The 72,089-nt window shown below is 41.6% G+C and overlaps 1 pseudogene; it reads left to right on the top strand.

Moving 5' to 3' along the window:
* The first annotated feature begins 22,032 nt into the window (after nucleotides 1-22,032).
* On the top strand, nucleotides 22,033-48,310 carry LOC134601777 (uncharacterized; annotated as a pseudogene).
* Nucleotides 48,311-72,089: the final 23,779 nt, after the last annotated feature.

Below are 72,089 nucleotides of genomic sequence, written 5' to 3'. Positions count from 1 at the left end.
ACCAAACATAACATCCATAAAATCTCCCTCTTTTAGTATTAATAAATCAACGTTGTGAAACACTGTCTTTGTAATAACATTCTAGAGGTTAAGTCTCTCAGGTGGTTGTGAATGTCTGACACTACGAGTTCAGACTGGTCCAGGTTGTGCAAATAGTCTTTTAGCCCTCTCTGACGTTGCTGGACTCTTTCTTCCACTTCTGGCATGCTTTGAACTTGTACACTCTTTACTGCCGACATGTGAGTGTGTCCTTGGAGTACCAGGTGTGTCTGGCTTGTCAACTGGATACTGAGAATCGGGCTTCTCGGCCACTCGCAGATCCACACAATTGCGTCGGTAGAGAGTTCCTTCGATATCCACAAAATAAGAGCGTGGTGGAACCATTTGCAGGCAGGTTCCCATTCTCCAGTGACCTGTTCGATCTCCATGAAGCGGTTTCATACAGATTTCTTCCTCAATATTCAGTTCAGGTAAATCCCTATCAGATGAGTCATATCTTGCCTTAAACACTTGCCTCTTAAAGTCGTAACTTTTCTGGTACACCTTGCATCACAGAGGGTTCAAGTAGCTTGTTGGCTACTGGTAAGGAGGTCTTTAATCTCCTTGACATCAGTCTCTGTGCCAGACTACTATTCATAGCCTCGGTTGGAGTGTTTCTCCAATATAAGATGGCTTTCCATGGGTCTTTACCATCACTTTTATCTTCTTTGCATCATAATATTTTAGCACTGGGGCAGCTTTGATCAAGCGTTTTATTTCCTCCACTGCCTGGTCATGCATGGGAAGCCAATGCCAAACTGCATCTTTATCTCGAACCTTCTCAATGGCTCACACACCTCAGACAAATGTGGCATGGATGACAAAGCTAATAAAATGCTGCACTGCTTTGGTGTCACCAGGCCGTGGCATGTCCACAATGGCCCTAATCTTATCTAGGTCAGCTTTCAAGCCTTGCTGAGACAGGATATGTCCATGGAAGCGGACTTCTTGTACTTTGACTTATAATTTCTTTACGCTGAGTCTCAGCATTACCAGCCTGCAGCGATCCAATAATGCTACTAGCTTCTCATCATAAGTAAAAACAATAAAAAAGGCTGTGCCACAATCAGTAATAAAAAGTCCAGTTAAAAGGAAAAAGTCCAAATATTTTATCCTTACAGATGGTCTTTGGTGATGAGGTCTTCTACCATTGTAGAGGATTCGCTTTATATGAAAGATAAAAAGAGAGAAGGGCAACCAATGGTGCAGTATGTAAAATTCAAATGTAGACGTAAAAGAGTAATAATATAAAACTCACATTTACCAGAGCTAATAACCAGCTCTGGGGTGAAGCGCATACAGCGGTTTAATCCCCGCTTGTAGGATATAAATGGATTCCTCTCCTTCACTAGACAACCAATAGTGCACACTGTATGGTAATGTTGATAAAAGAATAAAAGAATGTACTTACAAGACAAGAGCAGACCAACTGCTCTGTGATGACAGTGTGGGTGGATTTATCCCCACCTATGGATTTCTTTAGGTACAGGAAACTTCCAAAGATGTATTTCAAAGGTTTTGCATAAAACCAATAAAAGGTGAATAAGATAATACCAAAAAGCCAGGGTAAAAAAGATTATGTAGACACAAAAAAGGGATGAGATACGGCTGTATAAAATCTAAAACAGGAACAGAAACAGAAAAAGAAACATAGTGTGATACAGCAAAGTGAGGGACAATGCGCTAATACAGTGTTACACTCACGAGATCCAGGTGAATAAATCGCCAAAATGAGAGCCTGCCCAAATTAATTTGGGTGGCTATGCGTCTCCACTCTCCACTGGAACTCCAAGCGGACCAAAGATGGAATGAGACTTCAATAGAGGTAGGTTTGATGGATATGCAGATTTATTAATTATAAAAAGGCTATCAATTGGTAGCCGTATTTTAAATAAAGTAAAAACAAAGTAAAAACAAAAACAAAAACAAGGTCCTGTGTCTATAAAAAAGATTATGTGTCTATAAAAAAGATCATTGGCAAGTCCATGGAAGCGGACTTCTTGTACTTTGAATTGTAATTTCTTTACGCTGAGTCTCAGCATTGCCAGCCTGCAGCGATCCAATAATGCTACTAGCTTCTCATCATGGTCATGCTCCGCTTCCTCATCTGTATTACCACAGACAGTTATAAGAATGTCATCTGCTATTGGTTCAATACCGTGGAGCCCCCTTAACAGTTCATGTTGCTTTCGCTGATATACTTCTGGGGCTACGGAGACTCCAAATGGAAGCTTGAGCCATCTCTTTCGGTCCCAAGGAGTCCAGAAAGTGGTCATGTAGCTACTCTTTTCATCCAGTTTGCACTGTAGAAAGGCATCTCTTTCATCAACAAATGTAAAAACCCGTGCTCTGGGCAGTTTGTGCAAAACATCCTCAAGTATTGGCATTATGTAGTGTGACCTTCTCAGGGCCATGTTAAGAAACTTCGGATCAATGCAAATTTTAATCTTTTCAGGCCTCCTAATATCTTTACTTGTAACTTAATGACTATAGGCACAATGCGTGGGGCCCATTGTACTGATGGAATGGTAAGATCCAGTTCAAAATGAACCACTCCTGGAACAGATACTACTGGGCCAGTAAACACATCGTTATACACATTGAGGATTTGCAGTTTTGTCAGTGGCCTAGTCAAAGGCTTTGCAAGCTGATTATCAACATTGTGCAGCTCCGCAGGAATTGTGAATTGCATCAGTCCCAGGCGCTCACATGTTGAACCAGACAATAGTGGTTTCTGATTGGCTGCAACATTCTCAAATTCAAGTTTGTGTATATTTTCACATATGCTGCACTCTGTTTGGAAAAGTCCCAATGATTCCATTAGTTCCCCTGAATATAGCTTCAGCTTGGTGCTGCTAGGCTGAAGTGGTGCCCTAGGTGCCAGTTTCATCTTGTCTTTCAAACTCATAACACCACATGTTGCACCAGAATCCAGCTGGCAGGGTTGGCATATATTATTCAGTCTCAGATTTACAAACCATTTTTTTTCCCTTAGACTTTACAGCACCAATGCATTCCTTGGAGTAAATCACATCATTGCTAAGCAGGTGTGCATCCTCAGAATCAGACATTTGTTCAATTGTGTTTAGCTTCCTTGCTTCCCTTCTTCTTGACAGACATACTCCAGCAAAATGATTTAGCCTACCACATAATCTACAGATGTTTCCATATGCAGGACACTGTTCTTGCTTTCTCACACGGATTCTGCCACAGTACTTACATGATGTAGACTTGCTCACAGGTGACGTGCTTTGGTGATTATCGTGTTGATGCTTGTGTTGGTAGTACTTCAATCTTAGCTGTTGCTTGAAGGCTGCATGGATGCTGTCAGTCTGTTTATCCTGCTCCATAGCTCTCCTATGTTTGTCAGTAAGTTCTGCAGTGCAACATATCTCAATTGCTGCATGTAGGTTTAAATCATGTTCCCTCAATAGGCGACGGCGGGTACTCTCAGTATTAATACTCAGAACTATTTTGTCACAAATAAGTTCATCTCTCAAGGAGCCATACTCACAGCTTGCAGCTTTTTCTCTTTGTGACAAATTTGTCTATTGATTCACCTTCTTCTTGCTTGCAGCTGCCAAATATGTATCTTTCATATATTAATTTTTTTGCAGGTCTGAAGAAAGCTTCTAATGCATCAAGGATGGCTTTAGTGTCATTCTTTTGCTCCTCTGCGAGGTTCAAATTATGCTTGTAAACATGGTAGCACTCACTACCCATCACCCTCCTCAGTGTGGCTGCTTGCACTGCTGCAGGCTTCTCATTCAGCCCTGTAGCTAGGGAGTAATCCTCAAACTCAGATCTGACGTTATCCCAGTTACTGCTGCAATCCCCACTCACCCTCATTGCCTCAGGTAGTGGAATGCTATAAGCAGCTGCCATGATGCTGGTTTTCTTGCTTCCAACGCTCAGCTTGCAGGACAGTAGTAGCTGTAATTGCTACAGAAGGCACAATCACTTCCAAAGTCTCTCACTGCAAGACTTGCAAGCTCCTGGCATTAAGTGTGTGAGAACAAATCAGGTTCAGATACTTCTGACACCATATTTCAGGTGATATAAATAAAGACACTGCAATCTATTACTGTATAGCAGCCATGTTTCAGGAGATACAGCAGGGTAGTAAACACCCCAACTGGAAACATGTGAAATAGAGAATAAACCATAGAGTTAGTTGCATGTAAACCAAACATAACATCCATAACAATGATTGATAGTGAACCACTGTCCCTGCTCCTCCTGCAAAGCATTTATTGTGTGAGAGGCCGTTAGTGGGCAGATGGGAAATTATCCCTTCCACTTCCTGTCTAGCCTCATCTGGGACAGCACTGAGTTTGAAACACTCTATAGCTGTTTCCTGGAAAACAGATGACACTGGCAAAGGCTCCTGGTAGCTATCGCCCCTCACCATGACATGTGAGCAACAAAAAAGCACAATGTAAGTGCTGTAAATAGGTGCACCCTGTAGGACAGGTGCCTATAAACAGGTACATATTCATTTAGTTCATATAATTAAATCTATTCTCCTTTGACATTCTAAAACAAATATTTACTTTGTCTTTCTAAACAGTTCCCAAAACTTAATTTACCAAATTTTCACCTTAAGCCCTGTGATACAACATTTCTTCTTATACTTGTGACCACACAGTCTTTTGAATTCATAGTAATGGAAACCATTATACTTTGATATCTTAACCACTTATGTTACAAAGAAACCTTTAAAACAAACATTACCGGCACAAAAATATGTTCTGTGACCAAAACAGAAATATAACCCACTTTTTATTGTTACAGTGAGTGACCCAGCTACATTTACAAACCAAGCCTCATTAACAACAGCCATAATGCATTTATAGATAGTTTAATTAAGTATGCAAACACACATTAGTTTTGTGAGATTATGTTATTAATTTGCACAGTAAGTCTACAAACACTCTTAGGCTCTCTGCAGGAAGATGACTGCGCTCAGAGCAGAAGGTTTCTTCAATCCCTTTCACTGCCTTGAATTAAAACTACATTTCAACTAAATGTATCGCCACATTTTGCACAATTACTAAAACACACTAAAAATAGGGGGGTGATAAAATTGTACTCCTTTCTCTTTATAATTTTTTTTTAAAAAAACTTTATAGTATTGTTTAAAGCCGCACTAAGAATATATTTTTTTTATTTTTCTAGATTTTCAAATCCAATCCAAATTTCTAATTATAGCATATCCTTTACTTGTGGCACATTTTTGCAGATTACAGCTCCGTCAAAGGTTGTTTTGATGTAGGACTTTCAGAACTGTGGGAAACACAGGTGGTCAATTTCTTCGATATGGGTGCAAGCATGAATGATAACACTGATCACTTGAATGAAATTAATCTTATTAAATACAATATTGTAATAATATTGCCAAACAGAAAGAAGTTGAATAATGAAAGTGATACTACTTCCTTGAGCCTTGTGGAGGGATTTCCAACTATTCAACCTGGTATATGAGAGACATGAACTTCATCTCACATGAGTGGTTCTAAAATAGAAATGGATTCTCTTTCCCAGATAATTACATGGAAGGACAGGTATATGGACTCCTGAACTTGCTCCTTGATCTTACTAGACGCTCAGGGCCGGACCATCCATTGGTCTTGGTGGGGCCATGACTCCAGACGGCACTTTGACAGGGCTGCATTTTGCCGTCTTTGTACACTTTAATGCTGATGTGGGGCACGGCGTGCCTATTTGTGTGTATATATATATATATATATATATATATATATATATATATATATATAAGGCTTGGCCTGGAATTGTGGGAGGTACATCTTTCCCTATATAAAGCACAACAAGCCCAGCTTACCTGTCATCGACGTTCTCGGAAGTGCCCCTCCCACCGCACCCTCAATTCATTAACATTTCTCCTAGGTGGGCCCTCTTTTACAGGCCTAACCTCACGTCAGTTTCGGCACACCTCAACTGACTTGCTATCACTAATACTGCTTCTTTTATTATCATTGCCTTACGTCCTCTTAATGTGCCGTACACAAATATATATATATATATATATATATATATATATATATCTATATATATATATATATATATATATATATATATATATATATATATAGATATATATATATATATAGTGCGATTACCACCATATATGTATGCATATGCCTAGGAAGAGTGGGCACAGATGTCTAATCTTTACCTCCTGCAGCTTCGTGTCCTCTCCTCTCGTGAGCTGCATGAGCATTGTCACGGGTTATCATGGCAACTCTTCAGCATGCATTACGTGCCACGAAGAGAGTAGCCATGGCAACCTAGGGCAGTGCTCATGTGGTTCGCGAGAGGAGAGGACATGAAGCTGCAGAAGTAGAAGATTAGACTTCTGGGTCCCCTCTCCACAGGATAAACATGCTGTTCCACTGGACCTCCTTGTAATCTAGTATCCCGCCTCCCCGGCCACAAGTAAAAGGCAGGGAAGAGTGGAATAAGCCTAATTATACATTTAAAAAAAACTCTCACAGCCCCTATCCAATCCCACTACACACACTGCACACACCACATGCACTACACAAAAACTGGCACTGCATCCACTACACACAGACACCTCATTCACTACACACAGACACTGCATCCTCCACACACACATTGCATCCACTACACAAACTCTTTATCCACTACACACACACTGTGCATCCACTACACACAGACACTGCATCCACTACACTGCACCCACTACACACACACACACACTGCATCCACTGCACCCACTACACACACTCTGCATCCACTACACACACACTCTTCATCCACTACACACAGACACTGCATACACTATGCACACACTCTGCATCCACTACACATACACTGCATACACTACACACATACTTTGCATCTGCTACACACTCTGCATCCACTACACACAAGCAGACAATGCATTCACTACACACACGGCACCCCCTACATAGACATTGCATTCAATACACACAATGCATAACACAATGGATGTGTGCATGGTTATGGTGGGTCATCCTTGGGCCCAGGCAGCACAATATCTGGGGCTGGCCCTGCACTCAGTCATACATTAATCTTGACTATAACAGTCTCTGGCTAATCAGATCATCAGATTGATGCCTAGCAGAACACCTTTTCGTTATTGATTGAGCATGGTTTTGCCACTAAAAAAACTTATTATGATGGCAAACAAGATGGCAATATATATATATATATATATATATATATATATATATATATATTTCCAAGATTATCTTGGTAGTTTCTAGTTTGTGTATGTCATTGTTTGTCAGTGTATATGAGAGTGTGTGTCTGTCAATGAGTGTGCTCAGTGGTATATTTTAGTTTTGTGCTGCCCTTGGCCTGACGAAACTTGGACACTTCCTAATTTAAAATTACCCCACCCCTTTCTGCCAAGGCTCCACCTCTTCCTCTTTAAGACCCATTTCTCTTTAGCCCCTACCTTTTCCTTTAAGAACTGCACCTTTTTGTATCTCATCCTTTTAAGCACACATACTCTCACTGACCCATATACGCACACACTGCTTAACCAACACATTTTCACTCAAAAATACACCCACTAACTGACAGAAACTCACTCTCAGACATGCTGACAGGCACATACAGATACACACACACTTACTGACATACACACACTCAATGACAAACACGTAGATGTCAGTGACAGACACTCTCATTGACAGACACACACTTACTGACAGAGATACACTGACAGTAACACACATGTCAGTGACAGACACACTCTCACTGATATGCGGGCGGCAGGAGGTGATGATAGTCCTTTTAGGGAGGAAATGGCTGGGAGTCCTGTGCCAATTGTTCTAATCGCAATGTGAATGAAAATAACTTTTTCAACAAGAAAGGGGGTCTCTGGAACCAGGTCCATAGTCTTGGTTCCGGAGTCTAGCCTCCATGCCTCTTCAGGAATCAGTGGCACTGGAGCCTTCATCACAGTGCCCATGACTGGTTGTCCTTCCTTGCACCATTTTTGGCAGGTACTAACCACTGCATACTGGGAACATGTCAAAAGACTTGCAATTTTGGAGATGCTCATTCACTACTTTCTAACTTCACTACCATTGTTATTTTACTTATTGAGCAATAAAGACTTCTGACACTCAAATAGGCTTGTGCATAGTAACAAATAAACAAACTGGATAGGATATGTTGCAAAAGAATGGAAAAGGATAGATTTAATGAGTGCTATATGTATCAGAGGCAGTCACATTCCATCTTCCTATTACAAATGCCCCAGCTGAGTAATGCTTCTCCCTTAAGATGGCATTTTGAACATATTGCTTCCAAACAATGTGCAGTCATTCATCACTTTGTCGTCCAGTTATTATCTGTCAGGCAATACAACATTTGACATTTTTATTGAGGAGCGTTATTTTCTATAAACTGTTTTATTGCTTGCTGTCATATGATGTTGTTTGCAATTATTTTGCTGGACATATAAAAGCATAAAGAGGAAGCTGGAATTGTCTTCCGGCAGAGCTGGTAAATGTCAGTACTTTAAGTAAATTAAAATAAACCTCTAGATATTGTTGAATGCAGACAAAAGTTAATTATAGACAAACTGGAACCTATGGATGTGTTTATCCAAGGGGTTGCTTGTTTACTAGTAATAATTAAAGTTAAGGACCGTTTCTATCCATTATATTTTATCCATACCTTGAATGTATTGAAGATTTCTTAAAGAAAAACCCATCCAACTTAAATCTACAGTCTGGTTTTAAGGAAAAAAAAAACAGACCGGATCGGTCATTACCAATGAAGAACTGAAGTTAAGAATGTTATTAAAAACTAGGTTGTTATAATATTAATCAAGATAGCCATATCCTTTTATCATTAAGCTTGTGGACTCCATACGGGACTCACATTTAGCACTGAGTTAGTTAAGATATCGTCAGGCCTATAGATCTTAAAAGTCCCCGGAAATGAAAGCATTAAGGATTTACATTTATAACACATTTAAAATCAATTTATTGTCTCCGACAGTGAGCCTAATCAAATCAGACCATTATACTTTATCAAAGAGCATGGAAATAAAGATACACTTCTTCTCAAGTGTATGTATTTTCTGTCTGCGTAGAATATTGATCGGAGAGAAGAGATGGGATTTTGAGTCGGCAAGGTTTATTACCAAAGGTTCCTCTGCTACTTGCGCAGACTTCTTAGTGAAAGGAGAAAAAAACTTTACGGCTTGCAGAATGGTTAAATATAGAGGCTATTGATGAAACTATGCAGGCTGAAAAGATGAAAAAATAGTCATGTTAGGGACTACAGACTATTTAAAATTTTTGTTGTCTGATTCATTTTTTATCGGTTTGTTTTGTTTTAGGAAATAGAAAATGCCATGGGAACATTGGTTGCTTAATCATTGTCAGACACATTGGCAATGGCATGGGGTTAGCTACCATTTTATTCATAGTGTTATAATACAGGGAAATATGCATTGCAATAAATGAATGTCAAAACAATACATGACTTTTGTAATGGAACCACTGGCACCCCGACTGGGTACCTTCCGTTGACAGATGCTCCTAGTGCTTTCCGAGGGCTCCAAGCACTCCATCTGACACCATAACCACTGCAGACCCCACTAACTGTCCACCCAGTCGAACGCAGTCAGCGGAGTTTTGACGTCGAACTCATGGAACTGAAAATGGCACGAACACCGCTGACCCTTACCTTCTCCTCCACTTCGTCTGAAATCGAAGTGCGTTCAACGATTCGAACGCACAGTTAGACTGGGCTATTTACACGAACGGCGCCCCGTTTGTGCATTCAAATGGGACTTAGTTATTCTTCAGTGTAAAATGGACCGACCGCACAGCCTATGGAGCTCTTTTGGGCAGGAAAGCCATGCTTGCGGTCGGTCCAAAAGGACTTCCACCTAACTTTTTAACCACTGGAGGGAATTGTCTGATGTTTGGCTATGTTTGTATTTGAAAAGTATGAGTATGCTGAGTTAGAATATGTAACTTTTATTAATATTGTATGTATACTTTTAAAGTTATAAGAATTGTATAAAAACTGTATTTTCCTGCCTGTGATAATTGCATTAACCCATTTTGTAAAGTAATTCTATCACAGGCAGAGGGGAGGATTTTGCTGGAATGAATGGGAGTGTTTAATTGTATTGTACGCATTTGATTGGCTGTTCCACAAAAGCATATGGGTGGTAACTGTGTGTAAAAACTTGCATAAAAGAAAGCCCTTTGGTGCTGATTAAACAGATCATCTTGTACCTTCATGAAGTTTCAGCTCATGTTTGGGGGGTTGGAGAATTGCCTACACTCTGGGGATTGCTATAATCACAATACTCCCCAGAGTAAGCTCTTGTAAGAGCTTGCTCTTGTTCCTGGTTCCTGCTCTCTGGAATTCGGAGAGGTCAACCCGCTGGAAGCTGGACCCAGGTCTTGGGTCCAGAGTGGGTGGAGACGGTGAGACCCCAACCAAGCTGTGGCGGTTCGTAGGGTCTGCAGCGGTTATGGTGTCAGATGGAGTGTTTGGAGCCCTCAGAAAGCACTAGGAGCATCCGTCAACGGAAGGTACCCAGTCGGCGTGCCAGCGGTTCCATTACATTGACTGAAAAAAATACCTTTTTTAATGAGCTTGCGGTCAACACCACACAATTACATATTTACATTGATTCTATATTTCTATAGTTCCTAACATGTACTTTCAAAATTCATATGGAAACCACATGCAAGTCTGCTTTGTGGTGTAATAAAATATTATTAGTGTATGTTGGTTCTCAAAGAACAATATATATTTATATATATATATATAAATAATATTGGGGAAACATTCTTATGTTATGTAATGTATGTTGATTATTGCATAAACCTGGTGCATAACACCCGTCTAGTATTATAGTGGATCATGCCCCTCCTATATTGAGATAATCTGTCTAAAGGAGTATAGATGGAACATGTTAAGGGAACTTATAGTCAGATGCCAAGTCAATATCTAATTGCTTATGAAATTAGTTACTGTTGTAGTACAAAACAGCTATTGTCCTACCCTTAGTTATAGGAAATACAACTTCAACTTTAATAATTCTTAGCCAGCTGACTTTATATAGTGGGAGTCCTAGTCCAATTAGCCTTATTAAATTTTAACTTCATAAGAACATTACACAGAGACAAAATATTAAAACAAAATACAATTGGCAACAATTTCCTTGTAAAATGCTAATATGTAAATTTCACCTGTTTAGATAGTGTTCCTATACTCTGCTACCTATTGAAAAACATGTCAAGCTGATTCAGTACCATCTGGTTGATCTCCAGATTTCAGGTTAGGTCTGCCATGTATATTTCCGAATCTAAATTGTTAATCGGCTCCCAAATGTTGGCAAGGCAATAACAATAAAAACACAACAGAAAATGGCAACACTCAAAAACCGTATGCTCTTAGCTCTCATTTTTATTATTTTTTTGTTCCCCTGGTAAACAAGACATTAACTGAAAGTGTGCATCAACCTTTTTCCTTTTTTATTAAAGGAAATGTCTCAGCAGTTCTCCACCAACTGTGGTAACGTTTGATTCCTTCTTTAAACTATAACAATGTCGTACAACTTGCAAATGTGCTGATATAGATAAACAAAACATTAACTGAGCATTCTAGCATGTCAAGCAGACATTTAAGGTCTGTTAATGTATATATTTCCTGTTTAGTTTTAAATATATAAAAATAAAACAAAAAAATATCAGAAAGTTATTCTGCTGCTATGACAAAAAAAGACATCCAATCTGTCATTCCCTCGTTGTTCCATTACCAGCTAGAATTATTAGGATATATGAAAACAAATGCTGAAAAAGATTAAAGATATTTCTGTGCATGGTTTATTACAAATAAAATAAAAATGACTTTGGTAGTATTATTTTACTTCAGAAAAGTAAATCTGTTTTGGATATTGTTAGAGAATGCAGTGATTATTGCTCAAGCTGCAAAACTGTTTATAGGTTCAAACCACAGTGTTACAGGTTCTATTCTTGGCAGTTTAATTAATGTTGTATCCTACTGAAATCAATAAAATTAGTACCATTGACATTGGAGATAGAGGTATCTATATACCAGGATATCATTATTTAACGTGTCTTTCCTGTTTAAAAACAAAATAAAGGCTGGGGAGGGACCTGACAGCCATTTTGGCTGGTTGTTGTGGCAGTCCGGGCACTGGGACCCTTCTGCCCATTACTCTAGGATTGCCACCTCAACCACTTACACATCTGTAGGGCTCCCAGTGCCCATATTGCCACCACAACTTACATATCTGTAGGGCTCCCAGCACCAGGTTTGCCACCACAACCACTTACACATCTATAGGGCTCCCAGTGCCAGGACTGCCACCACAACCATTTACACATCTATAGGGCTCCCACATCCCAGTGCAAGGACTACCACCACAAACACTTACTCTGTAGGGCTCCCACCTCCCAGTGCAAGGACTGCCACCACAACCACTTACACATCTGTAGGGCTCCCAATGCCAGGATTGCCACCACAACCACTTACACATTTATAGGGTTCCCACCTCCCAGTGCCAGGACTGCCATAACAACCACTTACACATCTGCAGGGCTCCCAGTACCCGAATGTCCGAATAGCTGAATTGCAGAATTGCTGAATTGGCGAAGTCCTAAAGTTCAGAAATTGCAGAATTTCCTAAGTGTCGAAGTGTTCCGAAGTGCCGAAGTGCTGAAGTTCCAAAATTGCTGAAGTGCCGAAGTTCCAAAGCACAGTATTGCCTAAGTACTAATATACTTACCCATTGGAAGAATGAAGAATGTTACACTGTATACAATTTTAAATAAAAAGTATACAAACATAGCCAGGATTCAGCTGTAAGCATTTGCAACACTTACAACAATCAAGTAACACACATTCATATAAAATGTAAGTTACTTAGCCAGTCAATGTAATGACATGAATGAATAAGTAGATAACTCTCTAATTCCCACGGTATTAGGGAGCTTTCTACTAAAAGGTTGAAAGACATAAATTGGTCTTTCAGCCAAATTTACTAATACTAAGTAAAGATTACTTAGTATTAGTAAATTATGCCCATAATTGCTATACCGCGAGTAGGGACATGTCTAGTAAACAGTGAGCAGCCTGTGGCTGCTCACTGTAAAACTGAAACAAAAACAAAAAATCACCCCCTCCAGCCTCCACCCCTGAGCGGCGGGTGGGGGCCCTAAAGAAGATTAAGGGGGGGGCTATTGTCCTCCCCCCGGCCCCTACCCCTGAGCGGCGGGTGGGGGCCCTAAAGAAGAATAAGGGTGGCTATTGTCCTCCCCCTGGCCCTCACCCCTGAGCGGCGGGTGGGGGCCCTAAGTTAGAATAAGGGGGGACCTATTGTCCTCCCCCTTGGCCCCCATCCCTGAGCGGCGGGTGGGGCCCTAAATATCAATCAAGGGGGAGACCTATTGTCGTTGTCCCGACCCCCACCCATGAGCAGCGTGTGGGGGCCCTAAGTTAGAATAAGGGGGGGGCCCTAAATAAAAATTTACTCCCCCAGGTGACTAGGGGTCCCTAAACCCCTAGTCACCCCCTTCCCTCAAAAAATAACGCCTACCTACCCCCTTCATCCTAAAAATAATGAGGATAATGAGGGGGGACCATTAGCTAGATACCTGTAGAAAAAAATAAAACAACTTACCATTTGATGTCTTCTTTCTTCTAAAATCTTTTTTTCAGCCCCCAAAAAGGCCAAATAAAAATCCATAATAACCGATGCACTTTAAAAAAAAAAAATAAGTGAGCGCAAAAAATAAAAAATCCATGGCTCCGCACAGACTGAGCTCTGCAGGGCGGGGCAAGGCTTATAAAGCCTTGCCCCGCACTGCAATTAGGCTCAGAGCACTCTGATTGGTGGGTTTAAGCCAACCAATCACAGTGCTCTGACAGGTAAATGAAGAGACTGACAGGTAAGTCATTGGTTAGCTTGAAATCTCATCCGTACTCTGTCTTCTCCTCTTTCTCCACCTCTCACTAAAATTCTTAATCTCTCTCTCTCCTCTGGTATATTTCCATCGCCTTTCAAACATGCAACTGTAACCCCAATTCTAAAGAAGCCCAGTCTTGACCCTAACTCCCCGTCCAACTATAGTCCTATCTCGCTGCTGCCTTTTGCATCCAAGATCCTTGAAAGAATTGTGTATGCGAGATTGACAGACTTCCTCGAGTCCAACTCTCTGCTAGACCTGCTTCAGTCTGGTTTCCGCGCTAAGCACTCTGTGGAAACGGCACTGACCAAAGTATCCAATGATCTACTCACTGCAAAATCTCGTGGTCACTACTTTATCCTAATTCTCTTTGACCTGTCTGCGGCTTTTGACACTGTTGATCATCAAAAGCTTCTTCTCATCTTCCGCAATATTGGTCTACAAGATATTGCTCTCTCCTGGTGCTCCTCCTACCTATCCCAGCGCTCTTCAAGTGTTTCTTTCTCTGGCTCTGCTTCTTCTCCCCAACTCCTCTCTGTTGGTGTCCCCCAAGGTTCAGTCCTTGGTCCCCTACTGTTCTCCATCTATACTGCCTCCCTTGGTAAACTCATTAGCTCCTTTGACTTCCAATATCATTTCTATGCAGATGACATGCAAATCTACCTGTCCTCTCCTGATCTCTCCCCGTCCCTCTTGACTAGTGTCTTTGACTGCCTCTCTGCTGTTTCTAACTGGATGGCTGCCCACTTCCTTAAACTAAACTTGACCAAAACTGAAATTCTGGTCTTTCCTCCCTCAAGTGTTGTTACTCCTGTGTCTGTCTCCCTCCAAGTCAACGGTGCTACCATCAGCTCCACCACGCAGGCTCGCTGCGTAGGTGTTCTCTTTGACTCCGACCTCTCCTTCAAGCCTCATGTTCAATCTATCGCCAAATCCTGTAATTTCCATCTCAAAAACATTGCGCGCATCCGCCCCTACTTAACGCCAGATGCGACTAAGGTGTTGGTCCATTCCTCTGTCCTTTCTTGCCTTGACTACTGTAATCTGCTTCTCAGTGGTCTTACGTGCTCCCAACTTGCGCCGTTACAGTCCATAATGAATGCGACAGCGAGGCTCATCTTCCTGTCTGCCCGCACCTCCCATGCCTCACCCTTCTGTCAGTCCCTACATTGGCTTACTATAAAAATATAGAGCTCAATTTAAAATTCTGGTTCTTGCTTTCAAATCTCTACATAATGCTGCTCCCACCTATCTATCCTCCCTTATACACAAGTATGTCCCATCTAGGCCCTTACTTTCTGCTGAAGACTAACGTCTTTCTTCTATGCGTACTCCCGCCTCTGATGCTCTCCTTCAAGATTTTTTGAGGGCTGCACCATTCCTGTGGAACTCACTTCCCTCCTCCGTTAGATGCTCACCCAGTCTCCACTCCTTAAAAAATTATTAAAAACCCACTTCTCCATAAAAGCGTATCAATTAAACTGTTAATAGCTCCTGACTGATTCCTCTTCTGCAACTGTCACTTATCTAAAACTATCCTTACCTTTTTGTGTCATTTTACCCCACTCCCTCTAGCATGAAAGCTCATTGAGCAGGTGTCAGGATCGGGACAGGGATCCAACACGTAGAGTACAAACAGGTGATAGGTACGTATACCGGACCTTAGAATGGCCGGACTTAACGTAAGGAGTAAGTAGAGAATGGTCTAGGAACAAGCCGAGGTCGAGGGAACGAGAGGACAGGTAAGCGAGAGACAAGCCGAGTCAAAGGGTAACAGAGATAAACAGGGTAGTACAAACAAGCCGGGTCAGAACCAAAGAGACAACTAGAATACAAGAGCACTGAGTGACTAGACAGGCTAGAACCACGACAGGGCAATGAGCAGATGCCGAAAGCCTTACTTTATACCTTGATTCTAGAGGGTAATCACGCCCCCGACGAGTCCTGATTAGTGCTCGGGACTTGACTGACAGGTCGACCCGGGTTGGCGTCATGACGTCGACTACTGAGCGTCGCGTCATATAAGGAAGTGGATCCCTCGCGGTCGGCTTGTAAATGGCCGAGAGAACCGCGAGGAACGGAAGAAACAACCCCTCTGGGAGGATAAACGTCTAAGTCTCTCACCTCCTCTGAGGTAGAGACTACAGGTACCCTGACAGTACCCCCCTCTCAGAAACGCCCACCGGGCGGAAGGAACCGGGACGAGATGGAAAACGGGAGTGAAAAGCCCTGCGGAGGCGAGGAGCATGTACATCCTCCTGAGGTGCCCAAGTCCTCTCCTCAGGACCATATCCCTTCCAGTCAATAAGATATTGTAACTTCCTCCGGGAGATTCGAGAATCGATGATGGAGTTGATTTCATACTCCTCCTGACCCTCAACCTGAACAGAGCGAGGAGAGGATATAGTGGAGGAAAATCTGTTACAGACTAGCGGTTTCAGTAAAGAAACATGAAAGGAGTTAGGAATGCGTAAGGCAGCTGGAAGAGCTAGGCGATACGCAACTGGGTTAATTCGAGTCAGAACCCTGTAAGGGCCAATGTAACGAGGAGCGAATTTCATAGAAGGAACCTTCAAACGAATGTTTTCTAGTATAGTTCAACCATACCCTATCACCTGGAACAAAAACCGGAGCCGCCCTTCTGTGCTTATCAGCGTGTTTCTTGAACAACATGGAATTATGTAGGAGAATTTGTCGAGTCTGATCCCACAACTTCCTCAAATTGGCAACATGAACATCAACCGACGGTACCCCTTGGGAAGGAGAAACCAAGGGAAGAATGGAAGGATGAAAGCCATAATTCATGAAGAAGGGACTGGAACGAGTAGAATCACAAACGAGATTATTGTGTGCAAACTCCGCCCAAGGAATCAAACCGACCCAATCGTCCTGGTGTTCAGAAACAAAACAACGCAAATATTGTTCAATCTTTTGATTGGTACGTTCAGCAGCTCCGTTAGACTGAGGGTGATAGGCAGAAGAAAAATTCAATTTGATGCCTAGTTGAGAACAGAAGGATCTCCAAAAACGTGAAACAAATTGGGAACCTCTATCGGAAACAATTTCGGAAGGTATCCCATGTAAGCGAAAAATCTCTCTCGCGAATATCTCCGCCAATTCAGGAGAAGTCGGGAGTTTAGTTAAGGGCACGAAATGAGCCATCTTAGTAAACCTATCAACCACCGTGAGGATCACAGTCTGTTTTTTAGAAACAGGCAAATCTACAATGAAGTCCATAGCCAAACAGGACCATGGTCTCTCTGGAATGTTCAAGGGATGTAACAACCCACATGGAAGCGTATGAGGTTGCTTAGTCTTCATACAGACCTCACATGCTCCGATGAAATCCCTAATATCCTTCCGTAAAGAAGGCCACCAGAAATCTTTAGAGATCAAGGAACATGTCTTGCGAATACCCAGATGCCCAGCCGCCTTACTGTTGTGGAGTTCAGGAGGAACGAAATGCCTTGCCCCAGGAGTCTGTCTAGGCGCCAGATGCTGCAACTTCATGATCTGACCAAGCAACGGAGAGTGAATCTTAAGACTCGTGTTGGCGATAATATTGCACCTGGGTACTATAGAAGACAAAACCGGCTCAGATATCGCAGAAGGTTCATATTGTCGAGACAAAGCATCGGCTTTAGAATTCTTAGAACCAGGTCTATAAGTGAGCACGTAATTGAAATGCGTGAGGAATAAAGACCAACGAGCTTGCCTGGAGGACAAGCGCTTGGCCTCCCCAATATAGGACAGGTTCTTGTGGTCTGTCAAAATAGTAACAGGATGTAAGGTGCCCTCCAATAAATGTCTCCACTCCTTTAAAGCCATGATAACTGCTAGTAGTTCCCTGTCACCAATGTCATATCTGCTCTCAGGACCTGATAGTTTCTTGGAAAAAAAACCACATGGATGTAAGGGCTTATCCACACCTAACCTTTGGGACAGGATAGCACCTATACCTGTCTCTGAGGCATCTACCTCGAGTAGGAAAGGCAGAGTCGTATCAGGGTGAACTAAAATTGGTGCAGAAGCAAACAGTTCCTTGAGTGTTTTGAAGGCAAGAAGGGCTTCAGTAGACCAGTTCTTAGTGTCAGCCCCCTGTCTGGTCATATTGGTAATAGGAGCTATAATTGAAGAGTAACCCTTAATGAAGCGCCTATAATAGTTGGAGAATCCAATAAACCTCTGAATGGCCTTGAGGCCCCTGGGTAAAGGCCAATCCAAAATGGACTGGAGCTTATCCGGGTCCATCTTAAACCCTTCCCCAGAAATCACATAACCAAGAAAGTTTATCTGGAATTGGTCAAAGCTGCATTTCTCCAATTTACAGTAGAGGCCATGTTGAAGAAGCTTGCGCAATACCCTTCTGACTTGTCTGTGGTGAGTCTCAATCTCTCTAGAGTGTATAAGTATATCATCCAGATATACAATAACGCAGTCATGTTGAAATTCCCTAAGAACTTCATTGATCAGGTCCTGAAATACTGCCGGTGCATTACAGAGGCCAAAAGGCATTACTGTGTATTCATAGTGCCCATAACGGGTATTGAACGCCGTCATCCACTCGTGTCCCTGCTGAATTCTCACCAAGTTATACGCCCCTCTGAGATCTAACTTGGTGAAAATCTTGGAGCCTTTTAGACGATCAAAGAGCTCGGTAATCAAAGGAATTGGGTAGGCATTTCTAATGGTTATTTTGTTCAAACCTCGATAATCAATGCAAGGTCTTAGTGTACCATCCTTCTTTTTAACAAAAAAAAACCCAGCCCCGGCAGGGGAGGAGGATCTCCTAATGAATCCTTTTTCAAGGTTCTCACGAATATACTCCTCTAAGACTAAGTTCTCTTTAGTGGACAAAGGATATACATTACCCCTGGGGGGCATAGTACCAGGTAGTAGATTAATCTTACAATCAAAAGACCTGTGTGGAGGTAAAGTATCAGCATTCTTTTTGTCAAATACTGCCTTTAAATCCAGGTACAGGGGCGGTATTTGTACCTCTGTAGAGTAGGTAGAATTAATCGGTGTGTTAACTGCGCAAAGCGGTGACACTGTCCGTAAGCACCTGTCCTGACAACCCTGACCCCATGAGATTACCTCCCCTAATTCCCAATCAATAATAGGGTTATGTTTTTTTAACCAAGGGTACCCCAGGACTATGGGAACAGAAGGAGAAGAAATAAGCAATAAAGATATGTCTTCCTCGTGTAAGATACCAACAGTTAATTTAACGGGTATGGTTTCACGGAAAATAACGGGCTCAACTAAAGGTCTACCATCTATGGCCTCAACGGCCAAGGGTGTCTCCCTTAACTGGGATGGGATAGTGTGTTTGGTAACAAAAACTTGGTCGATAAAGCTCTCAGCAGCTCCGGAATCTATCAATGCCATAGTTTCTAGTACTCCCTTCTCCCAAGTTAAAGAAACGGGTAGCAGAAGCCTGTGATCTTTATAATTAAGATTAGAGGACAAAATAGAAACACCCAAGGCCTGTCCTCTAGAGAAACTTAGGTGCGAGCGTTTCCCGAGCGATTAGGACAATTTAGGCGTAAATGACCTCTGACTCCACAGTACATACACAACCCCTCCCTTCTCCTGTACTGTCTCTCCTCTTCTGAGAGGCGAGTATTGCCCATCTGCATAGGTTCTGGAAAAAGTGAGGTTGTGGATTCAGAACTTTGAAATGAAGGAGCTAGTTTAAAGGAAGGTCTACGGTTTCTCTCTCGAGTGTTCTGCCTCTCTCTTAAACGTTCGTCAATGCGAGAAATAAAAGAAATTAAATCCTCCAAATTTTCAGGAAGCTCTCTAGTAGCAACCTCGTCAAGGATTATGTCTGATAACCCGTTTAAAAATACATCTATATAAGCCTATTCATTCCACTTAACCTCTGCCGCCAAGGGCCTGAACTCTAGTGCATAATCCACAAGTGTTCGGTTTTCTTGTCTAAGGCGCAACAGTAATCTAGCTGCATTGACCTTTCTACCTGGAGGGTCAAAAGTTCTTCTGAAAGCAGCTACAAAGGCATTATAATTATATACTAATGGATTATCATTTTCCCACAATGGATTGGCCCATCTCAAAGCTTTCTAAACAAGTAATGTGATAATAAATCCAACCTTCGCCCTATCTGTAGGATAGGAGCGGGGTTGTAATTCGAAATGGATACCTATTTGGTTTAAGAAACCACGACACTTCTCTGGAGAACCACCATAACGTAATGGTGGAGTGATACGGGAAGAAGCACCTACAGTGGCTTCCTCTAGACCTGAACTCACAGGAGAGATAGAAGTATTACGCATCTCCTCTGGTTGATTACCAGAATGAGATAGTAACGCCTGTAGTGCTAGAGCCATCTGGTCCATTCTGGTCCATGGCGTCGAACCTAGAGTCAGAAGGACCAACCTGAGTGTTTGTACCTGCAGGATCCATTGGCCCTGTCGTAATGTCAGGATCGGGACAGGGATCCAACACGCAGAGTACAAACAGGTGGTAGGTGTCACGGCAAGGGTGCATAATTTAGTATTACATTATGAAATATAATCCTTTAATGCCATTTGTGTAGTAAATGCCACAAAAGGATGCTATTGCTGAGGTCAACAGGGGTTACATCTTTTGAAGCTGGGACCCCCACAGAGGTTGGATGACAGAAGGGGAAGTGTGGATGGCATGGCAAGGTTCAAAGGGTTTTACTAATATGGATGTGAAGTAATCAAGGCTCTGCAAGGTGTGAGGTTTTACACTTGGGAAAAGTCTGAATGTCTCTTCATCCATTTGGCCTGTACCATTAAGTGCTGAGTAAAACTCTTTGAAATGTAAATACCATTTTAGCTTTGCTCCAGTATCATACCCAAAGGAAGGACAAAAACATTCATATTTACCCCACAGAATAATAATAAAGCCTAATTTTTATTATATTTGGAATGGGACAAGCCCGGTCTTTTAATTAAGCCTAAACATGAGTTGCACAACTTAAACCGTGTGACAAGAATTGTGATGTCTGTCCTATTGGATCGCAGGTGGGGCGTGCAACATGTCTATGGAATGGGAAAACAATAACAAATTCATAGAGGCAATTATTATTTCTGTGGCAGGTACAGTAGAGGGGATAAAACCAAAAAGTTTATATTTGGCTTGCTGTTTCTGGAACAAAGGAGGTGGTCACTTGGAATCACTATAGGTACGCCCCTGGGTGGGGTGTGATAATTCCACAGGGTATATCTCCTGTGAACCTGAAGGGTGGTTTGTACTTGCTTGGGGCCAAGATCTAATTTTGAGTGAGTCACCATCATCCTTCCTTGCCAGAGACCCCCTGGACAGAAGTTGTACTTTGAAAAACCTAAGTGAGTAATTAGGACTTCTGTTATTTTATCCTTTTTGTTTTTATCTGTTGTTGGTGTAAATAATTTGTTTATTATATATTGTTATATGCACTGTGACTATTTTTGCTCATAATAAACATTCATTTATTAAGTTCTACCTTTGTCTGGTTAAGAACCACGTTACCTGAAGAGACTAGTTAGTATTTTTGTAATTACATAGATATTGTGCTAAGTCATATTTGGTGGGTTTTATTGTTGATTTACCTGGGGGACCAAGGCACCCCATTTATAAATTGTCTTGGTGGTGGCAGCGTTAAGATAGTAATAGTTATATTATTATGTTTAAGTGTGGGTGGTGTTAAAAGGGGGATTTTGTCATTATTTCCGGTCTAGTGCAGACAAATAGTGTACTTTAACCCTTTCACCACCACAACTACGTCACGCACACTCTTGGAGTAGGGTGCGTTCGTGACAAATTGGTGGCATAGCGGTGGGATAACTAAAAGATTTTTCATCTTTTTATACCAGATTTTAGTGTTGCTGGATTTGTTGGTTAATCCAGGCACTAAAAGAAATTGTGTCTCAATTTCCAAAGGCTGAACTCAGTGCATATATAATATATTTACACCTCAACAGTCCCCCCCCCCCCCTTCTCTGTTTTTTCTTTGCTATCTTTTATTTACCAAATGGAGTACCAGGCGCAGTCCAAGGCAGTGCTAGACCAGCTTTGCCGGGAGAGATCTATCCCCTGTCGGGGAAAAACAAAAGAGGAACTATTACAAGCACTGGTGGACTATGATATGCAACAAGCGGTGCAAAATGATGCCTCAAACACTGCGGAGGAGATACCTGCAGCTTTTGTCAATGATGTACCGAGATCTGGAGATCCTTTGGATTTGTACTTGCAAACTGTGTTGAAATATGTGGACTCAGCAGATACAAACCAAAAACTGCAGCTTATCCTTAAATATCAGGAGGGTGAGAGAGAGCGCCAAGCTGAGAGAGAGCGCCAAGCTGAGAGGGAGAGAGAGGCTGCAGAGCGGCAAGCTGAGAGGGAGAGAGAGGCTGCAGAGCGACAAGCATGAGCATGAGCTAAAGAGCATGAGCTAAAAATGGCTGAGTTAGAGAGGTTGACTGCCTCCCCTATAAGTATTAATTCCAGAGACTCTTCTGCACCCAAACCACGTGCAGAGAATTTTCCAACTTTGGACAAAGATGGTGATTTGGATGTTTTCCTGCGCAGTTTTGAAAAAGTTTGCAGGCAGTTCCAGCTACCAAAGGACCAGTGGGCAAAATACCTCACCCCTGGTCTCAGAGGTCCTGCCCTGGAAGCATTTGCTGCGCTTCCAGCAGAATTTGACCAGGACTATGATTCGATTAAGACTGCCTTGCAGGAACGGTACAACCTCACTCCTGAGGTGTACCGAAAGAAATTCAGGACTTTGCAAAAGCATCCTACAGAAAGTTATGCAGAAGTTGTGGGGCACCTGGCGACAGCATTCCGACAGTGGACTACAGGACTGGAAATTACCACTTTAGAAGGTTTGCAAGATCTGCTAATAAAAGAACAGTTTTTGCAGCTCTGCCCAGCCGATGTACAGGAATGGCTGCTGGACCGGAACCCCAAAACAGCATTGGAAGCGGGTAAGCTGGCGGATGTCCACACTGCCAATCGAGCAACAGTGGACCGGAGCAGAGGTTTTGCCAAGGGAACATCCAACTGGAGGACCACACCACCACGACTCCCCATCACCAGGCCTAGCGGGCCATCTTTTGTTTCAGCTCCTACCTCAGGGAGATGGGGAGCTAGTGCCATGTCTGCGCAAGGAGATAGTCGCTGATGTTTTATTTGCAACCAAGTGGGGCACATTAGTGTTGCTTGCCCTGGGAAACGGCAGCCAGCATTATCAGCTGGGGAGGGACGCTCCTCGGAACCAACGTCCTCTGTGTTGTTTGTAACCAGATCAGAGGGCAGCAACAATGTGAATCTGCAACCTGTGACAGTCGGAGGAGAGGTAACTGTGGGACTCAGGGACACTGGGGCAGATGTGACTCTTGTGCGTCCAGAGCTAGTGGGCTCTGAGGACTTAATTCCTGGCAAGACTCTAGCAGTTAAAGGAATTGGGGGGATACGGCTTGTAGTGCCAATGGCACGAGTTTATTTGGATTGGGGAGCGGGGAAGGGTTTCAGAAATGTGGGGGTAGATGAGAATATCCCTGCAAATGTATTACTTGGTACTGACTTAGGTAGATTGTTATCCCAGTATGTGCCTGAAGGTAATGTGTGTTTTAAACCCAAGCCTCATAGGGGCCCTACTGTGCAGAGGGCAATATGTAAAAGTGTACGTAGACTACCTTGCTGGGAGGGAGGGCAGAATGAGCATGTGTGCCAGGCTGTGCCAGAACCAGATGTGTCTGTGGTAACAGGTGAAAGTTTGCCAGGGCAGCTTTACTGGGAGGGAGGGCAGAATGTGTGTCAATCTGTGCCAGAACCAGGGCTGTCCGTGGAAACATGTGAAAAGGTATGCAGACAATTGTGCTGGGAGGGAGGGCAGAATGAGCATGTGTGCCAGGCTGTGCCAGAACCAGAGGTGTCTGTGGTACCAGGGGAAAGTTTGCCAGGGCAACTTCTCTGGGAGGGAGGGCAGAAGGTGTGTCAATCTGTGCCAGAACCAGGGGTGTCCGTGGAAACTTGTGAAAATGTATGCAGACAATTGTGCTGGGAGGGAGGGCAGAATGAGCATGTGTGCCAGGCTGTGCCAGAACCAGAGGTGTCTGTGGTAACAGGGGAAAGTTTGCCAGGGCAACTTTACTGGGAGGGAGGGCAGAATGAGTGTCAATCTGTGCCAGAACCAGGGCTGTCCGTGGAAACATGTGAAAATGTATGCAGACAATCGTGCTGGGAGGGAGGGCAGAATGAGCATGTGTGCCATGCTGTGCCAGAACCAGAGGTGTCTGTGGTACCAGGGGAAAGTTTGCCAGGGCAACTTCTCTGGGAGGGAGGGCAGAAGGTGTGTCAATCTGTGCCAGAACCAGGGGTGTCCGTGGAAACTTGTGAAAATGTATGCAGACAATTGTGCTGGGAGGGAGGGCAGAATGAGCATGTGTGCCAGGCTGTGCCAGAACCAGAGGTGTCTGTGGTACCAGGGGAAAGTTTGCCAGGGCTGGATGAGCGTGTGCGCCTATCTGTGTCAGAGCCAGGGTTGTTTGAGATGCCATGTGAAAACATAAGTGGATCAAACCACTGGGAGTCAGGGCAGGATGAGTTGATATGTTCCCCTGTATCTCAGCCAGGAGTATGTCAGGTGCCAGAACAAGGAGAAAGTGAGGGGCTATGTGAGATTGTGGGAGGATGGCCTGGCTGGGAGAGGAAATTATGTGAGTGTGTACCACATTATGTGCCTGACCAAGGGGTGTCAAAGGTGTCATGTGACAATGTGCAGGAACAGAATTCTAGGGACAGAGGGCTGAATGAATATGTGTGCCAATATGTGCCTGAAGCAAATGTATCAGATGGGCTGTGTGAAAGTATGGAGGGAACCAGGAACCTTGTCAGCTTATCACAATCACATCTCACACATACACCCAAGCCAGCTCAGGAGAAGGAATCTGTCTCTAAGCAACTTTTTGATTCTGAACCAAAGGTTCAGAGTCAAAAAGGGAAACAACCACTGCAGACTGACCACAAACTAAAAAAGATAAGGAGTGTGGATACTTTGCAGGTACCCTGGGAGTGTCCTCTGTCTCATCTTTTGTGTGCTTACAGGGGAATACTGCAGAAATTGGTTGGTTTCTTCCCTTTAGAGCTACTACATGGGCGCAGTGGGTGCGGCCCAAGAGAGGTGACCAGAGCACAGTGTGAGATGGAAACAGGCAAATCAGGGATGTGTGGTGTGGATATGGCTGTTCTATGGCTTAGAGACAAAGGGCAAGCCTTTTTGGGGGAGGTGTGTGAACACATGAGGGCTACCCCATTCATGGAGATCCAGAGTTATGAAAAAGATGAGTGTATGAGGTGGAGTCAAAAAGGAACAAGTGTTGATACGCAAGGTAGAGGCATGTGAGCCTTCTCCCATTGCGTCTCTTATTTGGGGGAGGTGTCACGGCAAGGGTGCATAATTTAGTATTACATTATGAAATATAATCCTTTAATGCCATTTGTGTAGTAAATGGCACAAAAGGATGCTATTGCTGAGGTCAACAGGGGTTACATCTTTTGAAGCTGGGACCCCCACAGAGGTTGGATGACAGAAGGGGAAGTGTGGATGGCATGGCAAGGTTCAAAGGGTTTTACTAATATGGATGTGAAGTAATCAAGGCTCTGCAAGGTGTGAGGTTCTACACTTGGGAAAAGTCTGAATGTCTCTTCATCCATTTGGCCTGTACCATTAAGTGCTGAGTAAAACTCTTTGAAATGTAAATACCATTTTAGCTTTGCTCCAGTATCATACCCAAAGGAAGGACAAAAACATTCATATTTACCCCACAGAATAATAATAAAGCCTAATTTTTATTATATTTGGAATGGGACAAGCCCGGTCTTTTAATTAAGCCTAAACATGAGTTGCACAACGGCCTTAGAATGGCCGGACTTAACGTAAGGAGTAAGTAGAGAATGGTCTAGGAACAAGCCGAGGTCAGGGGGACCAAAGGACAGGTAAGCGAGAGACAAGCCGAGTCAAAGGGTAACAGAGATAAACAGGGTAGTACAAACAAGCCGGGTCAGAACCAAAGAAACAACTAGAATACAAGAGCACTGAGTGACTAGACAGGCTAGAACCACGACAGGGCAATGAGCAGATGCCGAAAGCCTTACTTTATACCTTGATTCTAGAGGGTAATCACGCCCCCGACGAGTCCTGATTAGTGCTCGGGACTTGACTGACAGGTCGACCCGGGTTGGCGTCATGACGTCGACTACTGAGCGTCGCGTCATATAAGGAAGTGGATCCCTCGCGGTCGGCTTGTAAATGGCCGAGAGAACCGCGAGGAACGGAAGAAACAACCCCTCTGGGAGGATAAACGTCTAAGTCTCTCACCTCCTCTGAGGTAGAGACTACAGGTACCCTGACAGCAGGGCCCTCAACCCCTCTGTTCCTGTGTGTCCAACTTGTCTGGTTCTAACTACATGTCTGTTCGTCCACCTATTGTAAAGTGCTGCAGAATTTGATGGCACTATATAAATACCATAATAATAATAATTATTATTTTTTCCACACTGTGCAATTTGACTCATAACTCTCTGATTGGTTACTTTCAATTCACCAATCAGAGTGTTGTTATGAGTCAAATTACACAGCGTGGGAAAATTCCAAAGAACTTTCCCACGCTGTGTAAAATGACACAGAGCACTCTGATTGGTGAATTACAAGCTAACCAATCAGAGTGCTGTGACAGGTAAATGTAGAGACTTACTTGTCAGTCTCTTCATTTACCTGTCAGAGCACTCTGAATGGATGGTTTAAACCCACCAATCAGAGTGCTCTGAGCCTAATTGCAGAGCGGGGCAAGGTTTTATAAGCCTTCCCCTGCCCTGCAGAGCTCAGTCTGTGCGGAGCCCTCCATGGGTGAAAATTGATTTTTTTTTAAATGCGTCGGTTATTATGGATTTTTATTGGCCTTTTTTTGGGCTGAAAAAAGAAGATTTTAGAAGAAAGAAGACATCAAATGGTAAGTTTTTTTTCCAGGTATCTAGCTAATGGTCCCCCCTCATTATTTTTAGGGTTAAATTTTTATTTAGGGCCCCCACCCGCCGCTCATGGGTGGGGGCCTGGGGGAGGACAATAGGTCCCTCACATTAGTTTACTTTTTCATTTGGGTCTTTCAGCCTTTTGGTAGATAACTCCGTAATACCGTGGGAATTAGGGAGTTATCTACTAAGCGTCTGCAAGAAAAGTCCCGAAGTGCCGAAATTACAAAGTGCCGAAGTTCCGAAGTGCCGAACCGAACCGAAGTCCCGAAGTCCCGAATGGCCGAAGTCCAGAATTTCGGAATACCGAACCAAACCAAAATGTTTCCCCATGCACATCCCTAGCTGCTAATAGATTTACATTTCTGATATCTGTTTAAGCACCTTTTTTTAACACAGAGCACTTTCATATTGTACATCTGTGGTCACTATATATTTTTTTGATGAGTGCACTAATAGTCATTGTAATTGAGTTGCATTGCATAGACAATATTACACTATCCTAGTGTTTTGTCTTTTTTTCAGATTTAAAGCTGTAAGCTTTGTTTCTTGTATCAATATATATGTGTTCTGCCATTTAAACTCAGAGCTTGTTCCATTAATAGCTAAAATTATATTCAAGAGTAATTCATTTCGAGCATATCACTGAATACATTTTATATTGAGTAACAGTTGTTTAATATGTTCGTCTTATACAAAGCTGAAATAAATGTAATTTCATATCTGACTTTCAAGTGCTTGCACAATTTGCATATATCTTGCTGTTTTGTATGAGAAAATGTATCAATTCATCTTGTGTTGAGCTCTCAACAGGTAAACCACACCATGATTTACCGATCATCCTTAACATACGTACAGTAAATTTATTTTATGTTATATATAATGAGAATAAATACATAATATGAAAAACAAGTAAAATATGCTTTGTTGCTTATTTTGAAAAATATTGCAGTAAAGCACCATGAACTTCTGAAAATAGTCATTTAGCTTAAAGTGCCTATTTTATGATAACTACAGCCCTGAGACTAATAATCAACAATCAATAAGTCTACACTATAATAATTGTAGTTTGCTTCTGCAATTTCAATATAATTATAGTATGCAGAATAAATATAAGTGCATCATTGCAGTACAACAAATTAAACTTGAGGTCATGGACTGAGTGGTTTAGAAAGTGTCTTTGGAATGGCAGAGGTCCTAAATTCATCCCTGTATATATCTCTATTTGGACAACAGCCACCGTTGCTATAATTGCATAATTCACAATATATATTTTTCCATTATTGTAACTATTATTGTACAAATTAACTGCCCATTGGCTATTTGCGTTTTATCACTGCTTGTCCGTATTTGACACAAGTAATGTCCATTAACTCGTATCAAACAGACTATGTTGACCAGATGTCCTTGATTTCATGAGACAAATAATCCATAAAATAATAAAATATAAAACACATTCACTGAGAACATGTGAAAGCTTTGATGTAGCCGCTTCAATCCTGTTTAAACTCACTTGTGCTCTTACAAAGTAATCCTTTATTATTTGCATTGTTATTTAAAGCATTCTAGGACTGATCTCGCCCATTGGACCTGTGCAGAAACAAGATTACAGGCAGATTTTAGGATTTCAGAGCAAAATATGTGAATAGAAAAGAGAGAAAAACACAGAAAGAATTATTATTGGTGCTTAGAGATAAGCTGATAATACTGATAATAATGATACCACTTACATATGGAAAGCCACTGACATATTTATCACAGTGTTCTGAAAAGTGACTGTTAAATGCATTCATTATTTTGAATGTGTTTATTAAAGTGATAAAAAAAAGAAAAATTATGTAGTTTTTAATTTTTTAATTTTAATTAATCCAGTTTTCACTGAAATGTTAATTTCTTATTGCTGCAAATTATGGTGGCCGGAACATTTTTCAATTTTTCTGGTGGAAAAATTCATAAATCCATTCTGTTGGCAAATAAATGGCACATATTCAAAACAATGGAGAGAGCAAGCAACAGATGAAAAAAAAAACTACTGATTTAAAAAATTGCACCCAAAAAGTATGAAGTATGCATAAATGACAGTTTGATAAATGTAATTGAGGTGTAGAATTGCATCTCTAAAAGGTCACAAACAGAATGGGATGAATGGTAAACAAGTTAAAAAGTCAAGGCATGCAACAATATAAAATAGCCAAAAGACAAGAGTAGAACTGATATCTTTTAACAGAAAAAACAGGAGGACCAGGAGAAAGCACTTAAAGGGACACTATAGTCACCGGAACAACTACAGCTTAATGTAGTTGTTCAGGTGAGTATAATCATTATTTGCAGGCATTTTCTTGCAAACACTGCCTTTTCAAAGAAAATGCAGTTTTTACATTGCCCCTAGGGACACCTTTAGGTGGCCACTCCTCATCAGGCTACTAGAGGTGCTTCCTGGCTCAGTGCTGCACAGTAGGCAGCACTGCCGTTCAGTGTCTCCACGCTCTGCATGGGGACACTGGATTTTCCTCATAGAATTACATTGATCCAATGCATCTCTATGAGGAGGTGATGATTGGTCAAAATGGCATTTGGCCCCACCCCCTTGCTGATTTTAGCCAATCCAATGCTTCCCCTATGTGAAAGCATTGGATTGGCTAAAAATCTGCATATCTGATTGTGATGAAACCACCATGTTATTCGGGACTTTTATGTTTTATTTGTTCGGTGGCTGTAAGTACCGAACACCGACCACCACCCCTGGCTCATTATCTTCAAAGAGAACAGTCAATTAAGTGCGCTCCCTGTGTGGCCACCATTCGTATAGTCGAACGCCACGTGCAGGAGAAAACGGCGACCATCTTAGTCGCATGAAGGGAGGCAGCAGGGCCTGGTTGTCGAGTGTCTGGAACTAAAATCGGACACTCGACTTCCCGAACACCGGTCAAACTATACAAACGCCTGCTTCCTTTTCCCGAACAGCCAGGAGAGCGCTGTTCGATAGTTTGGTTCCCACGAACTAGGGGAACAATCGCAGCTTTGAGCCAGGGGGTACCATTCATGTATTTGTTTGTTTTTGATACTAAATAGACCGACCACACAACCTAAACTCATGGAACTATTTCTGGGCAGGAGCCTCCTGTGTGGTCGGTCAAAGTTAGACTTCCATTAAATTACTAAACCTCTGAACTGATCTGGGGGATTTGGGGATATGTTGGTCATCCAGATCAGGGCTATCAGGGGATATAACATTTATGGTGAATTTATGTGTTTTGGGGTACTTTTCAAGTTTTATGAAAAATGTGTTTTTTCTGCTTGGAGATAATTCAGTTATTACACTGATGATGTCACCAAACAGGTGGGTCCAGGAGATAAGATGAGTTTTAATTCCTTTTAAGTGGGTAAGGGGGAAGCAAGATACCTAAATTGTGGGTTTGACGCTATAGGATCAGGAATACATGTTTGTGTTCTTGACCCCATAGTGTTCCTTTAATGTTAGATGTGGTAAGATTATCAATGGCTATCTGCAGGTATCCTTAGTTTGCTTCTTATGAGTTTAGAAAAGGCTGAATACATAATAAGTGTCATATTCTATACAAATCTATATTGAGATATTGCATAATTAATTATACAATATAGAAATATCTAGAATATTTTTAACTGCTCCACCTCCTTATCCTTCTATTGGTTACTTTTTTTCAATTTAACTCTGAAATGCTCAGTTACTGCAACATATATGCATAATATTATTTTATGTATACATTTTACAGTACACTGATTGGTCCATGTTTGTGCTTCTTTGATTATTGCGATTTAATTCCTAAACTAGTATTATGGTATTGAAGTTCTGCCGAGCCAAACCAATATTTGGCTGAAATTTGAGCATGGGCTCAAACATGTGCTTAACAGAAAAGCAACAATAGTACCAATTTAGAGAATAATAAATAAAAAAAAGAACAAAATAACTTGACTTAATCAATCATTTTTAATCTCTTGCTTGTTATAGTTTCCAAAAAAGTGTAATTTTGAAAAAAAGAAATATTTATAATCTGAAGATAAGGATGATGCAGTACAGTATAAGCTATATACGGGTTAATATGGAGACTTAAAGGGAGATTATATGCACCAGAATATCTACAGCTTAATGTATTTGTTCTTGTGAGTATAGTCAGTCCCTGCAGGCTTTTTGCTGTGAACACTGTCTTTTTAGAGAAAAGGTAGTGTTCAAATTACAGCCTAGGGACATTTCCAGTGGCTACTCCTCAGATGGCTACTAGAGGTGCTTCCTGGGCAGTGCTGCACACTGTGCAGCACTGACATTCAGTGTTTCCACCCTCTGTATTTAGACACTAAACTTTCCTCATAGAGATGCATTTAATGTATCTCTATAAAGAGATGCTGATTGGCCAGGGTAGAGTTTGGATCATCAGATTTGACAATCTAAGCCAATATTTCCCTTATAAAAGCATTGTGATTGGCGGAGATCATCACTGGAGCCAGTACCAGCAGACTGGAAAAAATGTAAGATTTTACTATATTTAGGGGCAGTTGGGCTGGGGGGTAGGTTTTAACATTATAGGGTCAGGAATACATGTTTGTGTAGCTGACCCCATATTGTTCCTTTAACCCCTTAAGGACACATGACATGTGTGACATGTCATGATTCCCTTTTATTCCAGAAGTTTGGTCTTTAAGGGGTTAAAGATAAACTGGTCCAATCTGTGTCATTAATGAAAGTTTGATAGCATAAATAATATGATATTGTTAGAAGGGGTTGTTTGGATGAAAAAGTTGTCAGTTGATGTAGATAAAAGGTTATTCGAATATAAATCAGACAGTGTTTTTTTATAGGGAATTATGGAGAGTAGCATTGTCTGTCCGAAGGTGAAATCAATAACTTAGCTAAATCAATCAGTCTTATATTCTTAAAACTCATTTTATTCTGAAAAGGAAGATCAAGAGATATAGCCATAATCCATACAACTAAGATAAAGAATAATGTAGATATATTACAGTGAGGAATCTCCTCACTGAAATACAATGATGCACAGTTGCACAAGTGCATTGCTGCCATGGTTTTAAACAGCCCATGAACCCAATAAGAAAATAACAGACCATGAAATTTAAAAAGAAATATATGTTTATGGAGATATTTGACTTCCATGGAATTCATAAGTTACTGTACTAGAATCCATATATATTTGACACACCTGTGTCACCAGTTAGCAAAAGATGGACTGTAACTTCTACTCCACTCCAACAGAAGTTTAGCAATTACCCATAGTTAGTACTGTATGTTTGCCTTCCATTCTTTCTTAGTGTACCACATATACAGGTCACTATAGATTTTATTTTACACCATGTTAAACAATGCTTATATGGCCACATTTACATATATTTGAAACTTGGTGTTACACATATATGAGGTCCTATATATTTGCCATATACTAAGATGAGACTGAAGCGTTACTCGCCACTGCACATTTGAAGGGTCCAGTCAGCAGGGTTGAAATTCTGCTTGGCAGGGCTCAACTTGCACTTGCCAATGGCTAGTGGGCGAGTGGAAGTTGTTAAGCTCAACTAAGATTACTTGAATTTAAGCCCTTTGGTATAGTATATACTATATGGTCACTAAACTGTTGTTAATACTGTCAATTCTAACTCTTCTCTATGTTGTGTCCATCCTTTTTAACCTGTTTAACTCTTTCTTTGCAAAGACACATATCAATGTATTTCAACAATCTTACGGCAAGGGGTTAAGGGTACACAGACCATCAATTTCCAACAAAAGCATATTAATTTATATTTTGGGTCATTGCCAATATTCAGCATTATTTTTAATTCAATTTTCTTCTACTTTCTGCATTTACCCACATCCTAAAACATGATTTATGATTGAGCTCTTAATGCACGCTGGCAGACTACAGTATACTGGGAATTTTATACATTAACTGGCCTCTCCACTTTTCCTGCTTTCTGCAGAAAAAAATATGTTTCTATTCTAACCCTCATTAAAGTTTTTACATTTGATTAGAGGTTCTATATTAAATGGATAGAAACTGCAACAATAAGGTGGCTTTAGCCAGTGGATCTGATAGAAGGAAATATACATGTATCTATACACTGCGTGCAGAATTATTAGGCAAATGAGTATTTTGACCACATCATCCTCTTTATGCATGTTGTCTTACTCCAAGCTGTATAGGCTCGAAAGCCTACTACCAATTAAGCATATTAGGTGATGTGCATCTCTGTAATGAGAAGGGGTGTGGTCTAATGACATCAACACCCTATATCAGGTGTGCATAATTATTAGGCAACCTCCTTTCCTTTGGCAAAATGGGTCAAAAGAAGGACTTGACAGGCTCAGAAAAGTAAAAAATAGTGAGATATCTTGCAGAGGGACGCAGCACTCTTAAAATTGCAAAGCTTCTGAAGCGTGATCATCGAACAATCAAGCGTTTCATTCAAAATGGTCAACAGGGTCGCAAGAAGCGTGTGGAGAAACCAAGACGCAAAATAACTGCCCATGAACTGAGAAAAGTCAAGTGTGCAGCTGCCAAGATGCCACTTGCCACCAGTTTGACCATATTTCAGAGCTGCAACATCACTGGAGTGCCCGAAAGCACAAGGTGTGCAATACTCAGAGACATGGCCAAGGTAAGAAAGGCTGAAAGACGACCACCACTGAACAAGACACACAAGCTGAAACGTCAAGACTGGGCCAAGAAATATCTCAAGACTGATTTTTCTAAGGTTTTATGGACTGATGAAATGAGAGTGAGTCTTGATGGGCCAGATGGATGGATTGGTAAAGGGCAGAGAGCTCCAGTCCGACTCAGACGCCAGCAAGGTGGAGGTGGAGTACTGGTTTGGGCTGGTATCATCAAAGATGAGCTTGTGGGGCCTTTTTGGGTTGAGGATGGAGTCAAGCTCAACTCCCAGTTTCTGGAAGACACCTTCTTCAAGCAGTGGTAAAGGAAGAAGTCTGCATCCTTCAAGAAAAACATGATTTTCATGCAGGACAATGCTCCATCACACGCTTCCAAGTACTCCACAGCGTGGCTGGCAAGAAAGGGTATAAAAGAAGAAAATCTAATGACATGGCCTCCTTGTTCACCTGATCTGAACCCCATTGAGAACCTGTGGTCCATCATCAAATGTGAGATTTACAAGGAGGGAAAACAGTACACCTCTCTGAACAGTGTCTGGGAGGCTGTGGTTGCTGCTGCACACAATGTTGATGGTAAACAGATCAAAACACTGACAGAATCCATGGATGGCAGGCTTTTGAGTGTCCTTGCAAAGAAAGGTGGCTATATTGGTCACTGATTTGTTTTTGTTATGTTTTTGAATGTCAGAAATGTATATTTGTGAATGTTGAGATGTTATATTGGTTTCACTGGTAAAAATAAATAATTGAAATGGGTATATATTTGTTTTTTGTTAAGTTGCCTAATAATTATGCACAGTAATAGTCACCTGCACACACAGATATCCCCCTAAAATAGCTATAACTAAAAACAAACTAAAAACTACTTCCAAAAATATTCAGCTTTGATATTAATGAGTTTTTTGGGTTCATTGAGAACATGGTTGTTGTTCAATAATAAAATTAATCCTCAAAAATACAACTTGCCTAATAATTCTGCACTCCCTGTATCTATAATTATAAAGCAATTACATTTCATGGGAACACAAAGTAAATGTGATGGAGTGACAGTCGCTGTGGACATGTCAATGATTCTGTGCAGCATGTCACAAACTGAATTGTGGTTGTCACTTGCAGCTAGTTATACAAAATGGAGATGTCACCAATTGCTATGTTGGACTGTTTGCCAGGTTTTGGACAATGGAAGATTAACTCATTCTTAACTCATTTTTTGCAATATATTTTAGAGTACATTGCAATATGCTTTATACAGTAAGTCATGTTCCTGTAGTACTTAAGTGTCTTTTATAAAGTGTGCTTTAATTTGGCTATGATAAACCTTATTTTTTTTAAACTGTAATAATTCATTTTGGCTTTTGTTACTTTCATCGACTGGTATTTATTTACAAGGGGAAAAAATATTTATTTGGGCAAAGGAATACTGTAATGCAAAGAGAGATTAGAACATTTGATGATGAAATGGGTAATATGAATGAAAGCAGTTACCATCAACCAATCAACCAATTATAATCCAGTGATATTACATGCCATTAAAATCTAGTCCAGTCGAAGGCAACCTTGTAGTAGTCCTGTGCTAAAAGAGGATGTTGAAGTCCCTTGGCATGCCAGTCCTACTTTTTTAAAAATCAGGTGAGTATGTTGCCGTATTCTGCTTGTGTTATTTATGGGTGTTGTAGTTGCTTTGCAGCATTACATTTGTGTGTATGTGGGCTGCTATATTGTATATGTGCATGAGTAGTTGGTTAGGGGGTGATGGTGACGGTGGTGGGGGGTGAAGCTGATGGTGGTGGTGGGTGTAGCTGAGGGTGGTGGGGGTGAGGCTGAGGGTGGTGGGGGTGATGGTGGGGAGGGGTGATGGTGAGGGTGGTGGGGGGTGATGGTGGTGGGTGGTGAGGCTGAGGGTGGTGATGTGGGTGATGGTGGTGGGGGGTGAGGCTGAGGGTGGTGGGGTGATGGTAAGGGTGGGGAGGGGTGATGGTGGTGGGGGTGAGGCTGAGGGTGGGGTGATGGTGGTGGGGGTGAGGTGATGGTGAGGCTGAGGGTGGTGGGGGTGATGGTGGTGGGGGGTGAAGCTGAGGGTGGTGGGGGGTGATGGTGGTGGTGGGGGTGAGGCTGAGGGTGGTGGGGTGATGGTGGTGGGGGTGAGGGTGGTGGGGGGTGATTGTGAGGGTGGGAAGGGGTGATGGTGGTGGGGGTGAGGCTGAGGGTGGTGTGATGGTGGTGGGGGTGAGGCTGAGGGTGGTGGGGGTGATGGTGGTGGGGGGTGAAGCTGAGGGTGGTGGGGGGTAAAGGTGGTGGTGGGGGGTGAGGCTGAGGGTGGTTGGGGTGATGGTTGGGGGGTGAAGCTGAGGGTGGTGGGGGGTGATGTGGTATTGTGTATGATACCTATGAATATAGTGTTTGTTTGGGGTCTGCTTGTGGAATTGTGCGTATGGAATGTCACAAAGCGTGTTTCTTGGTGTGTGCATTTATGGGGCTGCTTGTGGTATTTCATGTGAGGCTGCTTGTGGAGTTGTGTGCATGTATGTGGGGACTGTGTACTCCTGATAGGCCAGAGCCTATTTGGCTCTGGCAGCCTTGAGTGACATGCATGGCACATATGCTGTAGGTTCCTGATCCCTGATCTAGTCCTAATATGGAATATTGTGACTATTGTGCATCAGTAGCTCTAGTATCACTAAATTAGTATGTATGAGTGGGGTTCTTATAGAAACATGCTAATGTTAGGGATACACAAATGTATTCCTAACATTAGAATGTATTCACTCCCTTCCCCCACCTGAAAAGTAAAACCAATGCCTGGACCTAATTTATTTTATCTACTAAACTGGGTTTTGCCAACCCTTGCCCTGATAAGGACCTGGATTCCTAAGTGTGAGTGTGGTATCCTCAGTTTGTGAGTTATTAAAGCACCAGCAAGTCATGACAGTAAATATAGATCATCGTTAAAGGGTTAATATTTTATTTAACTATATGCATTCCATTCATTGTTTCATTGACTCGCAGAAAAAAAGGGGACATTATATCGCCCTATGTGAGCTTGTATTTCTTGCAGCACTACTGGAAAGGAGTTTTACATGGTATATATGAATTTTAGATATTACCACATTGCTCTCTTTATGCACCTGTGCATGCTTTACTAGTGCGCTGTCCACTTTTTTTCTGTGTTTTTTGTATTTTATTGTGAAATTGTGTGGTTGATTTCATGGTAGAATTTTAGCAGCACTGCCACTTGTGTATTCATTAGAATCTGGGTATACTACACACTGTTTTTTGTATTTTGATTGTTTCATTGACTCATATAACCATAGGTAAGTTCCTTTGTAATGACATGCAATAATAAGTAATTCTAATTTTTCTTTACCCTCTCCCTGTCAGGATTACTAATTGATCCAGCACGTATGATTGTGTCACACCTAGGACTAAAAGGTAACGTATTACCGGGCCTTAGAATGGCCGGACTGAACGGACCAAAGAATAGTCAGGATAGTTGCCGAGGTCGGGGGACACAGAATGGGACACAACGATAAGGGAAAGCCAGAAGTCAGGGATACCAGAATACAGGGAAGCCAAACAAAGCCAAAGTCAATAACCAGAAATATATCCCATAAAACGCACAATACACAATTGATGGGAGAAAGTGTTAGCAACAAGTGCTATAAACCACCTGAGTGGGAACCCCTTATACCACTCTAAATAACATAGGATAAATACATACAATAGGTGGAAACACATGATGAATCTTAAAAAAAATAATATCACATAGGGTAATATTGTCAGAGTATAATGAATAAATCTGGATGGATTGAAATACTCACAAACGTGGAGCCAAATAGAATCATAAGGCTCTCATGAGTTGCGCTGAGGGACTCTTAAAGGATGTCCCCAATCCTGCTTCCAGCTGGTACAGGTGGTGGTCACAAAATAGAAGTGCCTTCTTAGGTGTAAACTTCACTTTATTTGTTAAATAAGCACATATGGCAATGTGCATAAAATTAAAATTAATATATATATGTACAATAAAATGTAAGCCCCAAAATAAAAGTCCAGTATAGTGAGTAAGTCCAAATGGTACCTTGGTAATGGGTATACCAGTGCCGATACGCATTTCACCCCTATGGGGGCTTCCTCAGTCGGTATGTTGTGGTGAAAGATCTTCCCGGCTTCTTTTACACTTCTTGTGACTTCTGCTTCCGGGTCTGGTTTGTGCACACTTGGAATGCTACGTGCGTTCTATATCGCACGTCGTGCGTTCCACTTCCGGGTCGCACAAAATGACGTAATTGTTACGCGACTTCTATGTCCCTGGAACGCATGACGTGTGTTATGTGCTTTCCAGTGGTATTATCTTTATCCGCGCTCTATGCAGTTTATTCACACAATATGCAGTATATATTCTACAGTTGGATTTGTAGCTTATTGCAATGATCCCAATACATATACACATTATTAGAATCCTAATGCATAATAAAATGCATCAATATATATGTCCTTTTGTTTCCACAATATACATTGGTAAAAACGGATACTGTATAAGAAATATAGATACACTCTTTAACATAAGGTGACATTTTATAAAAATAGAAATGGCTTTTTCAAAACATTCTTTTTCAAAAGCATTTTCCTCTTGACTCAGTAATCTTCATATTTTAACGTGAAGATTTTTAATAAAGAAACACTTCTTAAGACTAAGGGATCAATAGTCTCAATAGTACAAGAGATGTAAGTTAATTTTAAAGTTATGGTACAAGTTTCATGTTTAAAGGCGGAGGACACTTATTTAAAAAAAAAGTGTATTTCTGGAATTTGACACTCAAATCACGCAGGGGTGGGGTGGGGTGGGGGCCCTAAATATCAATGAGGGGGGGAACCTACTGTAATCCACCAATCAGAGTGCTCTGAGTCATTTTACACAGCGTGGGAAAATTACAAAGAACTTTCCCACGCTGTGTAAACTGACACAGAGCACTCTGATTGTTGGATTTCAAGCCAACCAATCAGAGTGCTGTGACAGGTAAATGTAGAGACTTACCTGTCAGTCTCTTCATTTACCTGTCAGAGCACTCTGATTGGATGGCTTAAACCCACTAATCAGAGTGCTCTGAGCCTAATTGCAGGGCGGGGCAAGGTTTTATAAGCCTTCCCCCGCTCTGCAGAGCTCAGTCTGCGCGGAGCCCTCCATGGGTGAAGATGGATTATTATTTTTTTTTTTTTTTTTTTTATTGCGTCGGTTCTTATGGCTTTTCATTTGGCCTTTTTTGGGGCTGAAAAAAGAAGATTTTAGAAAAAAGAAGACGTCAAATGGTAAGTTGAATTTTTCTTTACAGGTTAGTTATTTTATTCCCCCTTCACTATTTTTTAGGGTGAAGGGGGGAAGGTAGGGGGTAACTTTTTTGGGGGTGGGGGTGGGTGACTAGGGGCTTGGGGATCCCTAGTCAGCTTTGATTGGGGGGGGATTTTTATTTAGGGCCCCCACCCACCACTAAGGGGGGGGGGTTGGGGGGGACAGTAGGTCCCCCCCTTATTGTTTTTTTAGGGCCCCCACCCACCGCTCAGGGGTGGGGGCCAGGGGGGGAGGACAGTAGGTCCCCCCTCATTATATTTATGGCCCCCACCCACCGCGCAGGGATGGGGGCCGGGGGGAGGACAGTAGGTCCCCCCTCATTATTTTTATGGCCCCCACCCACCACGCAGGGGTGGGGGTGGCCGGAGGACAGTAGGTCCCCCCCGAGTGTGTATCAGGGTCCCTGAGGAGAGGTGTCAATCCATATCTGCCAAGTGACCCTATGTAGGGGGAACAGTCCCTATTCTGCTCTGTGTCAGTGTGTATCAGGGATCCTTAGGATAGGTGTCAATCCATATCTGCCAAGTGACCCTATGTAGGGGGAACAGTCCCTATTCTGCTCTGTGTCAGTGTGTATCAGGGATCCTTAGGATAGGTGTTAATCCATATCTGCCAAGTGACCCTATGTAGGGGGAACAGTCCCTATTCTGTTCTGTATCAGTTTGTATCAGGGATCCTTAGGATAGGTGTCAATCCATATCCGCCAAGTGACCCTATGTAGGGGGAACAGTCCCTATTCTGCTCTGTGTCAGTGTGTATCAGGGATCCTTAGGATAGGTGTCAATCCATATCTGCCAAGTGACCCTATGTAGGAGGAACAGTCCCTATTCTGCTCTGTGTCAGTGTGTATCAGGGATCCTTAGGATAGGTGTCAATCCATATTGTTGGATTTCAAGCCAACCAATCAGAGTGCTGTGACAGGTAAATGTAGAGACTTACCTGTCAGTCTCTTCATTTACCTGTCAGAGCACTCTGATTGGATGGCTTAAACCCACTAATCAGAGTGCTCTGAGCCTAATTGCAGGGCGGGGCAAGGTTTTATAAGCCTTCCCCCGCTCTGCAGAGCTCAGTCTGCGCGGAACCCTCCATGGGTGAAGATGGATTATTATTATTATTTTTTTTTTTTTATTGCGTCGGTTCTTATGGCTTTTTATTTGGCCTTTTTTGGGGCTGAAAAAAGAAGATTTTAGAAAAAAGAAGACGTCAAATGGTAAGTTGAATTTTTCTTTACAGGTTAGTTATTTTACTCCCCCTTCACTATTTTTTAGGGTGAGGGGGGGAAGGTATGGGGTAACTTTTTTGGGGGTGGGGGTGGGTGACTAGGGGCTTGGGGATCCCTAGTCAGCTTTGATTGGGGGGGGATTTTTATTTAGGGCCCCCACCCACCACTAAGGGGTGGGGTTGGGGGGGACAGTAGGTCCCCCCCTTATTGTTTTTTTAGGGCCCCCACCCACCGCTCAGGGGTGGGGGCCAGGGGGGGAGGACAGTAGGTCCCCCCTCATTATATTTATGGCCCCCACCCACCGCGCAGGGGTGGGGGCCCGGGGGGAGGACAGTAGGTCCCCCCTCATTATTTTTATGGCCCCCACCCACCACGCAGGGGTGGGGCGGGGGGAGGACAGTAGGTCCTCCCCTCATTATTTTTATGGCCCCCACCCACCGTGCAGGGGTGGGGGCAGGGGGAGGACAGTAGGTCTTCCCCCCATTGTGATTTATGGCCCCCACCCACCGCGCAGGGGTTGGGGCCGGGGGGGAGGACAGCAGGTCCCCCCTCATTATTTTTACGGCCCCCACCCACCGCGCAGGGGTGGGGGCAGGGGGAGGACAGTAGGTCCTCACCCCATTGTGATTTATGGCCCCCATCCACCGTGCAGGGGTGGGGGCCGGGGGGAGGACAGTAGGTCCCCCCTCATTATTTTTATGGCCCCCACCCACCACGCAGGGGTGGGGCGGGGGGAGGACAGTAGGTCCTCCCCTCATTATTTTTATGGCCCCCACCCACCGTGCAGGGGTGGGGGCGGGGGGAGGACAGTAGGTCCTCCCCCCATTGTGATTTATGGCCCCCACCCACCGCGCAGGGGTTGGGGCCGGGGGGGAGGACAGTAGGTCCCCCCTCTTTATTTTTACGGCCCCCACCCACTGCGCAGGGGTGGGGGCAGGGGGAGGACAGTAGGTCCTCACCCCATTGTGATTTATGGCCCCCATCCACCGTGCAGGGGTGGGGTCCGGGGGGAGGACAGTAGGTCCTCCCCTCATTATTTTTACGGCCCCCACCCACCGTGCAGGGGTAGGGGCAGGTGGGAGGGCAGTAGGTCCTCCCCCATTGTGATTTATGGCCCCCCCTCACACCGTGCAGGGGTGGGGCCCGGGGGAGGACAGTAGGTCCCCCCTCATTATTTTTATGGCCCCCACCCACCACGCAGGGGTGGGGGTGGCGGGAGGACAGGTCCCCCCCCCAGTGTGTATCAGGGTCCCTGAGGAGAGGTGCCAATCCATATCTGCCAAGTTACCCTATGTAGGGGGAACAGTCCCTATTCTGCTCTGTGTCAGTGTGTATCAGTGATCCTTAGGATAGGTGTCAATCCATATCTGCCAAGTGACCCTATGTAGGGGGAACAGTCCCTATTCTGCTCTGTGTCAGTGTGTATCAGGGATCCTTAGGATAGGTGTCAATCCATGTCTGCCAAGTGACCCTATGTAGGGGGAACAGTCCCTATTCTGCTCTGTGTCAGTGTGTATCAGGGATCCTTAGGATAGGTGTCAATCCATATCTGCCAAGTGACCCTATGTAGGGGGAACAGTCCCTATTCTGCTCTGTGTCAGTTTGTATCAGGGATCCTTAGGATAGGTGTCAATCCATATCCGCCAAGTGACCCTATGTAGGGGGAACAGTCCCTATTCTGCTCTGTGTCAGTGTGTATCAGGGATCCTTAGGATAGGTGTCAATCCATATCTGCCAAGTGACGCTATGTAGGAGGAACAGTCCCTATTCTGCTCTGTGTCAGTGTGTATCAGGGATCCTCAGGATAGGTGTCAATCCATATCTGCCAAGTGACCCTATGTAGGGGGAACAGTCCCTATTCTGTTCTGTGTCAGTTTGTATCAGGGATCCTTAGGATAGGTGTCAATCCATATCCGCCAAGTGACCCTATGTAGGGGGAACAGTCCCTATTCTGCTCTGTCTCAGTGTGTATCAGGGATCCTTAGGATAGGTGTCAATCCATATCTGCCAAGTGACCCTATGTAGGTGGAACAGTCCCTATTCTGCTCTGTGTCAGTGTGTATCAGGGATCCTTAGGATAGGTGTCAATCCATATCTGCCAAGTGACCCTATGTAGGGGGAACAGTCCCTATTCTGCTCTGTGTCAGTGTGTATCTGGGATCCTTAGGATAGGTGTCAATCCATATTTGCCAAGTGACCCTATGTAGGGGGAACAGACCCTATTCTGCTCTGTGTCAGTGTCTGGGGGGAGTATCTGCAGTAATACAGAGTGTTTGGAGGGAGTATATGCAGTAACACAGAGTGTCTGGGGGGAGTATCTGCAGTAATACAGAGTGTCTGTGGGGAGTATCTGCAGTAATACAGAGTGTCTGTGGGGAGTATCTGCAGTAATACAGAGTGTCTGTGGGGAGTATTTGTAACATTTATATGCACTGAAAAAAATAATAATAAATTGAAAATATAAAATAAAATGGTTGCAGCTTCCGAATTAATCTAAAATGGATACTGTCCAGTAGGTGGGACGGTCTGCTAGGGAGGGTGTGCTGTTGATTGGCTGGAATGTGTCTGCTGACTGTGAGGTACAGGGTCAAAGTTTACTCAATGATAAAGAATAGGGGGCGGACCGAACATCGCATGTGCTCGCCCGCGGTGGCGAACGCGAACATGCTATGTTCGCCAGGAACTATTCGCCAGCGAACCGTTCGGTACATCACTAGTCATAGTCTTTGACTCAATTGCCGTTTTAGTTTTAGTTGTATTTTAGTAATCTGAATTGGTTTAGTTTTAATCTCAAAATGTTTTGTCAACTAAAATTTTACAAAAATTGTTAGTCGACAAAATAATACTGCTTTGTAGAGCACCATTTTCTGTTATGATCCGCTGCAAACGAGATGCATAGCCAGACACCAGATTTTGCCAGCATTCCTGAAGAATCTTTGAATATTTTTGAAACCGTAGAAGTCATTATAAGTTGCATTTGGGAAAACCACTTGAAGCATTCATTGTGTTGAGCTAGTTCAGTTGCTTTTGTTTGATTTGTTCATTGCAACCAGTTTAAAGTCTGTAAATTTTGGCAATAAACCTGCTTTTCAATGGGGGTTGAATAATTTCGATTACGACTATGGATATATTTTTAAATCTATAGTGTATCAATATAAATTTTTTTGCTCATGTTCCTTCCCCCACCCCATATAATTTTATCACATGACAGGAGGCTTCCTATTTTGCATTACTCTCTTTACTAAACTCCATAGCAGTAAAGAAAGTGAAACATTTAAACCAATCAAAATGCAAAACAGTGAGCATATAGTCCCAGTGAACAGGCTCCTCCCCCTCTTTCTTTACTGCTCCATCGCAGACAGGTCAGAGTTTTTGGCTCTTCCCTTTTACCTCATAATATATAAAGTTTTCTATACATGTATAATTGTTTTTTCTTTTGACTTTTACTTTTATTTCTATCTTTCTACCTTTTCTACTACTTATACTACTTGGTGTCCCTGTATTTTAAATTCATTCCCTTACTGGGACTCTCTAGTTTTATTCTCATAACCCAGTGAGAATATTCCGTTGTTTTCCCGCTCTTTCCGCTCGGTTTCCGCCCTCGGGCGGCTCCCCGAGTTTAGGCAGGTCCCCCTGTCTTTGCCCCCGCTTTGCCACCATTACCGGCTCCCTCTCACCCTTTTCCCGCGGCTTGCACCGCAAGGGACACACACGGACGGACTTCTAACAAAATACTCCACAGAGGTCAGTTTTAGCAAAGCTGTGTAAAGCACATAAGGTATTAACCTGTGCTTACTTGGGGTGCTGCCCTTAACCGTGCTGCTATAGAGGTCGCTTTGTGGCCACCTCTGCATTCCTGGGTGAGGCCCAGAACACAAATCCCAACTAGTGGTATTGTATTCTGCCCTGCTGGGGCTACATATACTATTATATTACCACCATTGACACTGTATACCCTGCTGGGGTATCATATATATATATATATTTACAACCCTGCTGGGGTTATTTTTGGTTTTTCTCCTCAAACCAATTTCATACCTTGTATAAACCCTGCTGGGGTAATTTGTACTCTGTACAACACAACACGTTATTGCACCCTGCTGGGGTCTGCATAACAATATAAAACAGCTTAAGTCTGTCTAATACAGCTTACTGACCTCTATAATACGCCCTGTGCCAACACATATTCAGGCATTATGGAGACCTCTCAGAATTCAGAGCTCCAAACCATGGTAAATGAGGCCGTATCCGCCTCCATGGAGAAAGTTCTCTCCAAAATGATGGCCTCTGGTAATGACAAGAGGAAACCATCAAAAACCCACACAGCCCGCCATGACTCAGATTCTGACGAACCAGAATCACGCAAGAGCCCAGAAACCTTCACGGGCAAACGCCATTGGAAAGGCGAAAAGGGTCACCAGAACCCTAACAAAGGCAAAAACCCGGCTAAACGCACTAAGCCCGCTATAGCCACCACCCTGAACCCGCAACATGAGTATTCTTCGGAAGAAGAAGAATCTCACGCTAAATCCATGGCCATCTTAGACGAATGGCAAGCGGACGAGTCAGACTCCAACGAAGACGTTTGGGACTCAGTTTCAGGATCCCAATCCTTCTTTCCACAACACATGTTCACGGGAGAACCCCAAGAACCAGACAATGCGGAGACCCCGCAAGAAGACGAGGAGACCATACTCGACCCGTTGGGGCAAAAACTCTTTGACCCACGAAAAATAAGACACCCACGCTCAAGCGACTGGACACCACCCGACCACTTAGCGAGGTTCATGCACCTCTGGTTACGGAAGTCCATGGACAAGACAGTCCGCAACCGCTTAAGGTCGGAATGCCCACGACCATTTTTACCTGACCACGTTGCGGACACTCCTGAATTCGACCAGGTGATGACCACCTTTATGTCGCGAGGTGGCCGCGACCCACGCAAAGGTGTAGAGAAAGGGTTCAGAGGGGTACAAGTTAAACTTCTAGATTCTGTGGGACCATTATCCAGAATTATGTATTTAGCTGACGACGCCCTAGCCAAAGCCGATCAATTTGACGCTACTATGGTGCGAGAATGGGCGCATGATGTGCGGGAATGGGCACAAAGGTGCTTCTGTTTTGTGGGTAATGCCAATGTCGCCTTATCATCTGAGCGACGCAAAGCAGCACTTCTCCGCATTGACGGGAAATTGGTGGAGTTGGGCACCAAGGAACTAGGTCCTATGGCACAGGGCAAGCTCTTTGGAGAAGCTTTCCTAAAAGAGCTAAGCAGACACGTAAACGTCTACGCATCCTTAAACAAGGCTCAGACTTCAATGCGTAGAGTCTTCAGACAAAACCCTACCAGGGGTGCTTTTGGACGGGCTGGCCGCCAAAGGGCCGTGCTGCCAGCTGCTTCTGGCCTTCAGGCCCCCGCTCTACGAGACCTTTTTACCCAGAGGTGGGATATCGCCCATACTCCTACACTCGAGGCGCAGACAGGGGTCGAGGACCACGCACCCGAGGCAGAGCTCGCTTTTCCTCAGGTAAGCAACCATTTCACTCATTCTTCTCTTCCCATGCATACAGCAGGTCGCATATCCCTTTTCTTTCAGGAATGGACCTCCATCTCCACGGACGCATGGGTCCTTCAGACAATACAAGGCTACGTCATAGACTTCGTAGACGAACCACGACAGACGGAACTACCACGTCCCATCCACGGTTCAAGGATAGACACCTCTCTCATCGACGACGAACTTCAAACCCTATACTCGAAAGGCGCGATCGAACCCGCCTCCGACCCTCAAGGTTTCTTCAGCAACATCTTCTTGGTAAAGAAGAAAACGGGAGATCTTCGGCCCGTCATAAACCTACGACAACTCAACGAATACGTTTCTTACAACCACTTCAAGATGGAAGGCATACATCTTCTACGAGGCCTGCTACAAGACAAGGATTGATTCACGAGATTAGACCTCAAGGACGCTTACCTATCAGTTCCCGTCCACCAATCCTGCAGACAATACCTTCGTTTCCATTGGCAAGGCCTTCCCTGGCAATTCACGTGCCTCCCCTTCGGCCTCAGTTCGGCCCCATGGTGTTTCACCAAACTGATGAAGCCCGTGGTCGCACATCTTCGAGCGCAAGGAATTCGCTGCATCATATACCTGGACGACCTTCTACTGTTCTGCTCAGACAGACTCAGACTGATACGTCACACAAGGTATACCACGGATCTCCTGTCATCTCTGGGCTTCATAGTGAACTTTCAGAAATCGGCTATCTCCCCGTCACAAACGGTACAATTTCTGGGATTCGAGATAGATTCCATCTCCAGCACCCTACGGCTGCCAACAGCAAAAATCTCAGCCATCCGCAAGGAATTACGCAGAGCCATCCGCTGCCACACCATTCCACTCCGCGCCCTCGCACGCATAGTGGGACTTCTCTCTGCTTCCATTCAAGCTATATTCCCGGGTCCACTTCACTACCGGGCGATGCAACGTCTCAAAGCTTCCTTCCTCAGGGAAAACCCCTCTTACGACCAGCTGGTCCCGATGACAGAGGAAGTCAGAGACGAACTCAGATGGTGGCTGGACAGCATGGAGGCGTGGAACGGCCGAGCCATCTTCGGAAAGGCTCCCGACATGATATTGGAATCAGACGCCAGCCTCTGGGGATGGGGCGCGACGAGCGGAAATATATCGACAGGAGGCGCCTGGACATCCCAGGACCTCAACTTACATATAAACTGCCTAGAACTTCTAGCCGGGTCCTTCGCTATCCGAAGCCTAGCGAAGGACAAGTCGGACTGCTGCATCCTCCTCCGGATGGACAACATCTCCGCAGTCCGCTACATCAACCGCCTAGGCGGAGCCCGCTCCCGGCTCCTGTCAGAAATAACGAAAGACATCTTCAACTTCTGCCTACCCCGCAACATCTCCCTCACGGCGGAATACCTCCCAGGAGAGACAAACCTCACAGCGGATTGGTTCTCACGCCACTGGCAGGACACCAGCGACTGGAAACTGGATCCACAAATCTTCAACCACATCGCGGATCGCCTAGGACCACTCCACCTAGATCTATTTGCGTCCCGCAACAACAGACAAATGAAATCATTTCTACTACCATGGCCGATCACGGGAGCCTACGCCTTCCCTCCTTTCGCCATGATAGCGAGGACCATACACTACCTGAAGAACCAGCAAACCTCGCTAGTACTCATCACTCCACTATGGAGGGGACAACCATGGTTCCCAGATCTCCTAGCTCTATCATGCAACGATCCTCTCCTACTACCTCATCATCAGTACATTCTCACAGATCCCAAAGGCAATCCGCATCCTCTCATCCTAGACAATCGTCTCCATCTGGTGGCTTGGACGCTTTCAGGGGCTCCTGGCAAGTCGGCGAACTATCGCAGGCTGCTAAGGAACTACTATGGGACTCATGGGCCCCTGGAACCAGAAGATGCTACCTATCCGCCTGGAATTCCTGGTCCACTTGGTGTCTGGAACGAAACTTCAATCCATTTACGGCCACTATTCCAACCATTTTGAACCTATCTCACCTATTCTCATTGGGCCGATCCTACAGATCACTAAACGTAATCCGTTCAGCTATTTCAGCGGCCCATGTCCCCATTCAAGGGATCCCGGTTGGAAAGGACCCACTCGTATGTCGACTCCTGAGAGGCATTCGATTACAACGCCCCCCAGGGCCGAAATATTCTCAATTCTGGGACGTCGACGTAATCCTCCGATTCCTGAGGGATTGGCCAACTAACGACAGACTCTCCCTCCGTCAGCTATCAGCAAAACTCACAGTCTTGCTTTGCCTGGTCTCCTTCCGCAGGGTCTCAGACATTCGAGCTCTGGACATAGACGCTTTCTCAATCTCCCCTGAAGGAGTTACATTCCGGATATCTCGTCGCACTAAGACGGACTCCACATCTGTGTTTTATCCTTTCTTCCCCACAGATCCACAACTCTGTGTCGTCTCCACTCTACAACAATACGTGGAAACTACCCTACCACTCCGATCCTCACCATCAGGTCAACTCCTAGGGTCATATGTTAGACCACATGTCCCCATCACTACCACCACTCTAGCAAGATGGGTTCGCTGGCTACTATCGCTAGCTGGCGTTGACACTACGTTTGGAGCCCACTCGGTGCGCGGAGCAGCAGCATCCTCAGCCTTTATGGCGGGCGCTTCCATAACGGATATCCTACGCTCCGCAGACTGGTCTAGAGAATCTACATTCCGCACCTTCTATTTCCGACCGAACTCCGGTGCGGCTATGTCTCTTATTCTACAGCGTTAAAAATGCAAAATAGGAAGCCTCCTGTCATGTGATAAAATTGAAGATTATGCTAGCGCTAGTGTACTTATAATCTTAATTTTAATAATGACAGGAGGCGAGTATTTTCCCACCCTTCCCACCCGGAGGAGGGGAACTACTCTATTCATAGTTTTGTCTACATCTTTCCTTTCCTGTTGTCTAACTGTTTTCTTAAATTTTAATACGTTAGGCTTAATATATCCTTTGTTATCATCAGCCTATTTAACTACTAGTAGATTACACTCTGAATTCGCAAATTATTAATGCAATATTATCCGATGGATCACTGTCATGACTACAAACAGTTTCAAGACCGGTGCCTAACCTTCTCATATTCTCTTTTCAGTTTAATTTCGCAAAGATTGGGAACATCTACCACATATCCATAGGATTACGGCTCATATTATAAAGACCAAAGACCCTATTGGACGCTTCACCTGTTGGTACCTGCTTTTCTACTCAAGCCAAGAAGTTCATCACTCCCGTTAAAGACTACTACTGATGTTCGTTACAGACTTTATCATCAACCTTCTTCCCTGTTCCGATGTCGCTCCGAAAGAGGGGGAGGAGCCTGTTCACTGGGACTATATGCTCACTGTTTTGCATTTTGATTGGTTTAAATGTTTCACTTTCTTTACTGCTATGGAGTTTAGTAAAGAGAGTAATGCAAAATACTCGCCTCCTGTCATTATTAAAATTAAGATTATAAGTACACTAGCGCTAGCATAATCTTCAATTGTCCTGCTTGATCTTAAATAAAATCAACATTCAGTTACTGTTCCATAGCCACCAATCATCTTTTTTTCCCACCAATAACCTCTTTTTATGGCACCACAGGTGTAATTTAGAATCACAACTTAAAACGAACGTGTTTAGCCATTTTGGCTCACAGTGTGATAATTTGAACTGTCATTATACTGGCCCAATTTCGCAAAAATGGCAAATTATAATAAAATAAATTTCTAAGATTAGTGTTTAGTGGATAAACAAAATTTTCAGAAGAACAGAAATTGTAGCTAGACTGTACACTGAAAGGATCCACAAATGATTATTTTTTTTTATTTTCCAGATAGAAATAGTTAGGACAATTAATAACATTTTCCACAGTGCTCTACAGGAAAACGAACTATGGAATATGCAATTATCTCTATATTGGCGTATTTTAAAGAACCATAACATCTAGTAACACCTGTTACACATCGTTGCAATGTATGCAATTAAATAATATTCCAAAGTTGTCTGATGATATCACTATAATTCATTAATATTATCCAATTTTACAAAGACACACATTTTTCAATCTTTCAGCTGACAGAGGATGCCACTATTTCTGCATTTTATAATAATTTTATTTCAAAAGGTTTATTTCATATCTGTGCTGTAGTTACAATTTAAAGATTTTTTTTTGACATTTACTTTAGTAAAAGTGCAGTACATTCTATGAGCTATTAATAATCGTACGGCTTGTATCTTGGTGAGAAATCAAACTCATTCCCTGGTATCAAAGTGAGCTTGTGACTGTCATACAGCAGGCATCCTTAATTACATGTATAATGCATTTTTAGATAGTGTAATTATATATGCAAACACACATTAGTTGTGTGAGATTAGATTAATATTAATTAGCATGGTATCGCTACAAACACACTATTTCTTTGCCCCCTCCTCTCTGCAGACTGAGCTTTAGATTAATACAATACATATTTTCTCCCCTACATCAAAATATGATTCTCTGCTACTCTTTCTAATCCTACTGAAATATATTTTATCTGTATGTATTATTTGTACCCACAGGGGCCTTTGTTGACCTTCTCCTGTCTCTACGCATGGCTTGTTCAATGATGCCGGAGGGAATCATTCCGTGATTTTTATTAGGACTATTGGATCCTTACGTATAGGATATTTAATACTGGTGTCAATAAGAATTGCTTTAGTAGTAGATAAGTAAGTGTAATGTGCATATGTATACCTATTACATATGTGTATAATAATACACAAAAAAACAGATTGTCATACATAATTGATACCAAAGTCTTGATTGTACCCAAATTTATCTTTACTAACAGATCACCCTTCATATTTTTATTTACGAATATATGTTGTCATAATTTATTCAACCAGGCTCTAGGAAAATATCAATCCTTAGCTTGGGGTTCAGACCCAATACGTCACATTTTTCATTCTTTATTCATGCCACCTGGGTCCTCCAAGAGCTACCGCAGCAACCTGTTAACGCTGCCTGATTATCACAACCAATCCAGTGCTTCACCATAGGCCCTAGGGAATGTATTATTAGTGGCTAGATGGTACTACATTGAGTAAGGAGGGGTACAGGGAAGGTATGTTATGCTTTCCTGAGGGTGTCTGCAGCATCTGTGTATGCCTGTTTGTAGTGTTGGTTAGTTCCATAGAGCAGGTGACTTATTATGCTGCAGGGCGCCCAAGCTTATTTTGTACTTGAGGTACACCTGATAGGTGTCTATATGTGAGCACTATGTGTAGTGTAGAGCTGTCATGCATATGGTTAGGGTACAGACGTGTATCCAGTGAATTAAGTTAAAGTGGAGGTGAAGAGAAACACAATAAAGGAACTTATAAAACATTTGGAAAACAATCAGTTAACGCTGAAGAAATTGTGATGTTCAGGTGAGTCTCGGTGTGTCAGGAGTCGTATATCTCCAGAAATCATTTCGCCTCTCCAAATGTCAGGCCTGTCGTTCAGGTGATAGCCTTATGAGGTGGCGCGTTTGCTGGGTCTAAGCAGGTCAAGTTGGTCCAGATTACCCTGGGGGCTGCAAGGAAGACCATCGCTTGCAGATGCCTCTCCTGGTATGTTCCGGCCTTGCGGTGGATCCCTTGGGATGTAAATAGAAGGGCTCTTGGCGTGCCCCATCTGTATGCAATGTTGTTTGCTCGCAGGGTATGCAGTAGAGGTCTCAGGGATTGTCTCCAGAGCAAGGTGTTTCTGGTGAGGTCAGGGAACAGCTGTAGAGTGGTACCATCAAAGGTAATCAGTGTTTTGACCCTCACTGCTGCCTGGAACTGGGCATTCTCCTTCAGCCACTGAAAGCTGACAATGAGGTCTTGTGTGGCACCAGGTGGTGCACTAGACGGTTTAGGTATCCTGAACATGCCATCTAGTCTCACCATTTTGGCTTGTTTTGGTGGCAGACAGGCCGCCATAAGCCGTCTAATGAAGTGAGATAAGTCGTCAATACCCATGGACTCGGGTATACCCCAGAACTTTAGGTTGTATTTACATCTCTGTTCCTCCAGCTCCTCCACTGTTTGTATTGTATTGTGTATGTGTTGTTGCTGTAATTCTTCCAGCTTTCTTTCTACCGTAGTTAGCCTAGTTTCGTGGTCAGTAGTGGAGGCCTCTAATATGGCAACCCTTTTTGCCACGCTTCCATGGCTTCTTTGATGCGGGCTATATCTGCTTGAGTTTGATTTGAATTAATGAATAACCCTGATTATCACTTACTTGGTTCTACGTAATAGAAATAAACACATATATAAACATATAAATACATACACAAAAAAAAGCATACACATATATGGAAAAAATAGAATGCATTTACTTTTTATATTAAAACTACATACACAGCATAAAACTAACACTATATTTAAAGAAATAAAATACCTTTGTTTTCTTTGAATGGCCTGAAATAAACATCTACATAAAAATGTATGCTATGAAAAATGATGTGATAAAAATTAAAAGGTTTGCACCTTCTTTTACATTTTGCATTTGAAAAATATCAAGGCATGTGAATTAAAAATGGTTAAGGCTTTGACCTTCGATATTATATGTCATTTTTTTTTCTTACAGCTCATTAACAGATTGCATTTGACTAGGTCTTAATTATCAATGCTGCAGATCAACTTGTCTTTGAACAATAAGTCACCTGAATGTATTGATTAGATGTTAAAACAGAGTCCTCATTAGAGCAAATGCCTTTCCCCTTTGTTAGTTACATTCTAAAATGTAAGTGCGTATTTATTTTGTTGGGGTTTTCCCCCCATTTTCTTCATCTTTGCATATGTGTTTTTCTAGATACTGGCAAACAAACTATTTAAAGTACATGAGGGATAACTATGGTATTCATGTTTTAGGCTAAACCTATATTTCTTTTCATGAAAACAAAATCAAGAATGTATTCAGGAAAGAAAACAAAAATCAATATAATCAGTTATTGCAAAAATAAACAGTATATTTTAATTAACTGCTTCAGCCTCTGAAATGTGCAAATGCTAATTATTCTAATGAGCAATTTGTTTTTCTTTTCTAAAAGTGTGTCATTTTCCCAACGCAGTTTTCTAACCACTATCTCACTAGTATCTAACAACTTCACTGCCAAGTTATGTTTGTTTAAAATTTTAAAATAACAAAATATAACATTCATTTAAAATATTGAATGCATAGTTATGCGTAGTTAGCAAATAAACATAGGAGAATACTGCACTGCATGTACTGATTCTTGTTCAGGAATAACTGTATAGCATAAGCTCTTCCTTGAGAAAGTCCAGGGAGGCAAAACCGGTCGGCATTGAGGAGCCATCCAAATTTGTAACTCTCCAGTTTGTCAGTTTCCATTTTAGGATTTTTGTTTCTATTCCGTCCCCCCGTCCCCACCAAAGGGATCCAGACCCAGCACAGGAGGGTGAACAGAGGACTGAATCTGTTTCCAATACTACAGGTCATTTAGACCCTGTGATATGCTTTACTGACCACTTTTAGTGGTACCATGTTTGTGAGTGCAGTATTTTTTCCTTATCTTACTGTTATTGTTACAACTATACTATGTTATTTTTTTATGTGTGTAATGTTATTTTAAGAGATTAAAGAAATGGAAGAATTGAACTTTAACATGTATATGTGGATTCTGGAACAACATATGGAAAAGTAAATAGGTATAATTATTGCATTACTCACATCCTAATTGCACATGTACCTCTTTTACACCACACCATTGTTTGCTTCTTTGGTTTTATATAAATGAAATATTGCAATTATGTATATTTGCACAAGTTAAATCAAAATATACAAATATATAGCCTGTAATTGTGGGAGGGAATACCTGGCTATAAAAACTTAGGCCGGCCCACTCCATGACAGGACTGACACTGTTGGGTTCATTCAGAACCTCGGACTTACGGTTCCATTCCACTCACCAAGACTTTGCTCCCACACTGATCAGGACAAGTTCTCCCTGCTATAGTACACGATACCTGTCCGTATACAGCATACTAGCCCATCTACCGGTATTACCTCACTCCGGCTAGGCCTCTCCTTGGTCCACCAGCGAGGCTTTCAGGTCTCCAGCTCTCCGAGGCCGCATCTTCACCACCGGCACAGCCAGCTCCGTTATCCCGCTAATGGATCTGAACCGCCAAACTCTCACCCCCCCCCATGACTTCTGGGTTACAGCTCTTTGGGACCTGTTTGTATACACGAACCGTGAGTTTGCCTGAAAGGGTTCCCATTCATACGGCATTCGTGCCAAACACTCAGCATTTACTCATATGAATTTGTTCATTCAGGACCATTTGTACCACGCATAAGTTCTGTACACTGTTCGGCAAGCCAGTCGTTCGACAGTTTCATACGAACAAGTCACTCTAGGCAGCAAATCACAATGCTGGCGATTGCTCACCTACAACCCCTGTCGGCCAAAGCACATTATGTCAGTGTTTATAATACTACTCTTTATGAACTGTTGTATTTCCCTGTATTCTTTTGTTTAAATAAGGCATATTTTATTCATATTATGATTTCTGTTGTCAGGTTACTGTTAATATTGGTAATACGTTAGTAATAATGTATAAACATTGGACATATAAAGTAGTTAAATCCTGGTTAGACATGAGAATACTATTTTATCCATTTGATTTGTTATGTTATACAGTATAAAGTTTACATCTTAAGTTCTCTGGAAATTACCTAAACTCTGCAATTACCTGTCCCCCATGCTTATCAAAAAACGTATAACTCCTAGCAGTCTCAATAGACTGCCTTAAGTTTACCAAAATACCCACAGGTGAGTTTTCACTAACAATACCTAATTTTCCACATTTTTCTTTTTAGGTTCTCAAGTATTCATCCTTGTCTATAAAGAACCTTAACTATTTCATAAAGCTAGGTATGTGTCCATTTTTACACCCTATTCCCATCCCCCGTAGGCTAGGATTGGTCAACTGGCTTTTTGTTACTAGAATTCGTCCCTAGCTTACTGTAATTAATCTACTTCCGTGATGCCAACACCCATACTTATCGGTGGTATACACCCCTCAGTCCAACGCATTGTTATAGCTTCACATTAAGCACTGTCAGTTATTAGTTAGGGCCTCACCAAGTCACGCCTAATTATATTGTGTCTTGTTACAGTCACCGAGAGGCCAACATTCCCTCCACATCATTCAGTGGCCCCCGTCCACTCGGCCATCCTCATAGATAGAGTCTCTCTCTCTTGCCACTTGGCACTAGCAGGGCTTCATCTTCCTTGTAGGCCAGATAATTTTTCGCCTTAGGCTTAGCTAGAGCAAATTGACACAGGCAATCGTTTACAACTAAAGTCCTTATCTAAACCCTTGTTTACGTTCTTAGTATGTCTCAAACCCCAGAACAAGACGAGGAACTTGCTATACCTGAAACCCCAACCAGACCTTCCACCCCAGCCGATTCAAGCACCCTTACTGAGAATCTGGAAGCATCCAGCCCGTATTTCCTGCAGTCCCTAGGCTCGCAGAGTTACAGCGTATGGGGGTCCCTTTCCTAGCTACAGCTTGCAAGGCTGAACTCTGTACTCCCCAGCCAGGAATTGTCCTTCAACCCGACAATTATACAGAAATCAAGTGTTTAATGTTGTCTTCTTGCCTCTATTAATACTATCAGTGTTAGGCATGAGAAATTGGAATCTCCTCAGCCATCGACAGCTGTCCCGCCCATAGAGACCCCTATGCCGGTTCCCTCTCATGGTAATGACACCACCACAAACCCAATACCGAGCACTTCCATTCAAATCATCACGCCCGCTTACTTCATGCCCCTGACCATTCACAAAGACATCTTGGAAGGCAAGGACATAAATTTAGTTTTATTGCTTATTGCCTCAAGACGTAGTTGAGAACAAGGCATACTGCTATGGTAATCTTTCGGTTATTTTGAAAGCAAGAGGCCCCAGACTCAACTGAAAACTTACCATACCTGAATTTGTCCATGCCTTTGGCCTTTATCGTGACGTAATCTGCTTCTTTTCCCCTCATCGTAGAGAAGAGATGGATTTGTACAAGCATAAGTTGGTGGACCTAGGGCACAAGTACGGTGGTTTCTCATTTTATGACTATCACAAATCTTTTTCAGCAAAAGCAGCGGCATCTCTCACCCAATTTAATACCCACACTGACTGGAGTAGGCTTGATACAGAATTGTTCTTTTTCCATTTTGGAGAAGGTACTGTAAGAATGTGATATGCAAAACTGCAATATTGTATATAACGTTCTGTGTATGTGACTGGTTTCACAAGTTGGGGTAATCTGCTTGATAACAGTGTGATAAGGATCAAAGCTTTCAGTTGCATTTTACAACACCCAGCTAAAACAAAAGCTTACATCCCTCCAGCAGTTCTCCTGCCAACCAGTTTTCCATGCATGTTCTCAGAAGATCAGAGTAATGAATATCTAGGTGTAACCATGGAAGTATGTGTTTTCCCAAGCCATCCTGTCTAATCTACCCAAAAACCAACCCTAACTGGTCACTTTTTACAGTGTTGTAGTGTAACTGGAGGGAAGAGATCAAAGGGAAAGATTTATGTAAAGACAGAACTCTCTGGAAAAAGGAGGCTGGATAAACCACTTTTTGGGAGGTGAAAGGGAATTGTAGTTAATGACTGCAAGAATCCTCTCTCTGTTTGTCTCTTTTGGAGAGGACAGCGCAGCCAGCACAGGTGACTGTCCCAGACTACCCAAGATGATGGCGCAAGGGGAGATCTTCATTTAATTGTCTAAGTATTGGCCTTTTACTATGTATCTTTTGATTATGTACTGGATATGGTTATAATGGGTAATGTGTATATCCTTCTATCCTAAATCAATATTAACAATACATTTTATTATACACTTGTGTTTGTGTCTTATTTGTCACACATTCCCTAAAAGAATATCCTTGTAAGAGGGTCATAATTTCTTACAGTACAGCAAATCGAAAGTTGGTGGAAGGTTTTCTGGCTAAGGACACATGTACCAGGGTGGACCTACAATCCTTACTGAGCACTCTGAACTTCGCCATGATAATTATTCCACAGGGCCGTGCCTTTATTTCCAGATTGCTGTGCCTTCTTCCTCTTCTCAATACTGACAAAAGTACTGTAACCATAGATGCACACGCTAAGGCTGACCTATGTATATGGCTTAGATTTCTTTCACGATAGAATGGGAAAGCGATGTTCCTTCCACCCATCTCTGATTCTTCCCCAGTCATATGGATCGATGCTGCAGCTCATACAGGGTTCGCAGCTATTTTTGGTGACTCCTGGTTAAGAGATTCTTGGCCAATCGAGACACGTGGTCTATCCTCATTCCACACCACATCTGCCCTATTTGAAATTTACCAGATAGTGGCAGCCTCCAAAGTATGGGGGTACCTATGGCAAAGGAAAGCAGTGAAATGCTTCTCTGATGATAAAGCAGCATGTGACATTATAAATAAGGGCAAATCCTCATTACTTACCATCATGAGACTAATTTGACGACTGACATGGTAAGCGGCTACACTGTATTTTCACATCACTTGTATACACATCCCAGGACACATCAAAACAGCCTCTGATGCGCAGGTTTTCTTCAGAGCCCATCCAGCAGCCAACATCTGTCCAGTCAGCACTCCCTCATATCAAGACCTAATCTTGGACCAGAGTGCCTCTTGGCGTGCAGCAGATATCTGGCCAGCTCGGCCCTCACTACCAACACATCATGGGCTTACAATAGAGCGTGCACTCTCTACACTAAATTAACTTTACATTACCAGATTAGCGACACTCACTCCCTCGAATCCATAGTGGCGTTTATCTCCTTTTGCCACCTTAAACTTCAAATTATCATTAAACACCATAAAACTATACCTCACAGGAATACAACATCACATCCTAAGTGCCTATCCTAGTGCAAACCAGTTAAAAATATTCTGAAGGGATAAAAAGCTTGGACAAACCCACAACCACTACCAGACTTCCTGTTGATGGGCCTACGTTTTGGTCACTTTGAGACATTCTAGAAACTAATCCCTTTGAAACCAGCACTAATCTGGTTACTGAAACATCAGCATATCTAGCCTACGAATTCACTACCAATTACAGCACGTCCAACCAATTGCACTTGAGAATTATGAGTCTACAAAAAGATTCAGACCATTACATTCTTACCATTGATCACACCAAAACAAATTAGTTAGGCCATTTTACCAAAGTATGCTATTACACCACTGGTAATCACTGGTGTCTAGTTAAATTACTGGACACCTATTGGGCCCTCTTTTATTTCATGGCTACCCCATACATCGGTTCCGGCCGTCACACACCACAAACGAGTGGTGCTTACGTCTAATGATATATTATTGTATTCATTATTATGGCTTATGTCTCAGACTACATATTTCATATATATATATATATATATATATATATATATATATATATATATATATATATATATACACACACACACACACACATACATACATACATCATACATATATATATATATATATATATATATATATATATATATATATATACACATATACATGAAATATGATTTAACTTGTGCAAATATACATAAGTATATATATTTTTATTCACCTCTCTGGGGTTGGTTATGTTCCTCATTCTGGGAATAGCTTATCTGTTCCTAAAACTGGAAAGTGATCTCGAATGTCCCACCTGGAACCTGTTGAAGTCACTCCCCCAACTTGGGGGTCACAGCCCCAAGTGCTCCTGTCACAACTACAACTGCCTTCATATTCATCTGCCTTCCTAGCTCTTCTTTTAGTCCTTGGTATTTGCTAATCTTCTCCCAATGCTTTCCTATGAGATCTCAATGGTCTCAGCCAAGGAAGTGGAATGGCAGCACAGAGACCAGACTGCAATGGAGAAAAGGTAAGTAAACAACATTTTTTACTCCCTAGAGGTGGGGGTCAGAGTCCTACCAGGGATAAACAGACCAGGGCTTAGTGGCTACCAGGGTACAAATTATTCCTAACGTAATATATATATATATATATATATATATATATATATATATATATATATATATATATATATATGAATAGTTGAATGTTCCTGTCCCAATCTAAAAACAGGCTAGTGAAAAAAAAGAGAATAGCAAAACAGTAATTCAAAAATATGTAAACAAATTCAAAAATATGCTGCATGGTGACCTTGTATCCTGAGGGATATTCTTGTTACATGGTATAAAAGCATGTGGATGCCCATACACAATCCCCAACCAGCAGTCTTTGTGAAAATCAGTAATAAAACTTGTTTTTCCACTGCAACTGTTACTACTAAAGACTGTGGCTCATTTTCTTTAGTGAGATGCTTTTTTCATAAGGATTATTGCCAAATGTTTTATTTTTTATTCTTCTCTGAAATGCCAAGAAAGCTTGGGAAATGAGCATAAGGAATCTATACTGCCACTTGGCTATTATAATATTAAAGTCACAAACAACCACACATAGTGCTTAGGAACATTGGGAATTAATAAGTAATGAAATTTGTGCTGATATATCTGTCTGGCTAAAACTACAACATTTTTGCTAATTGGAAAAACAATCATATCCCCTAATGTTAAACATATTGTATTATTAGGATTTGCAAGTATTTAGGTTTGGTGTCCAACTGACAGAGCGACCACCCCATCAAACCATAGATGGTGATTTACACAAATATTATCAAGACTTCCGGGCACATTGCACGGATACTACACAATCACTAACGAAGAAAAAAAAAAGATCAATAGCAAATACTTATTATAAACAAAAAGGTTGTGAATCTTTGTATCTCCCAGCATGATGCTGTCACATTTTATATGGAAGAATAGAGGTGCTAAAGAAGACAAACAGTCTATGTGAAGAAGACAGTAAGATAAAGATTGAGTGGATGACACAGGCAGCACAATACAAGGAGAGAAACTCAGACGTATTCAAATAAATCAACGAAAGAAGTAGCGTGCAAAAAGTAGGATACTGTCAACTTCTGATAAACAGTTACAGATAAAATATATGTGGGAAAAGAGAAAGGTATAGAAAATTGAAAAGAAACATTATAACATTATATAGGCAATGTATTCCAAAATAAAGTTCTCCTCCGAATAGCGAGATACATATTTCTTCAAACTATGTGAACAATAATTTTTTTTTTTTTTTCAAATAATTCAAAATCAAGACTTGTATAGTAATACAATGTTCAATACATTTCATAACCATAGAGAAAGAACTGGAGGGGAGTGAGCTCTATGTTCCATTACTTTCTGTACCCTGCTCCTCGGAATAGATTTATAATTCTTCTTCTATCCATAATGTATACATACAGTAGAAGTAATAATCATGATGTCAAGTGCAAGATAGATGCACTATGACCTGGTTTAGATTACATATGCATTTACTCATTTACTTAACTATTTTTCCATTATTATGGTAATGATCTCTGCCTTTCTAATAACCATCAGTAATAAATTCCAAGCCTTTTTACATCTTTAGGATAATCTTAATGACTTGCGTGCTGAATGCGTTTTCTGTTATTTGGTATAAAAATTGGGACCGAGATTTTTGCCAATCGCTTGTGTCTTTTATTCAGATACTAGTATACAGTAGTGCATTAACCACTTTACTAACAACTGAAGGGGTGGTTTTGAAAAACTAAATAAGTATTACATATTTACCTCTATTTAAAGTAGTAACTATTATTACTGATTAGCACTGTTATTGTGGCACCCTATAATGAAGGTAAGGTTCTCTATATGCAATATCTGGTATGTTAATTATTTTTAAAACATGGGCTGTTCATTTGGCACATACAAATAGGTTGCTTTTCAGGAACATTTTGTGTCTGTGTATCTGTATGTGTGTTTGTGTCTGTGTATCCTCATGTTTGTACCAGTATTTGTGTATATACATATGTGTCTGTGTATCTGTGTCTCTGTGTATCTGAATGTGTGTCAGTGTGTGTCTGTACCTGCATGAGTGTCTATGTGTGTATATATGTATCAGTGTGTGTGGCTTTTAAACACCAACACTATACTCACAGACACCCCTGCATTCAAATTTCAACACTACATACAGACACACCCGTACATTCAGTGACAAACTGTCAGGATTACTGTATGATCCAGCACGTAGAACTGCATAGCACGGGTGACAAATAAGTAACGTATTACCCGTCCTTAGAATGGCCGGATTTAACGTACATAGAATAGTCAAAATACTAGCCAAGGTCAGGGAACACAGAAAGGGACGCAACGATGAGGAAAGCCAGGAGTCAGGATACCAGAATATAGAGAAGTCAATAAACAAAGCCAAAGTAAAAAAACAGGTAGAAAACTATAAACAGGAACGCGCTCTCGGACAACCACAAGGGAAACCACGACAGGGCACTGAGCAGGATGAGAACTGGGCCTAAATACCCCTCCTCCCCCTGTGGATTAGGTTGCTGCTCGGCACAACTTTTCCTGTAAATGTCATTAACCACATTTTTATAAGCGGATGAATACGTGACACAAACACTACACATATGCAAATCACTGCTTTCACATACGGCATACAAAAACAAGCTTACATTGAAATACGCAAGCACTGCTCAGTGCTAAATACAACCCTGCAAGGATGGGCAGTTAGTAGATACCGCGCTGTCAAAGCATTTGTGAGAGTTGTATGAAAAATGGCCCTCTCTACTTTAGTTACACATCTTGTTACACCTATTATTCCACAATTAATAGGCTACATTATACTTAAACAGCTATGAACATAAATGTAAAGATTATTTTCTACATATCTTCCTTTTTGCCTAAATTGTGCAATTTAGACACATGATTTTGAACGGTGGGGAGTAGAATCACGTCTTGCAATGTGTACTATTTTCATTACACCTGACAGTTTTACATTTAATATTTTCTACACACCAAGCGTAACTAAAGAAAACTAACTCAGCATTGTTTCACTAATTATTAAAATGCCTAATCTGTATAGAATTTCAATTAATGGGGGGCGGGGCCTGACAGCCAAAATGGCCAGACGCACATTGTGAGAGCTCCTGCAAGAACGGACAAACAAACGCTGATACCGAGCGATCTACAAGCGTCAGCAGGCACCTGGTGCACAGGACAGAACGTAAAATGACAAGAGAAATAAAATGATACCTACCCGACACCGGAGCGCCACGGAAAAGCCCGCAACGGCCATGCGGCCTAAATCAGAGCAAAGCCTGAGACCCGGGGGAGGCGGCCGCTCTCACGTCATGGGACAAACTCACGAACACGACCGCCACACAGCCCTATTACCCCCCTCTGGACCGGCGGGGGACATCCTGGTCCTCGCTGGGGCCAAACTCCCCGGATATAATGCCAGCCCAACTGCCAAACACCTCGGCCAAACGGAGATACCAGGGCCCAGCCAAGATGGCGGCACAGGCACGTCTCAGAACAAAGCATGTAATCACTAAGCCACCCAAACTCACGCTGGAGTTTATTGAACGGCTATGCGCTTACCTCTGGAGGAAGCTCAATGCTCAAAGTCATATTTACAGGCTGGCTGTGAGAAGGGTAGTGGCGTGGCTCCGCCCGGCTATCCGGCACGGCCTACAGGGGAATCCTCCTTGTGGCACCAGAGCAGCCCCTCAGCGTAAACTAAGACAGAAACTAAGACAAAATGGAGGGAGAAGGCACCATGTTCCCCGGCCGGCGGCACCCACACTTTAATGCACCAGGGCGGGACCTGCCAGTGATCAAGACTTGCCTGCCAATCAGCAGTCCCACCAGCAGCCAACTCACACAGTGCAACCCAACATAAAGGAAACCACACCGCTTACCGCGACACTGTCCATACTGCAGGGTCGTCGACCGACTGACGAAATCGGCAGAGAACCTACTCACTGCTAACTGGGGAAGGGGCCCCAGGGGGCACCAGCTCTGCCGCACATGCAAAGTTACCATCAGCTCACCAAGCGAGCAGCAGTTACAACGGAAGGACTTTGCTCTACACATGCAGGGAATTGGCTGAGTGAGGCGTGGGGTCCAGGACTGAATCTATGATGTCATACCTTCTCAAATCTCTCCCATGCGAGTACCTATTGAGCATCTGTTATACCTTATATCCGTGATCTTGTGTTCTTAAATGCTTCTGCATCTTGCAAATAGTTTTCGTATTATGCAGGAATCCTAGCTTTACACTGCAGCTAAATAGCCCTTTAATGCCTTTCCTCCCCACTTGCCCTCACACAGAGTCTGTTTATTGTGTAAAATTCTGCTCGCCCCCAGCGGACATTTACTCACTGACTTATTTGTCTACTTACTCGACCATGCTACTTAGTGCTCTTGTGTATAGCTTGAAACAAATCGTTTAAAACAAAAAAATGTGCAGTACTCTTGTGTCAAAATGTAAATCTGTTTGGAAAATTATATGCGTGCTGCTTGCGGCACCCTACACTTGCCTGTTAATTTCATGCACAGAAAAATATAAAATAAAAAAAGAAATATAAAAAAAATAATTAAAGGAGTGAATTGCGTTTTTGAAACAAAAAATTTGCTAAATGTTGAGATGACAACTTTTATTGTAGTAACAAAATCCAATACCACTACACAAAAGCATATATTTACAGGAATTACATCCCCATGTAGACCATGTAACAAAAAACATATTTCTTAACACTTTTCATTTAATAATTTTATTAGAAACCTGGGTCAAATATTTTATTTTTAATTTGGGGACATTCACAGATCACATGTGTCCCCAAAACTGCAAACACCCCATATTTGTATTCTTCTACTAGTCTTGATTACAATGATACATTACATGTATACATTTCCCCTAATCTTGCCCCTAATCCAAACCAACTCCTAATCCCACCCATACCCAAAAAAACAAAAAAAACAACTCATACTCCTATCTATAATCCAACCCTTAATCCTAAACAATTAGCTTGTCATTAAGGGGTTGACAAAAGTAGAAATCACACATAAGGGTACTAAATTAGGGAGCTGTTGTGTTTAGTAGATAGCTCCCTAAATTTGTATACCTAAAAGTTTATTATAATGTTATCACAAATAATGGTACCAAACTTGAGAGTTATCTTCTAAACAGTGCATTATATTGCTCTTTCAATTGCTTAGCAGACAAGTCTTTAATTTGGTACCCTATTTTATGGCAATCCCACATAGTTTCTAAAGTTGGAATCCTATCTACTTAACAGCTAAAAGAGCAAATTTAAGAAAAATCACTTTTACTTAATTTTGCCGTTTCACTTGCTTAGTACATATATTCCCAACTTGTTGTCCTTAAGAAAAGCAGTGAATCCAAAATCATTTATTCAGTGTGTACCAACTTTGTTCATTTCAGTTTGTTATGTTTTGGAAAGAATTTGGAAATTTGGAAACCTCCGAATTGCTGAATCCCATCAAATTTTCATCCGGAACAGATCAAATTGCACGTCTAGAAATGCTCATTAATATGCTTTCGCAAGAAATTCAATTAAAGCGGCACTGTCATAGCCAAATCCAGTTGATTTTTAAACCCCCCTCCCGACTCCACTACATCTAATTGCCCCCCTAGCCACCCCCAAATGCCCCTATGCCCCCCAAATGACCTATTTTTAAATCTTAATTTCGTGCTCGAACCTAGGTCCTGGGTGCCTCCATCGTTGTGTGGGCAGATTAAGTCCCTGTGGGACATGTCATCTGCCCAATCTAGATTGCACTGTGAAATTCCTGCGTATGCCCTTGGGCATTCGCTATTGTCCGAAAATCAGATGGGAATTTCGTATATAATTATTAATTCGTCAGAAAAATTAAGGAATGAATAGAAATTTCAGATGAAGAAACAAACACCATCAGTGCTCACTTGTTTATTCAATACATTACAAGGAGGGAGCTACCAGCGTGCAGCTCCCTCCTTGTAATATATAAAAATAGAAGCAACAGGGAGCTATGCTCCCCACCACTTCCTAAGCCACCCGTGTCCTCCCTCACTCTATAGGTGTCAATATGACCCCCATATTAGCATAAGAGAGATTGGAATAGCATGTCTACTAAACAGTAAGAAGCCCCCCATCTTCCAACAAATGGCCCCATAGGATCCCCTTTGCCTTAAATGAAAAATGGGGGGGATGTATTGTTTTTAATTATGCTTTGAAGCAGAGAAAGGTGAAATATCCTGCCCTAAATAAGAGACGGTGGAAAATGTCTGAAATTCTCATTAAATCCTTTAATTTTATATTTAGTAGGGAAAAAAATATGTAGTTATTGAGTGCATTATTTTTTCTGATATAGATGTGCTTTTTATTTTTTAAAGAAAGTGTAATGAATATTCTTTAAATCTTCAAATCTGCAGGTTGCATCAACTCTCAATTTTTACCTGAATTGAAAATAAACAGCATTTCTCCCTAGTTCTTACAGAGAACTATAAGATATAAGTTACTTAAAGGAAGACACAGTTAGCTTAATTTCAAATAGATATTATTTTTATGTTGTCATCTCTTATTTTGCTCACCTCTGGGCTATCTGACTTATAAAATAAAAAAATAATAATAAAATAAAAAGATCCCTCAAGGTAACTAGAGGTGCTATAGCTCACACATACACACATCAAATCTCAAAATACCCCAAAGCAATAAACAATACAAAATGTGGACACTCCAGTAAGTAGAGCAATATTAAATAAAGTATTTTGTGTAATTTGCCGTCCAACTGAAGTCTCAATCAATTCCTGTAGGGAGTTCCTTTGAAGAATTATATTTAATACATCAATAATCCCTCTTTTGGAAAAAAAATAAAAATCTTACCTTAACATAGTTACCTAGTTACACTTCCGGGTTCAGATACACAGTGGAGCATCACTTGGATTGGTAAGTCACCAATTGGTAAGTTTTATTGTATATATATCATGCCTGAATTTTTCACATGTTGATCTTGAGAAAGACACATAAAGGGGTTGAAACGTCGATCAGGACCTTTTACACTTTTCCTTGTATGCAATAAATTACATCATTTTTTTCATCAAAATCCCTTGAAGTGCACCCTTATTTTTTGGACTACTTATTATACGCGGAGTGCACCGGGGTATTGAAATACATCTTACAAGCTAAATATATAATAAATATATAATATAATATAATAATATTATATATTTGAGATAATATATTATATTTATGAGATTATATATATATAAAAATAAGTAGAAGGGGATTATCTGGTCAAGGCATTGGACTATTTTAACATATAATGGATAGACAGCTAGATCTAAATTTTGATTTTACAAATCCACTCTAATCTTGTTTCTTCTACTTGTAGCTGGTTTCTAACCTCTTCCACTGAGGTGACATGAGAATGGTGGATTGGATATTGCATTGTAGTATATTAAATAGTTCAGGAAAGTCATGGTTTATATCATATCACTGAAAGTGAAATCACATTTCTCAGTACTGATACAAAGAGACCAGAGAACAAAGGGAGATGAACACAGGAAATGAATGGAAATCAAGAATAACAATAGGAAAATCTATTATAATGTTCAGTAAATTGATACTTGCTAAGTGCATTAGTTACCATGGAAGTAGATTGAAAAAAAAAGTTAACTTTTAGATATATAAACTAAACTTAAGAAAGTTAATGTAGAGTATTAAAAAAATTATAGATAATGGTTTATAGATAATAGTGTTTAATAAATTGATGAATTAATCTTGGGGAGACCTGTTGTCCCGCGCCGGCCCCCACCCATGAGTGGAGGGTGGGGGCCCTAAATGAAAAAGGGGGAACCTATTGTTTTCCCTTGGCACCCACCCATGGGCGACAGGTGGGGGCTTAATGTAAAAATACCCCCCCAGGGGTGACTAGTGGTCCCCAAGCCCTTAGTCACCCCCCCCCCCACCCACCCAAAGCAATATAAAGAAAGATCTCAAGATTAATTCATCAATATATATATATATATAGTTATTCTGAATTTTGCTAGTGGAGCCAAACAAAATAGATGAAAGAAGATTTAAAATTGATGCCTAGGGGACACTATTAGGGTTATTTACTAAAGTGAGATTTCAAGGTGAAGTCAGTAATACAGCAAAGCAAAATGAGTAACATTAAACAATCTATAGTTAATTTTTTATATTTTATATATTTAATAAATATATAATATATAAATAAATACAATTTTGTTTACTGCTCCTCCTGTCTTACCCTCAATTGGTTGCTTTTTTCCCACCGAATAAAGGGAAAAAATTCATTTTGGTGGGCAAAATGGTTTGGCTGAACCTTTCTTTTCTCACTATGCACAAGTCTAATATTAACAATTACACTACACTATTACTAAATCTTAAAAACCTACACTACAGTATCTCTAACCATCAGAGTTTTGACAATTAGTGAAGGATTCATTGTGGAATTAATAAATACAAATTAGTAAGTAGGCATTCAAGAATATTTAAAACAGTCCACAGGGGAAGATTTCTAGTGCCTGTTTACTGTATGAGGTAGGCAGCTTGAACAATCCAAACCAGAGTCTCTTCTTTCTTGTCGCAGATGAATACTTGTAGAATACAAGGTAGAGGGAAGCAGCACCGTAGGGGTGTCCGTTTTCTGGAGCTGATAACTATTTTCAAATGTATGCGCCTGGGAAGTACAATCCCTGCCTGTGGATATACTCAGTGTTTTGATCCAATGGAGGAAAATTTACAGAGCCTACTATTTGCACTCAGTAATGCGCTTGTTATGAGGTAGTCTACAAACTAAGGTATATAGGGGTTCCCACTCTATTGGTTTACATAGCTTGCAGATTCTCCCCAGAGATATATAAATAAAGAGTAACACACTAATGCATTTTCACCTTATTGACACTTTGAGAAAGCCTGTCAACAAGGTGAAACGCGTTAGTGTTTTACTCTTGTATGCTTTTACATTTTATTTTCAATAAAATTAGTGGTTTTAGACTATACTATACTATATTAGTGGACTTTCTTGATTTCAACCAGAGGATTGTTCCAGGAAATTCCTTAGTGATTATACCACCTATGACATACAGATTGAGCAAAACCTCTTTTGCTCTCCACTGGTAAGTACATCTCCTTTTATTACTTTTACCTGTTTTAACAGCGGACACTATATTTATATTTCTGTTTTATTACCTTTGGAGCTAGTTTATTACCTTTGGAGCTAGTTTTCAGCTGCAGAAAAATGACAATCCTAAGGCTCTGCTTCCCTCCCCCTTTTATTTTACAAGTATTCATCTGCGACCAGAAAGGAGAGACTTTGGTTTGGATTGTTGAAGCTGCTTCAAGTATTCTAGAATATTCTACTATATGGTAATCACACGTAGTCCTTTGACAAAGTCTTGATGGACAAAACACATCAAATGTAATAAGAATGATGTGACTGTTTGTAAATCCAGAGGTTGCAAACCTTGGAGTAACACACAGCTTTACCATCCTGCTGAATATCATCTATGGACTCCAACTGTTGGATTATCTGTTTTACAGGCCTGTGCACCATCTCAGCTATGTGGTTCTCATACAGATAACTGGAGGCAAGAATCTCCATCAGTACTACAGACCTATTATTCTTAGACTGGATGGACATATAGGATTCTGCTTTTAACCATCATTTGTTTTTTAAAAATGCTATTTTGTATACAATCGTTTTTGATCTTAGATCTATTTTCTTGGATCTAAATATTTCTACACTACTGGTCTTCTGGAAATGTATTACTATTAGCAATATTATATATATATATTTTTTATATCACATCCTATTACAGATGTTTGGTTAGCATTGTTTCATGCACGGATTGCCTTGATATTTCAGGGTAGCCTCTCTTTGTATTTTGTTAATTATTCTATTTTATTATGTATTATTATTGTATTTCAGTTTACCTACTTGCTTATTGTGATTTATTAATTCCACCATACTTCAACTGTCGAAACTCTGATATCTGTCAGTCCTTATTATAAGCTTATGGCACTTAACTACTCATATATAGGTAAACGAAGAAACAATGTCAATTGTGCCTTATATTGAATCTAAATTTTAAGGGTTTTTATTTTTTAGAAAAATTATGGATTTCATTTTTCCATGTTTAATACCAAAACATTCTAAACTGTTTGATTTAATGTACATGCTCAGTAGGAATGCTCATTATACAAGGCCTCATTGCCTTTAAAATTGCTTGGTGGATATTTGTATGTCAGTCTCTGGCACTTTGGTAGTCTTTTGGATGTAGTTTTCTTAACCAGCAGCAAAGGAGTTATCATCAACTCCTTTGGGATTAGATTTAAGATAAGCAGGCCCTTGTGAACAGAAATTCTGACATTTAATTTTGACGAATCTCCTTCATAGTGATGAGCTTTAGGAGCTATGCAGTTATCCCCATGAAATTGTTCTCGTTGCCAGTCCAGAGTCTTGCTTATGACATATCAAATAGGATCAGCAGAGGATGCCAGTTGCCTAGGTGATTAAGCTTTATATTGTTAGCTTTTTTGACGGCCTTTTCCATGCTGTCCACAGTCGAGATTAATTGTGCTTGATCATTTACTGAGCAGCATTTCAGCCTTTTATATAGAATTAATCAATTTTTCAAACAACGTTAACAAAATTATTTTGCACATGTAAGTTCGATTCTTCCAATTCTTTATTAATCAAGCTCGGCCTTTGTTGCTGACAATATAAGAAAGCATATAATGGGATTAAATTTTTTTTTTAATATTTTAGAAAAAAATTACTGTAAACAAATGGTGTACTGTTACCCAAATGAGTATGTCCCTATGATATGTATTAAGCAGAGTAGATAGTGGGCACCACACTCATTCCCAGTGGCCACGGGTGCTCCGGATCAGGACCAGCAATCCCAGAATAATATGCAAAGAAGAAAGAATCACAGGCACTCCGAATTCAAGCCGCAGGCAGTTTTATTGTAACAAAATGCAACGCAACGTTTCGACCGTAAAGACCGTAAAGAGCTTGAAAAAGACCTTTACGGTCGAAACGTTGCGTTGCATTTTGTTACAATAAAACTGCCTGCGGCTTGAATTCGGAGTGCCTGTGATTCTTTCTTCTTTGCATATGATATGTATTAAAACCAAAGTGCAAATAACATATATGGCTTAATGTTCAACAGTTTACATATAGTACACACATTAATAAGGCAGCAGCCCAATAAAGTGATCTTTTATTTCGGTAAAAGTTGTGCAGGGATTTTAAATGACACACAAAGGTGCAGTGAGCACATTATAGTGGACACACAGAAGCAAATATTGATAAAAATCACAGGAGTACACAAAAAATAGGATAGAAGAGCAATAGAGTGTAATGCTGCAAGTATAAACGTATGTATGATCAACTGACAAGTGTGGAGCACGTATGATAAATAGTGCAATCAGCATTCATAACCAGAAACTCTGACATTCAAAACCAGAAAAAGTTCAACAAGAATCAGCAGCAAAAGGCAAATTAAATTGACTTTATTCACCAAAATATACATAGTAAAAATCTTTAATTGCCAAATCCCATCCTCAGCAATATGTAGTCAGTGCAAAGCAGACAGATATGACCGCTTAGGATAAATTAGTATTTTCCTTAGCGTATTGTAATACTCATACTCTGCCACAATTAATTTCCAGGGTGTGGGGCGAGAATCCATTTCATCCAGTATTCTCAGATTTCTGCATAATGTTTGATGAATTGTGGCTTTCATCCAACATTTCACCATGTAGCAGGAGAGATCAAAAAACCTGCTTCCTTATAGATCCAATCCCAACCTGACATACTGCTAAGGTTGTACCTCAATACTGCCACTACCGCTCAACCTCTGTTCTTCGTTGATTTGCCCTGCTTAGGACGAATCCTCAAAAGGGCATATCTCGTCAGTGACGTAGGAACGCTGGTTTTGTTGCCAATGCTGGCTTTGTCACTCCATTGCTATACTCCATAACTGGTGCCTCTAGCACTGGAAGCCCTATGGGATGATAGAAGAGGGACCTCCTGTGGGTGGTCATTTCTGCTCTTCATTCTTAGTCAATGCCTCAGCACACTGAGGCATTGACTGACAGCAGGGAGAAAACCTATTTTTAAATAGGTTTTTCTCTTAATCTATGAATTTACTAGCAGAACTGCTAGCAAAATGTACAAATAAAACTGTATACTGTATCGAATAAGCATAAGTTGTTTGGGGCATGACATGTGCCCTTTAATAATATAAAATACTGTAAAATTTTCTTTTACTTTCAATGGTTTGATGGATTCTTATATTTTGATTTATTAAAAGAAAACAAATATCAGTATATTCCCTGCACATTGTTAATTTATTGGTTAGATAGATGGCTCTTTTCTTAACCTTTCCCTAACAGTTTATCATTAGGTAATCAGATTTCTCCAACAAAGTACACTTATCAGCTTTTAATCCATGAATGTCTCTTACATTTCCTATCAAATACAAGTGACTTCTGAAATGAAAGTAAAAAGAATCCCATTGAGCAATAACAGTACCCCATGGATCCACCAGAAGCATATCAAAGGATACAAATATTATAGCTTCCAAAACTTAGCAACAGATGATACGTTATTTATGCCTACGGATTGTTCAGTTTTTGTTAGAACTTCCTTTGATATTTTAAACCTCTATGTGTTACATTTATTTATTTATATCTATAACTTATTTCGGATTCCATTCTTTAACTGTTTTCACAGTTTCTTTCTTCCTTTCTCTCTCTTGCTATCCCTTCTCTACCTTTCTCTCTCTGTTTTAGAATACTTGCATCATTATTCTTGTTTACCTTCACAAGGACTTCCATGTTCTTCTAACATTGCATATTTTCTCTCCCTTTTCCACACTATCACTCCTGGTTTTTTCCTTCACCCAAGATGAAGGACATTTTTTTTTTTTTTTAACACAACCCTCTACGTTTCATTTTACCTCCCATGAATTGAAACACAACATTGGGTGCAACTCCTTTTCTGTCTGCTTAGATTTTCACGAATATAATTTATTTAGATGCTTTCATAAACCTGCTCCATAGAATATTATGAATATCATATGATTTTTTTCAGAACTTGATGCATCTAGGAAACTGAATCATTACTTGAGATGCTGGATTCCACTTAGATTTAACGAGTAGTCATTTATGGGGAGAAGATTACTTTCTCAAGCTGTTTTACAGCAAGCTCCCACCCAACACGTATCCAACCAAATTATCTTCACCCCATCAAGCTGTGAGTGGAATAGAAATGCAATAAAATGTATCAAATAATTTATACCTGTTCAT

Source organism: Pelobates fuscus, chromosome 3 (genome assembly GCF_036172605.1).
Source record: "Pelobates fuscus isolate aPelFus1 chromosome 3, aPelFus1.pri, whole genome shotgun sequence".
NCBI classification, from domain to species: Eukaryota; Metazoa; Chordata; class Amphibia; order Anura; family Pelobatidae; genus Pelobates; species Pelobates fuscus.
Note: the sequence above shows the minus strand (reverse complement) of the source record. Positions and strands in the feature narration are given on the sequence as shown.